This window comes from Elgaria multicarinata, chromosome 20 (assembly GCF_023053635.1).
Source record: "Elgaria multicarinata webbii isolate HBS135686 ecotype San Diego chromosome 20, rElgMul1.1.pri, whole genome shotgun sequence".
Classification (NCBI taxonomy): Eukaryota; Metazoa; Chordata; class Lepidosauria; order Squamata; family Anguidae; genus Elgaria; species Elgaria multicarinata.
The window spans coordinates 12,442,412-12,506,329 of record NC_086190.1 but is presented as its reverse complement, the minus strand read 5'-3'; the positions used below and the strand labels follow the sequence as shown (position 1 = coordinate 12,506,329).

At 49.3% G+C, this 63,918-nt stretch overlaps 1 protein-coding gene across 1 annotated transcript; it reads left to right on the top strand.

Annotated features, from left to right (window-relative positions):
* Positions 1 to 13,804: 13,804 nt before the first annotated feature.
* On the top strand, positions 13,805 to 60,983 carry LOC134411547 (ATPase family AAA domain-containing protein 3-like). Its single transcript, XM_063145409.1, has 16 exons — positions 13,805 to 14,015; positions 18,286 to 18,362; positions 20,160 to 20,261; positions 21,211 to 21,270; positions 23,140 to 23,209; positions 25,023 to 25,188; positions 25,970 to 26,039; positions 35,578 to 35,733; positions 35,851 to 35,907; positions 37,951 to 38,076; positions 41,463 to 41,587; positions 45,907 to 45,958; positions 47,729 to 47,799; positions 53,846 to 54,013; positions 54,907 to 55,015; positions 60,534 to 60,983. Exons 1-16 carry the CDS (start codon positions 13,805 to 13,807, stop codon positions 60,699 to 60,701), a joined length of 1,788 nt encoding a protein of 595 aa, XP_063001479.1. The 3' UTR covers positions 60,702 to 60,983.
* Positions 60,984 to 63,918: the final 2,935 nt, after the last annotated feature.

Below are 63,918 nucleotides of genomic sequence, written 5' to 3'. Positions count from 1 at the left end.
CCCTAGGTAACTGATTCCATTGTTGTACTGCTCTAACAGTCAGGAGGTTTTTCCTGATGTCCAGCTGGAATCTGGCTTCCTTTTACTTGAGCCCGTTATTCCGTGTCCTGCACTCTGGGAGGATCGAGAAGAGATCCTGGCCCTCCTCTGTGTGACAACCTTTCAAGTATTTGAAGAGTGCTCTCATGTCTTCCCTCCATCTTCTCTTTTCCAGGCTAAACATGCCCAGTTCTTTCAGTCTCTCTTCATAGGGCTTTGTTTCCAGACCCCTGATCATCCTGGCTGCCCTCCTCTGGACACGCTCCAGCTTGTCTGCGTCCTTCTTGAATTGTGGAGCCCAGAACTGGACGCAATACTCTACATGAGGCCTAACCAGGGCCGAATAGAGAGGAACCAGTACCTCACGTGATTTGGAAGCTCTACTTCTATTAATGCAGCCTGTATTACTGTATATCGTTTGTTTTGACAACTGTATATGTTGTCAAAACTGTTATAAAGCGCTTTAAAGCTTTATAGATCCAGCCGGGGATAGGATAAGCATAAATCAACAGATAATGGTATCCAGGGCTTTGTAATCCTGTCTTGAGAATTCTCCGCTGTCTGAGCTTGGCTTCCATGTGGGTCGATTTTGATGTGATGGGAATAAAGTGCAGCCGTCTGACGCACGGCCCACCAAGCTGACCATGATGCACCAGCCGTAGAGAGAACGGATAAACCTCTTGGTTTTGCTGGGAATGTAAACATCGCAGAAGGGAGGTGTTGATTCCTTGGTCCTCCACCATATCGAGACTTGAGATCATCCAAGTCAATAGACAGAAAGCAAATTATGAACAGGCAACATTGCCTGTGCGCAGCAGGTGCTGAGGATGATGGGTAGGAGGATGCTGTTACACTCACGTCCTGCTTGAGTGTCGTCATGCTGGTTGGCCACTGTGCGAACAGAATGCTGAGCTAGATGGACCCTTGGTCTGAGCCAGCAGGGGGCTCCTTATGTTCGTAAGATGAAGGACTTCACCGTACAAGAAAACATTAACTTCTGGAACTCGCTGCCACAAGACGGTGACGGTCACCAGGCGGCGAGACAGATTTGGGGAGGGACGAATCTCTTAACCGTGATCACAAAGTGGAAATTCGAGGTGTCGAGGGAGTACATCTGCGATACCGATTCAAAGGCGGGGAGGGGTTGGCCAAGAGTGGTGAACGGACGACAGCAGAAGCATGTCACACCTCTTTCACCCTAAGGGTCAAATTTCGTTTTGGTGGGTGGGACGGAAGGAACCTGGCCAAATACCAGTATATTTTAAGTTAACACTTTTACCACCTGTTAACACTTTTACCTGTTGCTGCTGCTGAAAATGGTAGCTGCGTGTCTCGTTCTTCCATCACGAGATTAAAGATGGCCGCCGCCGGGGAAAAACTTATGCCGCATACCGCCGTACTCAGTTTGGGGAAACTATCCATGCAAAGAACTGCACAGCCCACACACCCACAGCTTGTGGACTGGCAGGAACTATCACATCCTGTGATAGTTCATCTGGACTACGAGGAACAGCAGCTCTGAACATCACTTTTAATCCCTGCAGGTAGACCCAGCTGTGAATGGATAGCATCTCAGAGGTCAGCCCTAAACTATGATCAAGATTTTCTATGATTTTCAGTTCATAGATCTATGTATCTACCAATTGCCTTCACAAGCACATAATTTGTAAACCGCCCAGAGAGCTTCGGCTATGGGTGGTATATAAATGTAATAAATGAATAAATAAATAAACCATGCAAAAACTAGGAAAACACCCCAAAATTAGCTGTGCAACCAGGGCGAAGCCAGGAGATGGGATGAGATCCGTTGGAAAACCACCCTCCACCCCACTTCCTGGAGGCATCCGTCCAGCCACCGTGGCAAACGGAATGAGCCACATGGATCTCCAGGGATCAGCAGGACTCATCTTATGTTCTCCTGTGGCCGGTGGGCTACAGTTCTTTCCGAGGTTCACCAAGAATGGAGGTTGGACCCAACAGAAACTAGCCAGCACTCTTCATCCGCAGAACAAATCCCAGCATCAGATGTTGCAACGCTGTGCCCCAAAGCACATACCTCTAAGGAGACTGCAGTGGGCTGATACCCCCCCTTTTTTTTTAACCACCTTTCACGAAGGAGTAAATATAGAGAGAATTAAAACATTTTGGGAAGTGACCAGCCCTTGCAGATTTGCGCCTGAGTTTCGGAGGGGAATTTTGCAGTTGTGTTGGACCGAAAGACAGGCCCGCCAGTCCATTTTGCTTTCTCCGATTCACTTTTCACTGGAGAATTAGCCGGGTGCAGAGTAAAGCGAAATGAAGTTGGTGACCCTAGAAACGTGATCAGTTTAGAAGAATCATCCCTTTGGGTGTTTATGGTTGCCCTTGGGGGGGGGGGGGAGGGAATCTGTTCTGCCTTGGCCTCCAGCACACATGTAATCCCTTGCAGCGCATATTCGTTAAAACACTTTCGAGTAGATGCCCAGAAACGTTCCTGCATTAGTTCCTAAACTCTTCCATGTATAGTTTTACTAACGTGGTCACCACTGCCTCCCTCCTCTGTTGTAACACATCCTTTGGAAGACAGTGAATTAAACAGAGAACAAATGATCCGTTTGCTTTGGAAGATTCTTCCTTTTGGGGGTTTCCAAGGGGGGCCAAGCTAATGTCGTGACCTCCAGCCTTCGGACTTTTCAGTGTGCAGGAAAGGATCTTCAGGTGTAGGACGGTCAATGCCTTATTCAGGGCCCACGTGGCCAGAGGACACCACACTGCCATCTTCCTTTAGCTCAGGGAATGAATCTCCATCCCCCCCCAGCCTCACATAAGTCAGGTTACAAAACCAGATGAGGGCTCTTTAGTAATAAGAATAACAGGCTCAAGTTACAGGAAGCCAGATTCCAGCTGGACATCAGGAAAAACTTCCTGACTGTTAGAGCAGTACGACAATGGAACCAGTTACCTAGGGAGGTTGTGGGCTCTCCCACACTAGAGGCATTCGAGAGGCAGCTGGACAACCATCTGTCAGGGATGCTTTAGCATGGATTCCTGCATTGAGCAGAGGGTTGGACTCGATGGCCTTGTAGGCCCCTTCCACCTCTGCTATTCTATGATTCTATGATTCTAAACCAGTCAGCTCTTCCAGGAGTTGACCACACTACAGAACTTGTCAGCCTATATAAAGTTTCAATTGACTTCAGTTCCTTGCTGAGACAACATCTTCCTATTGTCCTAGTAGGACACACACACCCCTTTGGAGATATCCAAAGTCCTGCTTTCTATCTGCCTTGATCTTACGAACAGCTTTCCTTGTGAGCCTCAAGGAACCACAGAAAGGGACTGCTAAATGCTATTTGAAGGTCTCAGATCTAGCAAAGAGACTCTAGAACATCCTGGTTCTTTAAAAAAAAAAGTTGGTTTATGAACAGCAGGAGAAAGAGCATGGAAGAACAGAGCAGGGCCTGGGAAGACCTTGCCTGAAGAAGACCAGGACATGACACCTTCCTGTGTGGCAGGACTTGGGAACCTGTGGCCCTCCAGATATTGTCAGACTACAACTCCTATCATCCCTGATCATTGGCCATGCTGGCTGGAGCTGATGGTAAATGGGCTCCAGCAACACCGAATGGGCCCCAGGTTCCTACCCCCTGCTGTAGGAGCTATTTGGGTGGCTTCCCAGGTTAGGACGTTGCTGCACTATAGCACCACCGCTTGCAGGTGGCCAAAGGGTGGTATTGCAACTATGAAATTCACTGGGATCAGGTGACAGAAGGGGGCAATAGGAAGAGTGTGTGTGTGTGTGTGCCGTTTTCTATGACTGACCTGGAGCGTAGAAAGACAATTTCTCCAACTCGTACAGCGTTGTCTACTGCAATGGCAGTGGTCCTAACACCAAGGTCTTTCCCATCATTTAACTCAGTGGTTCCCAAACTTTTTCATGTAACCGCCCCTTGGTTCCACAAACTCATGCCCAGCGCCCCCTACCCTACCCTATAAAAATCATTATTCAGAATAGCGGTTTTCAATGACCCACTAAGGAAGATAATAACAATAAAATTCAAACCAGTAACAATTAATTGAATATTTATTCAAAATCCGAAGCACCTGCCACAGGCTCTCTGAGGGAGGGAGGGAAAAGAGAGCGAACGCCTCTGTTTTGCACCCAGCGTGGCGGGGCACACCAAGCAGGGCATGTCTCTTCATTAGCGTTTTGGTGCTTTTGAAACATTTCAATTCACAGTTAAAAGGACTCTTCCTAAACGGTATTAATACATGTGTGGATTCTTCCCCTATATGGCTTGGGACCAAACTACCTTCTCCCATAAAAATGTCCCGGGGTTTTAAGACCTTCTGGAGAGGCGCTTCTCGGAAAAGACCACCTCGAGCGCCCCCCTGCCGCCCCTTTCTTCTTAATGCCCCCCTATGCAATCCTGGTACCGCCCACTTTGGGAACCACCGGTCTAACTGATCCTGTGTATAACTGGATATGAATCTGGAGCCTTTCAGAGATGGGCAGGCAAGGGAGAACGTGAGCAAAGCACGCCAGCCGCCATGCCAACGGCGTCTGCAGGCAGGCGAGAGGCTTCTATTCATGCGGTGCTGCATTACAAAGCCTTTCTGTGATGACGCACTTTCCAATCTGGAGCCCTGGCCAAGAATGGGGAAGGTCTCAGGTAGGGGGCGTTGTTAGTGAGCAAAAAAGGGACAGGGCCCCGTATCTTTTGGGACGTGCCCCGGATCAGCTTTCAGTTGCTGGGATGGAGGTGGGGGTGGCGAAGGGTCAAGCGCTAGCACGCGTCATAAGCTTTGCAGGGAAGGCACCATTTTCTTTTCTTGTATCTACGGGCCAGGGCCCAGACCTTTTAAGCAGCTAACAATTAACAAAACAATCCTATCCACGGCCGCTCAGAAGGAAATCCCACTGATACCCAGGTAGGACTGCGTGTTTAATGTGATATCTTTCACTGTTGACAAAATAAGTCCTGTAGGACTTTGCAAAAAAGGAGCAACTCATTTGCCTGGACAACAGCTCTCTAACTAGCTCTTAAAAAAAAAAAATCTTCCGAAAGGAGCCAGAAGATATTGAGTGCTTTAATCAAATGTTTATTGCAAAGGACTATGGGCGAAAGCCATGAGATGAAAGACCTTTCGCTGGACGTTTGGAGTGCTGTTGACTATTTAGCATTGTTCTCAGTGCCTTAGTTCTCATGGAAGGAATCAACCAGTGTCTGGGCTGTACCACTTTCGCCAGGGCAGGGGGAAGCTCAAGTGATGGAATGCTTCTCCGTGCAAATACAGAATAAAACATAATCCCTGCACATAGAAAACTAGCATGCCAGGCAGTCAAAGCCACAACGCTCCTTGACAGGCTAGCTTTCATCATTTCAGAACGCCGGTGGGGCAATTGAAGGATTGAATGCTCCTCCGTATATTTAAAAGTCTCCGCATGTAAAAAAACTAGCATGTCAGGAAGAATGGTTGATTATGTTTATTCTCCCTGACAGTCTAAGAGTTAACTCCCCACACACCACACACACACAACCACAAAGAAAAAAAATAGACTACAGAGAATAGAACAGGGAAACAGTTTATAGAGAAAGAATTGAAAACTTTTAATATATATTCAACTCCCTCTAGCAGCTAGAGTCTAGCCTACTATTATTATTATTTTGTCTTCTGAACCACAGGACATTTTTCTTGATCTGCAATCAGTTTTTTTTGATTCACATCATCCTTCTTTTTGGTTCTGTTTAATCTAAGATTTAAAAACCATTGGAGTTAAAAAAATAATAATCTTCTGAGTGGAAGCCCAACATGACGCATCTACTGCGTGCCCATTAAAATTTGAGACTCCAGGTGATAGAAATTAAAAGTCTGAATGCTTCCCTAAAATAATCACACACACACACACACATATATATGCACATAAATAATTACCAAGTCAGGGAAAAAGCTAGCCTCAAGCTTTGTCCCTGACATGCTAGTTTTCTATGTGTAGAGAGTTTTTTAAACTGAGGAAAATACTGACGTTCAGTCATCCTACCACCACCACCTGCAGTTTGAAATGGTACCATCTAGGAACAGGTACGTTCCATCAGGCTTCTGATTCATCTGCTTCAGAACTAGCTTTCTGCAGGCAGGGAATTGCTGACCCAAAGGAGCATTCAATCCCCCAATCCCTCTTTTTTCATTCTATCGTGGTACAAATTGGCCAAACTGGCACTGAGCGACTAGGAATGGGAGCTGAAATCCAGGGAAACTTCGTCTTCGGGCTCAGGTCCTCTGGAACCACACTAGAAATCTTCTCCGTGCTAACCCAGAAATAAAATTAGGGTGTTGGTAGATGCTCCCCAAGGTTAGATCTTCTGTTCACCTACCCTGTCTGGCTTCCATCTCCACCAGCTGTAAGGAACAAAGGCCCAAGAGCTCGCCAGGCAGCACGGGTTCACAAATGCTTTCCAGGTCTTTACCCCTGGGATTCCAGGTAGCTGGAGCTTGGCAGATGCTGGAACTCCTTGGAAGCCGTTACCAGCTCCTGCCTGTACTTATACACAGACTCCACCTCCTGGCTGTTTCTCAGCAGTTCGTTATTCTTGCGGGCTTCGTAATGGAACCGTGAGTTTCTCATCTCGTACCTAAAAGGAGGGGGGGGGGGTGGAAGCTTGATTTATGCAGCCTGATCACAGAATACGGGTTTCTCGGAAGAAGAATTTGGGAAAGGTATGTTTTATTATGGTTTTATTAGAATGTAAGCCTATGCAGCAGAGTCTTGCTATTTACTGTTTTACTCTGTACAGCACCATGTACATTGATGGTGCTAAATAAATAAATAAATAAATAAATAATACAGAAGGCTGGGACGGGCAGGGAAAGGGCCAGAGCCTAAAAAGGGCCGGATTTCTCCGGGGGAAATCTGGCAGGCCTAAAAAGGGCCAGAGTTCTCCGGGGGAAATCCGGCAGGCCTAAAAAGGGCCGGAGTTCTCCAGGGGAAATCCGGCAGGCTTAAAAAGGGCCAGAGTTCTCTGGGGGAAATCCGGCAGGCCCAAAAAGGCCTGCAGTGATGGCGCTGAAGCACAAAAGGGAACCCAACACCTCTCTCTGCTGGCAAGGTACTGTTATGGTGCAGAGACTGAAGTGTCAGGATCTTACCGCCTGTGTTAACACTCCTAGCACCTTACACAAAGAAGCCCCCCCCCCCGATCTGAGAATTTCTGCTTACCACTTGGGTTCGGGGCCCCGGGTCCTCTCCAGCTCTTGCTGCCTCTTTACCTCCAGCAACCACGCCTCTTCGACCCGCAGCCGCTCTAACCGGAGCCGAGCCAGCTCTTGCTGGTACGGAGACCTTTCAACCAGCGATTTCCCCACGGCACCTTCAGCAAGAATCTGCAAGAAACTGAGCAGCCGACGAGAGGCCTGTCACGTTTTCTGCAACCTCCCGGCCACCCCATCCCCAAGCAGCTTTGATCACAGTCACTCTTCTGGTCGCCCATGGCGAATAACCACCTCCTGCAGGCAACCAGGCTTGAAAATCTAGAGGCAACCCTTGTTTCATGCTTTTTAGGGAAATGTTTTCAGGCCTAATAACATATTTGTCAGCCCTTCGTCACGGCTGAAGCACCGGGAGCATTTCACAAACACGAGGAATTTAATCACCCCCTCAAGGGGTTTTCTTTTCCGTACAGCTGAATAACTTGAAATTATTGTTTTCCCTAAAGCCACGTATTTTTAAACTGGCGGAAATGACATCTCCCTCCGGCCCTTTTGCCTCTTGTCCATCTACCGCAGACGGTCTCTGAGCTTGGCCAAAGTCTGACAGAACCCTTTTGACTGCTGTGCCCTTCTGTGACATAAACATCACTCAGCCAATCACTGCCAGAGGTTTTATTGCCAGCACCAGGTCCCGCAGTGCATTATAATACAAACCACAGTTTATTATGAGATCAGAGACATGTTTCTCCCTCTTCCATCGTGTTAGAACCCGGGGTCTTCCGATGAAGCTGATCGGTGGGAGATTCAGGACAGATCAAAGGGAGGATTTCATCACACAGTGCAGAGTTAAATTATTCGCTACCAGGCCAGGTTTAAGGTTCTTTTATTTGTGTACAAAGCCCTAAACAACTTGGGACCAGGATACCTGAGAGAGCGCCTTCTCCTTTACCAACCTGCCCGGTCACTGAGGTCATCCGAGGGCCTGCTCCTGGTGGTTCCACCTAGATCCATCCTCCGATTGGAATCCACCAGGGGAAGAGCCTTCAGCATGGTGGCGCCCCTCCTGTGGAACTCCCTGCCTCTGGAGGTCAGGCAGGCTCCGACCTTGTACTCCTTTCGGCGCCTCCTGAAAACATCTTTATTCCAAGAAGCCTTTCTTTACCATGCAGCCTTGGATTTCTGATTTTTGCTTCTTTTTAAATTTTGTTTTAACTGTTTTATTCTGTTTTTATTTTCATATTACCTTGTACACCGCTCCGAAATTTTTCAATGGAGAGCGGTATATAAGTATTCTAAATAAACAAATAAATAAATAAGTTATGGAATTCACTACTACAAGGTGTAGTGATGGCCACCAACGTGGATGGCTTTAAAAGGTTGGATAAATTCCTGGAGAAGAAGGCTACCAATGGCTACTAGGCCTGGTGGTTGTATGGTATCTCCAGTATTTGAGGCAGGAAGCCTATATGCACCAGTTGCTGGGGAACATGGGCGGGAGGGTGCTGTTGCACCATGTCCTGCTTCATTGGTCCCTGGCCAATGGCTGGTTGGCCACTGTGTGAACAGAGTGCTGGACTAGATGGACCCTCGGTCTGATCCAGCAGGGCTCTTCTGATGTTCTTAGCCAGACAGCTGGTCTATGTAGTCCAGCGCTGGTTCAACCGACTGTGAAACAGTTTTCAAGGGTCTAAAGTTCTGGTTTTTATTATTATTCTAATGTGGCTGAGAACCTTTGAAACAGATGTCAGCGTGACGTCCAGCACTGAGTGACAGCCCCACAAAGAATGGCTGGTTGGCCGCTGTGTGAACAGAGTGCTGGACTAGATGGACCCTCGGTCTGATCCAGCAGGGCTCTTCTTACGTTCTTATTGGGCCTGATTCAAAGTGCTGGTATTAACACTTAAAGCCCTAAATGGCTTGGGGTCAGGCTGTCTGAAGGAACACCTCCTCCCATATGTTCCTGCCCAGACCCTAAGGGTCCTTCTCCGCGAGCCCCTGCCAAAGGAAGTGAGGCAGGTGGCTACCAGGAGGAGGGCCTTCTCTGCTGTGGCACCCCGGCTGTGGAATGAGCTCCCTAAGGACATTCGCCTGGCACCTACACTATATCCTTTTAGACGCCAGATGAAGACCTTTGCATTCTCTCAGTATTTTAACAGTCGATCAATTATTTTTAACTTTGCGGTTTTAAACTTGTATTTTAAATTTATATTTCTGTACTGCTGCTGATTTTACCCTGATTGTGCTGTTATATTGTATTTTACGGCATGTTTTTATACTGTTGTTTGATACTTTGAACGGTTTTAATTTCTGTGAACCGCCCAGAGAGCTTCGGCTATTGGGCGGTACAGAAATGCAATAAATAAACAAATAAATAAATACCGTTCATTGATCTCCTGGGCTGTCGGCGAGGAGATGGAAGAGGAAGGCAAACTGTAAGGAGTCCAAGAGTCGCTCGGTGTTCCCTTTCCCGGGGTCCTTGTGGGAGCCCAGGACCTGGAGGCTAGCGTTCCTGGCTTGTATATCCTCGCCCGCGGCTGCCGACTCGACCTGCCGTTCTTCCTGCCGCCCCCGGCCTTTCCAAAGTGCGGTGGAGGCTCGGCACAGGCGTTCGCTTTGGCCGAGCTGGGTCTCCAGACAGGCCTGGGGGACTGCGACCGGGATCGGGTGCGTTTGGCGGCCGGAGAGAATGACCAGGAGCGGGCAGCCCTCGTACGGTCGAGGCTCAGAGAACGGCCTCTGTCGAGGGGGGAAGGCGGCCTTCCCGTCAAGCGACCTCGGACCGGGATCTTCGGGGGCAGCAAAGACCTGACGCCAATCACATGAGGCGCCCCAATTTTGAGTGGGAAAGCCAGGTCCGCCGAGGGCGAAGGGTTCCGGCCTGCAATCTCGCTCCCCAGAAGCCCTGCCACCCGGTTCACCGGGGAGGTGGCAAAAGTTGGAAGGCCCAAGTGAGTCAGGGCTGAATAATCCCCCATGGGTCTGAGTAGATGCTCGGGCCTCAGGAACCACTCCGCCTCCATCGGCGGCACTGGTGGCTCTCCAATACCCAATGCCTCATAGCTCCCACCGGAGGCCACCAGCCACCTTGAGGCAAAGGGACTTGAGTCAGCTCTAGGCTCCAGGTCGAAAGTGCGTTCTTGACCTGGGAGGTAGCTCAGAGTAGAAGCCAAGCTGTCCACTTCGACCCGAAGTTTTCGCAAGCTTTCTTCCAAGTCGTCAATGCTGGGGATGTCCGGAATGGGATGAGAGGAGGACCCACCTATGGGGAAGGCAAAACCATTGATTTAAAACAACAGTAACCAAAATGGCCCCTAGATCAAAACTGTTCCCCGCAAAACATGATGGACCTGTTCAGAAAACACCGAAAACCACAGCTTTAACCACCGCAAATAACGCTTTTTGCCTTATTCAGTGCAGGACACGGAATAACAGGCTGGATCTCTTCTCGATCCTCCCAGAGTGCAGGACACGGAATAACGGGCTCAAGTGAAAGGAAGCCAGATTCCGGCTGGACATCAAGGAAAAACTTCCTGACTGTTAGAGCAGTATGACAATGGAACCAGTTACCTAGGGAGGTGGTGGGCTCTCCCACACTCGAGGCCTTCAGGAGGCAGCTTGGCAGCCATCTGTCAGGGAAGCTTTAAGGTGGATTCCTGCACTGAGCGGGGGGTTGGACTTGATGGCCTTATAGGCCCCTTCCAACTCTACTATTCTATGATTCTATGATTCTAAAGCCGTGGTTTAAGGCGTCTTCTGAACAGGGCCAATGCCTGTCCCACAGAAGAGGACCCAACAGAAAAACAAAACCCCAACTCCTATTATCACCACTATACCACACTGCCTGTAGCTCTTACTGTTTTCTTCCTGAACCAGCAATGCTCTCCCTCGGTTGTCATTTTGAAGATCCTCTAGCTTCCTGAGGCTTGGGAAGCTAAGGCTGTGTGTAGTGTTGGTTCTCTGGCTGTTGCTAAGGTACGTCTTTGACTCCTCTCTTTAAAACAAGAAGCAAACATTGCCATGCATTGTACATTTCCATTTCAGAGAGCCGGGTTAACATTTTCTTATCCCTGCAAAGAACAACTAATTACACCCAAATCAGTATAATTTCTCCCCCTCCCCAATTTCACAGGGTTTTAAGGGGGGGGGTCTCCTCTTTCGCCGCCTCCTTCCATTCCCATCCCCGAGAGTCGCCTGGCCTCCTCCCAGCACCTGAGGGCGGCTCCGCGGCCTCGAACCCGCAAATCTCCAGCCTCCGCCATGTGCTGCCTTCGCTGGTAGCATCACCTTCATCCCCCTTAGTAACAGCCTCAACATTCCCGTTGCTAAGGGAAAGGACCGCCTCCTCTCTCCCCTCCCTCCTCTCTCCTCCTACTCGTCCTCTTTAAGGACGATGAAGTTTGGCCCTCCTCGCTTTCCTTCCTGAACTCCGTTTGGCCACACTTCGGCGTCCCCTCTTTTCTCTGGACCTTCTTCCCAGAGCTTCGCGGGTTCCCTGCGGTGGGAGCCAATAGAGAGCGAGGAGAATGGGGTCACGTGATTACGTAAGCGCGAGAGCCGAGGACATGGGAGTAAGTGAGCGAGCCCCGCCCTCGAGCCAGCTTCCTTCGGCCCAATCCGCTTCCAAGCAGAAATGTGGGGAACACAGAGATAGTAAAAGTGTAGAGTGGCACATAGCATTCATTTCTGATTTCCCTAGCCTCCTCTTTTTCCTCTCTCCTTGGGTGGAAGTGAAAGTGTGATTAAGCAGCAAGAGTTCTAATCCGTGTTACGAGATCCATTGAAATTAATGGGACTTAAGTTAGACTAACATGGAATTGAACTCTCAAGTGCCCCAACAAAGTAGTAGCGATGATGCTGATGCTGATGCTGACGATAGCAATAAAAGTTTCCTGCTTTTTCTGTCTCGGGATTTAGTTTGGGGTTCAGCACCTTGGAAAGCTCTTTTAGAGTTCTGGCTGAAACTCAGCATGGATCCACAGCCCCACCGACACTGGAGCCACCAGCCTCCACTGATATGAATTAATTAGGGTGACCATATGAAAAGGAGGACAGGGCGCCTGTACCTTTTACAGTTGCATAGGAAAGGGAATTTCAGCAGGTGTCATTTGTATATATGGAGAACCTGGTGAAATTCCCTCTTTATCACAACAGTTAAAGCTGCAGGAGCTATACTAGAGTGACCAGATTCAAAAGAGGGCAGGGCTCCTGCAGCTTTCACTGGTGTGATGAAGAGGGAATTTCACCAGGTTCCCCATATATACAAATGACACCTGCAGAAATTCCCTTTTCAATACAACTGCTAAAGATACAGGAGCCCTGTCCTCCTTTTCATATGGTCACCCTAAATTAATAATAATAACAACAACAATAACAGAGTTTCTATTCGTTAGTGCAATCCTATGCAATTCTGCAAACCAGTAAGCCCCACTGAATAGGGTGACTATATGAAAAGGAGGACAGGGCTCCTGCATCTTTAAAATGTATCGAAAAGGGGAATTTCAGCAGGAGTCATTTGTAGGCATGCAGCACCTGGTGAATTTCTCTGTTCATCACAACAGTTAAAGATGCAGGAGCCCTGCCCTCTTTTGTAACTGGTCAAGAGGGCAGGGCTCCTGCACCTTTAACTCTTGTGATGAAGAGGGAATTTCACCAGGTGCTGCATGCATACAAATGACTCCTGCTGAAATTTTATTCATTATTATTTATTTATTTATTACATTTTTATACCGCCAATAGGGAGCTCATTCCACAGCCGGGGCGCCACAGCAGAGAAGGCCCTGCTCCACTGTAAAAGATACAGGAGCCCTGTCCTCCTTTCCATAGGGTCACCCTACCACTGAACTCAATGGGACTTACTTCCAAGTAAGTGTGTATAAAATTGCAGCCTTAAAAGTCCAGGAGACTTTTTTTTAAAAAAATTGGCTGATGAGCCCAAGAACAAAATTTATTATTATTATTATTATTATTATTATTATTATTATTATTATTATTAGTGAACCGCCCAGAGAGCTCTGGCTATTGGGTGCTATAGAAATGTAATTAATTAATTAATTAATATTATTGTAATTAATATTATAATTAATATTATTATATTAATAATAATTAATATTATTATATTTATTTGTATCCCGCCTTTTGCACAATGCCGGGCCTCAAGGCGGTAATTTTAATCAATAAATATTACATGTACATTAAATATTACAATAAATATTACATGTACATTATTGTACATTGTACATGTACAATAAATATTACATGTATTACATGTACATTGATGGTGCTATATAAATAAATAATAATAATAATAATAATTATAGTATACGGATTGTGTGTCTTAAAAAAAGAAGAAGAAGAAGCAGGATAGCAAACCCGGAAGCCGCCGCTGGGTGTTAATGAATGATTGAGGAAGAGCTCTTGTTGAAATATAGATCTATGGCTTCTGCTCGCTTTCCGCCAATGAACGTGCGACGCAGGCCGGAAAGGGCGGGGCGGCGCCTGCGCAGAGCGGGCGGCGCTGGGTCCGCGTGTGCGCCTGGAGAGTTCGCTGCCCGCCGGCTGGGCTGCTCCAGGAGGGACCATGTCGTGGCTCTTTGGGCTGAACCGAGGAGGAGGAGGAGGAGGAAGCGGCGGCGGCGGGGGCGATGTGGGCCCCCCCGGCCTCCCTCCTTTGCCCCCCGCCTCTGGGGAAGGGCCGGGCGAAGGGAGCCGCCCCAAGGACAAATGGAGCAACTTCGACCCCACCGGGTTGGAGCGCGCCGCCAAGGCCGCCAGGGAGCTCGACGCCTCCCGTGAGTGGGGAGGGGAGGGGAGGGAGGGAGGGAGGGAGGGGCTGGTCCCAAGGAAGCCCCTTCCCTCAAGGGCCAGGCAAGAGGGGGGTCCCGGGGGTGGCAGGAAAGGGTTAACTGGATCTAAAGGGGCCCTTGGCGACCTTTTCTGCCAAGGGAAATCTGGAGGGTGGGCGTTAATAGGAAAAGGGTTAACTGGATGAAAAGGAATCCTTGGGAGACCCTTCCTGCCAAGGGAAATCTGGTGTTGAAAGAAAAGGGTTAACTGGATCCAAAGGGGTCCTTGGAGACCCTTTCTTCCAAGGGCAATCTGGTGTTGATAGGAAAGGGTTAACTGGATCTAAAGGGGTCCTTGGAGACTCTTCCTGCCAAGGGAAATTTGGAGGGCGGGCGTTGATAGGAAAGGGTTAAGTGGATCTAAAGGGGACCTTGGAGACTCTTCCTGCCAAGGGCAGACACCAGGGAAATCTGGAGGGCGGGTGTTGATAGGAAAGGGTTAACTGGATCTAAAGGGGTCCTTGGAGACCCTTCCTGCCAAGGGAAATCTGGAGGGCGGGCGTTGATAGGAAAGGGTTAACTGGATCTAAAGGGGTCCTTGGAGACCCTTCCTGCCAAGGGAAATCTGGAGGGCGGGTGTTGATAGGAAAGGATTAACTGGATCTAAAGGGGTCCTTGGAGACCCTTCCTGCCAAGGGAAATCTGGAGGGCGGGCGTTGATAGGAAAGGGTTAACTGGATCTAAAGGGGTCCTTGGAGACCCTTCCTGCCACGGAAATCTGGAGGTGTGACGTTGATAGTAAAGGGTTAACTGGATCTAAAGGGATCCCCTTGAAACCCCATCTTTTAAAATGCCAAGCAGGAGGGCTGGCAAGAAAGAATTAACTGGTTCTAAAGGGACCCTGTCTAAGATTCCAAAGAGGAGGGGAAATCTAGGGTGGGTTGTTAACTGGACCTCAAGGGACCCCTGAAGCCCTTTCACCTTCAAATACGAGGCAAAAAAGGAAAAGGGGGGAAGAGGAGAGGGGGCTCGGAGCAAAACAGGGAGTGGATGTGTGGGGAACGGATGGTCCAGATGCTTAGAAAGGGTTAATTGGATCTACTGGACTCTTTCAGGAGTTGGAGGTGGGGAGTAGACCTTTCCCCTAAAACATCAGGCAGAGGATAAACCTCTGTGTGTGTGTGTGTGTTAGGAAAGGGTGTAGTGGTTAGAGTATCGGACTGGGACACTGGAGACCCGGGTTCCAGTTCATACGCTGTCATAAAGCTTGCTGGGTAACTTTGGACCAGCCACTGACTCTCAGCCTCCCCTACTTTGCAGGGTTGTTGTAAGGATAAAATGGAGAGGAGGAGGGTCATGTCAGCTTCTTGCCACTAGAGGCCAGCTTTCCCCAGCCCAGCGCCCCTCCAATATGTCACACTACCAGTCCCAGCATCCCCAGCCAGCATGACACATGGGACCTGTAATCCAACACATCTGTGGTGGGGTGGTTGGAGCTTTTCCAGGCATTTTGGTGATGAAAAATGACTCACTAGTCAGAGGAGACAATACAGGTCTGGCTCCCATCATTCCCAAGCAGGGGATGATGGATATTGCAGTCCAGGGCATCATGGCTTGGTCTGGATCGTCTGCTCTGGCATAATCGTTTTTCTACGTTCCCAGAAAAAACTGATGGTTTAAAAAGCGTTAGGAAAGGGTTTCAGCCCTCAGAAACTCTTCGACCCTGTTCAGACAACACGCTAAGCCATGATGGTTGAGCATTTTGAGCTAAACATGGCTCAGCGTGTCATGCGATCCATGACTTAGCATGTCGTGTGAACCATTCCTAACTATGGTGGCTACATAGCCACGGTTTAAACGCGCTCACTAACCCTTTGCTGCAAAAGGGTTGGCGGGCTAACCGTGGCTTGGTGTGTCTTCTGAACAGGAGGAGGAGGGGGAGAGACAGGGCTGGGAAAAGCCAGGCAAAATTCAGGACCTGCTGAAAAGGTCAGGATCACAAAGAGTTTGATGGTCCCTTTGTGTGTGCGCGTGTGTGGGACACACAATCGTTTGCCCGCTCGTGCATCAAACTTCTGAGAGCCCGTTTGCAGCTTTCTGGCAGGGATTGCGTGAGAGTCGCCCTTTGACCTTGCAGCCCTCACGTGTCTCGGGGCCTTCAGCGTGTACATTGAGCAGCCGTTTGCCGTGCCAAGGCAGAACCATGGGTGGGGCTGGACTAGCCAGAGGGGGCCATAGCTCAGCTGCAGACTGCATACGTTGCTTGTGGAAGCACTCAAATTCGATCCCTACATGCCCTGGGTGGGCCGGGCCTGCTTAGTAGATGCTACAGAAGTCATCTGACCTGAGGACCAGCGACATGCGTTGTTTTGTAACGAGTAACATACTGTATTTCTTCGATTGTAAGACGCACACTAATTTCAGTACCACCAACAGGAGAAAAAAAACCTAAGACACACCCGCGATTCTAAGACGCACCCCATTTTTAGAGATGTTTATATGGGGGGGGGAAAGCGTCTTAGAATCGAAGAAATAGGGTAACAAACGGATACAGCACCAGTCAAATCCAGTGATTTCAGTGTTTTGTAATAAACCTTTGCCATAAACCTAGGAAATATCCATACATCTAACACGTCCCTCTCCTCAGCAGGGGGAAATGAAGGCGTTAGCCATTTTCAATGCCTTTGGGGTTCTTTTAACATTTAAACCGCGCAAGAGGAAGGGCAAGCGCTGTTGAATTGTTGTGACTTAAAATATTTCAGAGTATTCCAATCAAAGAAATCATTTCCAAGTGAAGCTTTGAATTTGTTTGAAGTGTTAACCTCTGAGCCACAATCCTATATACGCTTAACTTCAATTGAATTCAGTAGGGCTTACTTCTGAGTAGACATGTATAGAATTGTGTTGTCAGTGTGCTTTATTGCCCCAAATATTTCAATTCAAGTATTTCAGGCTGTTTGGGAAACTTCTAAGATGCTTATACAGCACAATCAATATAGGACGTCTTGTCACAGACTGGTGCCCTCCAGGTGTTTTGGACTACAACTCCCAGCATTCCTCACCATTGGCCATTCTGGTTGGAGCAGATGGGAGTTGAAGTCCAAAGCGTCTAAAGCCACCAGAACAGGGAAGGCTGAAATAGGGTATTGGAAGAATTTCCAGACTAGTAAAGTGTGCCATTACGCACAAAACAAGAGCTGGAAATATGTGTGCAGAGCCAGTAACCAAAGCATATGAACTCCATAGATTGCACATGAAGTCACTGAACACATAATAATAATAATAATAATAATAATAATAATAATAATAATAATAATAATATCAAGGAACTGAGTTTTTTTTAAAGTATGAAGACAGGCTAGAAAAAATCTACCCATTTTACAGACGGATGGTACAAGTGTAACTTGTTGTTCTAAGATATTTCTGTTTTCTGCTAGCCTAACACAAGCAAAAGCTAAAATACTGACACATACACACACACACACACACACCAAGTACAATACTAGATAGGTGGGCATCTACTTGATCTCCTATAGATGTCTCTTGAGCTCAAAACAGCGCTTGAGAGAGAGAGAGAGAGAGAGAGAATGGCTACATTCAAATGTTAAGCCATTGGCAGGCACCCTGATGCCCTCCAGATCTTTTGGACTGCAACTCCCGTGAGCCTCAGCCAGCATGGCCAACGCTCAGGGATTATGGGCGTTGTAGTCCAAAACATCTGGCGGGTACCACATTGCCTGTCCGTGCTTTAAACCATCGTTGAGCGAGATGTAAATGAGCCTTGTCGGCCAAATCTGGTAAACTGTGGGTAATTTTAACTATGGTTGGTTTCAAACAAGCCAACTTCAAACCGCGGTTTACGAAGCTGGCTTGTCGAAACTAACCATAGGTAAGAATGATCACAGTGCCGTGTTCATACGACATGGCAAGCTGTGGTTAATCAGAAGCGGAAGCTTACAAATTTCTCCTTCCGGCTATACCAGGAGGAAGAGACGGAGGTATAGAGCACGCAAACGGGAGAGGAGGCTCAGGTTGTTCTGGTTTTGGTAAACCATAGTTTAGTGTGCTGTCGGATTGCAACCAGTGTGCCATCTGAACAAACCCAAAGTAGGCTATGACTTTGACTATTATTATTATTATTATTATTATTATTATTATTATTATTATTATTATGCTCGGTTTGGGCTCCTGTAACCCAGATCGTTTACATAGGGATGTTCAATGGAGGTTTTCGTCTTTCACAGAAACACTGATGAGGACCTTCTTTCTTTTTCAGGACATGCCAAAGAAGCCCTCAACTTGGCACAGTTGCAGGAACAGACGGTGCAGCTGGAGCAGCAGTCCAAACTGAAGGTGAGCTAAACGTCCGAACCCAAGTGGCATGATTTGATATTCTAACTTCTGAGCTTCTTTGTGGGGCTGTCACTCAGTGCTGGACATCACGCTGACATCTGTTTCAAAGGTTCTCAGCCACATTAGAATAATTAAAAAAAAAAAACCAGAACTTTAGACCCTTGAAAACTGTTTCACAGTCGGTTGAACCAGTGCTGGACTACATAGACCAGCTGTCTGGCTAAGAACATCAAAAGAGCCCTGCTGGATCAGACAAAGGATCCATCTAGTCCAGCACTCTGTTCACACAGGGGCCACCCAGCCGTCAGTCAGGGAACAACAAAGCAGGACATGGTGCAACAGCACCCTCCCGCCCATGTTCCCCAGCAACTGGTGCACACAGGCTTACTTCCTCGAATACTGGAGATAGCACACAACCATCAGGGCTAGTAGCCATTGATAGCCTTTTCCTCCACGAATTTATCCAACCCCCTTTTAAAGCCATCCAGATTGGTGGCCATCACTACATCTTGTGGTAGTGAGTTCCATAATTTAACTCTGCACTGTGTGAAGAAGTCCTTCCTTTTATCTGTCCTAGATCTCCCATCAATCAGTTTCATGGGATGACCCCTCTTTGTTCTAGTATTTTGAGAGAGGGATAAACATGTCTCCGTGTCCACATTCTCCACACCAGGCATCATTTTGTACACCTTTATCACGTCTCCCCTTAGCTTCCTTTTTCCCAAGCTAAACCATCCCAGCTGTAACCTTCCCTCGTAGGGGCGAAGGCATTTTATTTCAGAGAGCTCTTGCAGAATAATTCTCTGATTTGTGCTGCCACAGCTGTTTTAGTCTCTCTTCCTTTTAATCTTGGTTTATTGGGTGATTGAAATTTGCTGCACCTCTTGCTATTTCCGTATTGGTTTTTGACTTGCGCGTCGCCTTGAGTATTTTCTAGGAAGCCACGCGACGATAGTGTAAGAGTTGTAAGAGTGCTTTGTTGAGTTATGGCTTTAGAAGCACAAACTGGGTTTCTGGCACATAACCTTTTGTGTTAAGTCTCTGTCTGGGCCTTCCAGAGACTAGCAGAGATTGCAGCGGTTCTCAGCCAAGTCAGCAAAGACGTTAATTAAGACAAAGATTCATGTAGGTTAAAATAAACCTTTTACTGGCAAATAAATATATAATTTAGTTATGGCAGTACAGATACAAATACTTACAAACGGTCAAGTCAATACAGCTCCCATCAAGTTGGGTAAGGGACATGGAAGTAAAGTGAACATGAAAACACATTTACTTTTATAGACAACCTGTACAATGACGCAACTCCTTGCAACCCTTAATTGAAGACAATCAGTTAGACAATTATTCAATTATGACACTTAATGTCCAGGTGTAGAGTTGACCTTTCAGTTTCTGCTGAGTCCTCTGTTCCTCCAGATCCTCAGCAATTAACAAAGCAATGATCCAGTCCAGGATCCAACATGCTTAGCGTTCGTTTAGCTCTTCCAGCACACTTCACAAGCATGATCTAATTGTAATCCTTCCAACAACCCTGGAAGACAAGTTGGTATATCGCTGCCCGTGGGCTAACTGAGGCTGAGAGAGTGTAGTTTGCCTTAAGACACCTATTACGTTCATGGCAGAGGTGACATTCGAATCAGGGACTTCCTATCTAACCCTTTCACCCCTATAATTTCCTCTTTTTCAAGAGATTCCGCCCCCCTGGGAAATCCAGAGTTTTCTCTGGGTTTTGTAAATGAAGAGAGCCATGATGACACACGAATGTCACTGACTAATATTCAGTTATCGTTGTAGGAGTACGAAGCTGCCATAGAACAGCTGAAAAACGAACAAGTCCGGATACAAGCGGACGAGAGGAGAAAAACCCTAAATGAAGAGACGAGGCAGCAGCAAGCGGTAAACGGTTATTTTTTATTATTGATCAGTAAAGCTAAAGGAGCCTTGTAAATAAACACTTTCAAAGTTTCTAGCCTGCAAAAAACAAAGCACTTGTTTGCAGATTCTGGCTGCAGAGGGACAGAAGGCTGTATTTCCTTCTGTGCTGGGCACAGAGATGGAGTGGTCTATTCCACCCCCACTTCCACCAGCCTGCTCACTCGCCTGCATGGAATTCATGGTCGCCTGTGGCGACCAGACTAGTGCTTAAATGCAAGGCTGGGCTAAGATCCTATGCATGCTTGGTAGAATCATAGAATCATAGAATAGCAGAGTTGGAAGGGGCCTATAAGGCCATCGAGTCCAACCCCCTGCTCAATGCAGGAATCCACCTTAAAGCATCCCTGACAGATGGTTGTCCAGCTGCCTCTTGAATGCCTCGAGTGTGGGAGAGCCCACCACATCCCTAGGTAACTGGTTCCATTGTCATACTGCTCTAACAGTCAGGAAGTTTTTCCTGATGTCCAGCCGGAATCTGGCTTCCTGTAACTTGAGCCCGTTATTCCGTGTCCTGCACTCTGGGAGGATCGAGAAGAGATCCTGGCTCTCCTCTGGGTGGCAACCTTTCAAGTATTTGAAGAATGCTTTCAAGTCTCCCCTCAATCTTCTCTTCTCCAGACTAAACATGCCCAGTTGTTTCAGTCTCTCCCTTGTAGTCAGCTGGACTTATTTCTTTGTCAATATGCATAGGATCGTGCAGCCAAATAGTGGCTGCATTCAGACAACACGATAGCCAATGGTGGGGTCATAATCAACTCAACAGCCACATCACTTCAGTCAAAAGTCCTTTTGGCCATTGTTCCAGAGCTCACACCTCCAAGCTTCACCCTCGATCCCCGTTTATTTTTTCTCCTGCCCTTTTTATTTTAGTATTTAATCCGCGCTTTCCTCTGTGTGTTTTTTCTCGAAGAGGGCACAGTACCAGGACAAGCTAGCGAGGCAGCGTTACGAAGACCAGCTACGGCAGCAGGTGGGTTTTGTTCAGTCGCCCAAAAACAGAGCCCCTTTTATGCCTGGAATCACAGAGTTGCAAGGGATCTTGGAGGTCATTTATTTATTTATTTGTTTTATTTATTACATTTTTATACCACCCAATAGCCGAAGCTCTCTGGGCGGTTCACAGAAATTAAAACCATAATAAAACAACCAACAGGTTAAAAGCACAAAGACAAAATACAGTATAAAAAGCACAACCAGGATAAAAACCACGCAGCAAAATTAATATAAGAGTAAAATACAGAGTTAAAACAATAAAAATTAAATTTAAGTTAAAATTAAGTGTTAAAATACTGAGAGAATAAAAAGCTCTTGAGCTGGCGACGAAAGGAGGACAGTGTAGGCGCCAGGCGGACCTCTCTGGGGAGCTCGTTCCACAGCCGGGGTGCCACAGCGGAGAAGGCCCTGCTCCTAGTAGCCACCTGCCTCACTTCCTTTGGCAGGGGCTCACGGAGAAGGGCCCCTGTAGATGATCTTAAGGTCTGGGCAGGTACATATGGAAGGAGGCGTTCCTTCAAATAACCTGGCCCCAAATCGTTTAGGGCTTTAAATGTCAATACCAGCACTTTGAATCAGGCCCGGACCTGGACTGGCAGCCAATGAAGTTGTAAAAGGACTGGTGTGATGTGATCTTGCCGGCCAGTCATCCAGTCCACCCCCCCTGATTGCAGGTCTCTTGCACCTACAGCAACCCTAACAGATAATAGAATCATAGAGTTGGGAGGGGCCTATGAGGCCATCTAGTCCAACCCCCTACTCAATGCAGGAATCCACCTTAAAACATACCTGATAGAGGGCTGTCCAGCTGCCTCTTGAATGCCACTAGTGTGGGAGAGCCCACAACCTCCCTAGGTAACTGGTTCCATTGTCGTACTGCTCTAACAGGAAATTTTTCCTGATGTCCAGCTGGAATCTGGCTTCCTGTAACTTGAGCCCATTAGTCTGTGTCCTGCACTCTGGGATGATTGAGAAGAGATCCTGGCCCTCCTCTGTCTGTCCAGCCGCTAAAGCGGGGATGCAGAACCTCTTTCAGCCTGTGGGCCGAATTTCATTATGGAGAAGGTCTCAGGGCCTGCATTTGACTGGTGCGTGGGGCCAGAAATTCCAGCAGAACTTAGTGAAACAGTAGGGAGAATTTAATATTAGTCCTATGTAAAGTAAACCCACTGTAATGAATAGGACTTAGATTACTCATGACTAACCTAAGTCCCTTTCATTTCAATGGGTCTACTCTTTATAATAGTACGAAGGTAAAAGCCCTGCTGGATCAGACCAAGGGTCCATCTAATCCAGCATCCTCTTCACACAGCGGCCAACCAGCCGTTGACTGTAAACCCACAAGCAGGACATGTGCCACGGCACCTTCCTGCCCATGTTCCCCAGCCCCACCGGTGCACGTTGACATACTGCCTCTGAGATTGGAAGTAGCGTCGTAGCCGTCGGTAGCCTTCTCCTGCAGGAATTGATCCACCCACCCCCCTTTTAAAGCCGTCCAAATGATTGACCATCCCTACATCCTGTGGAAGCGAGTTCCACAGTTCGACTCTGCGCTGTGTGAAGAAGGACTCTGGATTCTTCCCAGTCACTTGGCTTTATGAGAAGCATCTCAACCTTTTAGAATGGGAGGCAGGTGGACTGCACTGATTGGTGGTTGGGGGAAAGGGGACTGGGGGGACTCAGAAGGACAGGATTGGGTCCCGAAGCGGGCCAGATTCGGTCCCTGGACTCCGAATCCAGCACCCCTGTCCTGCTTTGCATTATTTTATGCCCAAAGTGTACAATGTAAGCCCAGAACTCGCCAATCTCCAATCGGATGTCTGTGGGTTTCTTTTCTTCTCACCAGCAACACCTCAACGAAGATAACTTGAGGAAGCAGGAGGAATCCGTTCAGAAGCAGGAGGCAATGAGGCGCGGTAATGTCCCATTTCGGGGTGTTTTTTCCCCTTTCTTTCCTTGTGGAAGGCAGAGCCTGTTGCCTTCTCTTGCCCTCCGCATTCAGCGGGTGCTGTTGAAGGCAAACAGAAGAGAGAGCCTCCCACCTACCAGAAGGAGGAATGCCTGCTTCCTTTCGCCTTTTGTATGAAAAGCTCACATCGCAGAGGCCAGATCTACACCGATAAGGACATAACACTTAGAAAACGTTTTGAAAACGGCATTTGTGGCATGTCCCGGGCCCCAACAGTTATTAATGCCGTTATAAACTGTTTGAAAGCAGCAGTGTAGGCATTGAAAAGCAAGGGTGCGTAACCCCCGGCCCGTGGGCCTGATGTGGCCCGCAGAGCTTCCTTGGGTGCCTCCGTGTGGGGCTCGGCCTCCAACCCGGAGGTTTCTCCAACCCTGCTGTTACCTCCGTCTCGAACCTGGGGCCCGATCCAGCTGGGCCCCACGCTAAACCGATTCGAAGGTACCAATCTAGCTCGGGCCCAACGGTGCGAAAGAAGGGTATCGTTTCTTGATGGGAAATAAGTCGCAGATAAGGAGAGCAAAGGAAAAGCTTCCACACGCCCCTCAGCTTTCTGCTGTAGCTACTCCGGTTCCTCTGTCAGCATCGACAGTTCCCGGGTAGACGGATCAAGGGTCTGACTCCGTATAAGGCAGCTTCCTGTGTGCCAGTGATTTGAAGGTTGGGCTGTAGCTCAGCGGAAGAGCAGCTGCTTCGTATGCAGAAGGTCCCAGGTTCAATCCCTGCGAGGATGTTGGGTAGCAGCTGATGGGAATATCCTCTCTCTCCGTCCACGACCCTGTTGGTGGGAGTAGAGGTATACCGGGCTAGATGGACCAATCATGTGACACCTGGCATAAGGGCAGTTGTGTGGGTGCTCCACCAGGCACCAAAGCAATATACCTTGTAGGTCCAGGTAAGTGATGGTTTCTCGCCTTCCAAAGCCATCTGGCTGCTGTTGAAAACAACATGGGAGACCAGAGAGCCAGTGTGGCGTAGTGGTTAGAGTGTTGGACCGGGAGTCGGGAGATCCGGGTTCTAGTCCCCACTCGGCCACGGAAACCCACTGGGTGACTTTGGGCCAGTCACAGACTCTCAGCCCAGCCTACACCACAGGGTGGTTGTTGTGAGGATAAAATGGAGAGGAGGAGGATTATGTACGCCGCCTTGGGTTTATTGGAGGTAAAAAGGCGGGATATAATAATAAATAACAATATATTTATTTCTTACCTGCCTTTCCCTCTGGTTCAAGGCGGGGAACAACACCAAACATGATGCAATATAAATAGATCAGTCTTTATAGCTTTTTTTAGCATTTAAGAATGCTATAAAGACTGTTCTGTTCCGGCAGGCCTATCCAGTGGAATTTTAGTATGTTTTAATAATGTTTTTAATTCAGTTTTATGTATTTTATACTTCGGTCGTTCCCCGCCTCAATCCAGACGGAGAGGCGGGTAAGAATTATTATTACTATTATTATTATTATTTGCAATAATAAAATAAAATAGATTGATCCAGCACAAAAATCCTTCTAATTCCACGCATCTTGCATCAGGGCCATGCGTGACGATCATTTTCCCATCGCAACGTTCAGAAACCCACATTTTTCTTCTTTCCCCTTGAGGCCGTAGACCAGACTTCCCCAGCTAGCTGGCCCCCAGATGTTTTTGGATGACTGTTTCCGTCATCCCTGCTGGCTGGGGCGGATGGGAGCTGTAGTCCTGGACGTCCGGAGGGCACCGGCTCCTTCCCTCCGTTCAAAACTTCCGACATCTCCTTCACAGCTACGGTGGAGCGGGAGATGGAACTTCGGCACAAGAACGAGATGCTGCGCATCGAGGCCGAGGCCCGAGCTCGGGCCAAGGTGGAGCGGGAGAACGCGGACCTCATCCGGGAACAGATACGGTTAAAGGCAGCCGAGCACCGCCAGACGGTGCTGGATTCTCTCAAGTATGTTGGCATGCAGTTGGTTCTAGCACAGCAGGGGCAGCAAGAGTGTTGGTTCCGCGAGGTCCCATAGGGTATTCCTATACAGAGGAGTCCCATTGAAATGAATAATTCTGATTCCAGTAAATAAACGATGATTTCAAAGCCGTTCGTCTTGCGGCCCGTCTCCTCAGGGGGTGTGTGTCCTTTCCTATTATTATTATTATTTATTTATTTATATAGCACCATCAATGTACATGGTGCTGTACAGAGTAAAACAGTAAATAGCAAGACCCTGCCGCATAGGCTTACAGTCTAATAAAATCATAGTAAAACAATAAGGAGGGGAAGAGAATGCAAACAGGCACAGGGTAGGGTAAGCAGGCACTGGGTAGGGTAAAACTAACAGTAGAAAGTAACAGTAGAAGTCTGCACAACATCAAGTTGTAAAAGCTTTAGGAAAAAGAAAAGTTTTTAGTTGAGCTTTAAAAGCTGTGGTTGAACTTGTAGTTCTCAAATGTTCTGGGAGAGCGTTCCAGGCGTAAGGGGCAGCGGAAGGAAATGGACGGAGCCGAGCAAGGGAAGTAGAGGCCCTTGGGCAGGCGAGAAACATGGCATCAGAGGAGCGAAGAGCACGAGCGGGGCAATAGTGTGAGATGAGAGAGGAGAGATAGGAAGGAGCTAGACCGTGAAAAGCTTTGTAGGTCAACAGGAGAAGTTTATATTGGATTCTGAAGTGAATTGGAAGCCAATGAAGAGATTTCAGAAGTGGAGTTCCTGATGACTCTGCTCCTTGTCTCCCTAGGACGGCCGGGACACTGTTCGGAGAAGGATTCCGTGCCTTCGTTACGGACTGGGACAAAGTGACGGCCACGGTAAGACCTGGGTAGACACTACCAGAGCTTACAGATCCGAGTCCTTGTCTCCTTGGTTTTTAAGCTTTGGAAGCAAGCGGGGACTTGGTGACCCTTGCGTCCAGAGGCTGAACGTGGAAAACATCTGGTGCATTTCTACGTGGGTAGTGCCACGACACAGGCTCTGAACACCAGACCCGGCCGAGGCTACTCCCTGCTCAAGCTAAGCACCACCTCTTGATACGCCTGAGGCAAGGGATAAAAACTACCTTCCTCCAAACTATGTGGAGAAAGGGATTTAAAATGGAGAATGGATTTTAATATATATATAATAATGCGCTGTGAGTTATATCTGCTGAGGTGAATGATTGTCAGAGTGGGTGTTATATGTGTAAACTTAAGATGATAAACGCCAAACAGACACGTGGGATTTTTGTGGTAGTTTAAAAACAAAACAATCAAAATTTATTTTTAAAAGTTCACAAGCTTTGTTTCAAATAACAACATTTAAAAACCTTTTTGAAACCTTTCATACAATCCGGTCGCTCTCACATTCGCGCTTTCCTTTTTCTCACGCAATCACTCTTGAACTTTCTTTATTATCAGTATTGATTAATATACTTCCACTACGTGCACACCACACCCTAAAGACACCACTCACTACACTGACTCTCCAATTTCCCAGAACTTAAGTACCATAAACACAGAGAGCACTACAGACTCTACGAGTACCTAACAAGTCCCCCCTGAAAAGTTTCCCTGAAAGGAACAAGAACAAGAACTCTCAATCCCCTCCGTCCTTCCCTTATATATCACTCCTCCCCCCTCCCAAGACTCCCAAGTCATTCTAACTCTGCCCACTCAGGCCAACATTCTACAAACCACAGACTTACAAACTGCAGACATACATTTGGAATTGACTTGTGGGGTGTAATGCCACAGGTACCCCTACTGGTGGGACCTCGGGTTATAGCTGGCTAAAGAAGAAAGCGCTAGCTTGACTCCTTGTCACAAGACAACGCCTCTTAAGAGGAGGGCAAAGCGTGGAACGTAGCGGGCGTAAGAAGAGCCCTGCTGGATCGCAGCAAAGCCCCAACCCATCCAGCATCCGGAAATTTCCAGCGGCCAATCAGCTGTCTTTTGGAAGCCCCCTAAGCAGGACATGAGTGCTGTAGCTCTCTCTCTCCTGTTGCTGCTTGACCTCTACCAGCTGGTCTTCAGAGGCGCGCTGCCAAGGAAGCCGTAAGGACTCATTTCTCCCCGTGCTGGTGGGAGTAGAGGTATACCCCGCCGGGCCAAACGGTGACCCCAGTTGGGATTCCTAGAGGGCCGGGGTTGGCCCACGGTCCTGAGGTTACCAACCCCCTGACCCACAATAAATGGGCCAAATTTACATAGGACTACCATTGGGTACTGCCCATTATTTCCTCATGGGCATCTCCGACCCCATTCCTGACCGCTTTTAACGCCCTTTTCTGCCTGTTTCCAGCTCTGGAATATCCTCTTTTTTCCGGTTCGTTGCAACGCTCCTCTAAACTTCTAGATGGTTGATATAACAAAATTCCAGTTAATGACAGGCGCTGCCCTTGCAATCCTTGGAGAGGTGGAGTCTGTTCTGCTCATCTTTTGTTGCAGGTTGTATCAAGGGGCTAGAGAAACTTTGATTGACCCTATTATGCAATTCCTTCGGGTGCGGTCCTATCCGAATGCTCATAACCCTCAAACCTGGAAGCTGACGGGACATCCTGTGCAGAGTGGCAGGGGGCGTGGAGGCGATTGTCACCTCCACACTCTGCTGGTGCTGCATTTTTGCTAGACGGCCCTTTTTTCTTTTCTCTTTTGCTAGACGGGCATTTATTTTTTGCTAGATGGGCATTTTTGCCCATCTAGCTAGGTCTCTGCAGAGGGAGAGTGGAGGAGGCTGGGGAGGGCTGGGGATAACTCCTATCTCTGCTTCCCTAGTCCTCTCCCCGCCCACCGCAGATGCTCGGTGACGTTTATTTATTTATTGAAATGCACCATACACACATACCAGGGGGCCGTAGCTCATTATTATTATTATTATTATTATTATTATTTATATAGCACCATCAATGTACACGGTGCTGTACAGATTATACACAGTAAATAGCAAGACCCTGCCGAATAGGCTTACAATCAGTGTAATAGAGCCCCTGTTTTGCATTCAGAAGGCTCCAGGTTCTATTCCCAGCTTCTCCAGGTAGGGCAGGGAAAGAATCCTGCCTGAAACCCTGGATGGCTGCTGCCAGTCAGTGTCGGCAAGACTGGGCTGGGTGGACCAAGGGTCTGACTCCGTATAAGGCTACTTCCCGCGTTCCTACGGTCCTGCCAGTAGCAGCCAATGGAGGTGTACGAGCAGGCAAGAAAATGCACTGGATTCCCAGGTATTTGGGACTTCAACCCCCAGAGTTCCTGACTATTCCCCATGCCAGCAGGGGCTTCTGGGCGTCGAAGTCCCACTGAGCCGAAGTCCCTCCGTTGGATTTTGGGTTCTGCTGCGTGCCACCCCTTGCTGTCTCTTCCTGGGAAGCGAAGGCTCCGTTCTTTTAGAAACGGCCCCGAGAGCGACGTTAGGACGACTCCAGGGTGCACATCCACACCCCATGCTCGAGTTTCCGAAGGAGAGTTCCATCTGTCTCCCTCCAGACTCTCTTTTATCCAGCGTTAAGCTGCAGCCACTTGATTTTAAGTGCTGACTGGCCGGGTGTTGGAAGAGAATCGTTTAATAAGCAATTCAGTGGCTTCCTGGATGGCAGTTTTATTTTTGTTTTCCTTTTCAAAGGCTTCCCCAACAGATGGCAGTTCTGAAAAACCCGAATGCCTCCGTGCCTGATGGCCGTTATTTATCTGTTTCTTTGTTTAAAGCTTCTTCACTCCGCTCTTCAGCTGAAAAAGGCTTCCGGCGCGACTTACAAAGATCAGTCGTTAGACGCGGTCCCTGCTCTTGAGCGTACAGTCGAAAAGACACGACATGAAAGGAAAGGGGGTGGGTTGGGAAGAGGAAAACAGCAAGATTCAGGCACCAGCGCTTAGCTTTGAAAGTTCTTGTAGGCGTTTGTTCTGGCAGGGAAGGAATCAGCAAGCACCTGGCTGCTGCTGCTTCTCCGGTTGATGAATCGGGCCACAGGCTGGCCTTCTCTTTGCCATGGAGATCTTCCAGGGAGGCAGGGGTGGGGGGCAACTTACCGGCCTTTTGGTGCTCCGGCCGAAGGCGCAGGCCTGTGAGTGGAGGGGAGACATGATAGCACTCTTCAAATACTTAAAAGGTTGTCACACAGAGGAGGGCCGGGATCTCTTCTCGATCCTCCCAGAGTGCAGGACACGGAATAACGGGCTCATGTTAAAGGAAGCCAGATTCTGGCTGGACAGCAGGAAAAACTTCCTGGCTGTTAGAGCAGTGCGATGGTGGAACCAGTTACCTAGGGAGGTTGTGGGCTCTCCCACACTAGAGGCCTTCAAGAGGCAGCTGGACAACCCTCTGTCAGGGATGCTTTAGGGTGGATTCCTGCATTGAGCAAGGGGTTGGACTCGATGGCCTTGTAGGCCCCTTCCAACTCTGCTATTCTGTGATTCTATGATTCTATGAGTGCTGCCATTGAGCTCAGCAGCCCCAGGGGGCAAACGGTGCTTGGAGTTGAACGTTGGTTACATTTTGATCGCACCCTTCATCCAGTGAGTTCAGCACAGCACATGTATTTATTTATTTATTACATTTCTATACCGCCCAATAGCCGGAGCTCTCTGGGCGGCTCCCTTCCCTTCCTTTTTTCCCTCTCTGCAACCCTGCGAGGTAGGCTAGGCTGGAGCGCGTTCAGAGGAGGGCAACCAGGATGATTAGGGGTCTGGAAACAAAGCCCTATGAAGAGAGACTGAAAGAACTGGGCCTGTTCAGCCTGGAGAAGAGAAGATTGAGGGGAGACATGACAGCACTCTTCAAATACTTAAAAGGTTGTCACACAGAGGAGGGCCAGGATCTCTTCTTAATCCTCCCAGAGTGCAGGACACGGAATAACAGACTCAAGTTAAAGGAAGCCAGATTCCGGCTGGACATCAGGAAAAACTTCCTGACTGTTAGAGCAGTACAACAATGTAATCAGTTACCTAGGGAGGTAGTGGGCTCTCCCGCACTAGAGGCCTTCAAGAGGCATCTGCCAGGGATGTTTTAGGGTGGATTCCTGCATTGATCAGGGGATTGGACTCGATGGCTGGCCAAGGTTCTTTGACATTCAGAAGGTCTTCTGCTCAGCGCAGTCTATCTGTTCTCCTTCACACACACGCTACTGCTCTAGCCATTCCGCTACTCTCTGCAATGAGCTTTCATCGCACCAGGGCAGGAGAAGAAAGCTTGAAAGGGTTGGCACTGTTGCGTTATGCCAGAGGCGCCTTGGGAGGCAACGGCCATGCCCTGTGCTGGTTCAAAGATGGAATGCTTCTGAACCTGGAGAGACTGGAGGGTTCTCCGCCTGGCCTCAATAGCTCCCGTGCAGCTTGGGCGTTTTTTCTGAGCAGTAATTGCATCGTAGGTGCCCTAGGTGGTGCCTCTGCCATTGAGTCACGAGCGCCGCCGAAGCACTGTTCTGTTTTGCCATTCAGTGAGCTCAAGTCACGCCTTTAGGTTCACAATTGCGCCTTGGCTGCCAGCTGCTGCCGTGATGCAAGAATCAGAGAAGCAAGGCAGATGCTCCGTGGCGCTTCTCCCTTCGCCTGCTGAAAGCATAACCCTTGTGTAACGCTCATTGGTCATCGAACAGAATGGGCTGCCGGTCTTAGAATCATTGAATAGTAGAGATGGAAGGGGCTTCTAGGGCCATCGAGTTCAACCCCCCTGCTCAGTGCAGGAATCCACATCATGGCTTAGCGTGTTGTCTGAACAGGCTCAATGTCAGCTTGATTCATGGGCCGCCTTCCCTTGCTATTGGGAAGCCCACAACCTCCCTAGGTAACTGGTTCCATTGTCGTACTGTTCTAACAGTCAGGAAGTTTTTTCTGATGTCCAGCCGGAATCTGGCTTCCTGTAACTTGAGCCCGTCATTCCGTGTCCTGCATTGTGGGACAATTCAGAAGAGATCCGGGACCTACTCCTTGCGCTAGTAAGATGCAGCATTTCCCTGTGTTCAAGGCGCTTTACGTGCATTATCTTCAGCCAGGTGCAATAACTTAGATATCTGCTGTTGTACTACAACTCCCATTATCCCTGACCCTTGGTCATGCTGGCTGGGGATGCTGGGAGTTTGAGTCCAACAAGCATCTTGGGGGGGGGGGCATTTTCCCCGTCATTGCTCTTTACTGGTAGAGAACTTGTTCTCCGCTTGTGGGTTGTTAAATAGCCATCACGGTGCCACTCATACACAAGGTGTGGGGAGAGATATCCCCAGGCCTGTGGGATCCCCAAGTTTATAGAATTGCCAACAGCAGCAACATTAAAGGGAGACCCCAAAAATAACTGAATGAGAAATGGGGGTGCTCCGGGGGATAGTATGTTGGAAGAAGAAGCAAGCAGAAAACTAGGATGGAGGGTGGGATGTAATGGAGTATTTTAGAGGAGGTCATGGCTGGCTGAAACCCCAAACGAGAGTACTCCGGAGTGCGACATTTGTTGCAGCTTCCGTTTCTCTTGATCTAACCCTTACACAACAACCCTGTGAGGCAGGTCGGTATCATTATCCCTTACAGTGCAGATGGGGTTGAGATTTGAGACAGAGAGGCATTTTTACCCTGAAAGGCAGCCTAAAAATCACCTTACATCAATCATTAAAAATAGTGACGCCGTGGCAGAGGTGTGATTAAAAAAAAACCAGAGACTTCCCCGCCCATGGCTTGGCCTTTCCGCTGCTGCGCTACATCAGCTCTCGCTACTGAGAAGTGCCACAAACGTGCTCCTGATTCGTACCGGCGAACCAAGTGGCACAAAACGGGAGACGGCTCGGCGTGTAGGAGAACGCCTTGTCCTGGGTGGGCACATTTGCCCATCAGTATTGTCTGTTCCGAGTCCACCGAACCTCAGTCCAAAAGCAAGCCTGTTCCCATCTCCTCCCACTGATCCCTTTTCAACATGAACCTACCCGTACACTGCGCTCAACATCTAAGGTCCTACTCCGAGGGAAGCTCGGAAGATGGCAGCAAGAAAGAGGGGAGACATGATAGCACTCTTCAAATACTTAAAAGGTTGTCACACAGAGGAGGGCCAGGATCTCTTCTCGATCCTCCCAGAGTGCAGGACACGGAATAACGGGCTCAAGTTAAAGGAAGCCAGATTCCAGCTAGACATCAGGAAAAACTTCCTGACTGTTACAGCAGTACGACAATGGAATCAGTTGCCTGGTGAGGTTGTGGTCTCTTCCACACTAGCGGCCTTCAAGAGGCAGCTGGACAACCATCTGTCAGGGATGCTTTAGGGTGGATTCCTGCATTGAGCAGGGGGTTGGACTCGATGGCCTTGTAGGCCCCTTCCAACTCTGCTATTCTATGATTCAGTGGTGGTCCCCCAATTATGGAATTACCTCCCCAATGAGGCTCGCCTGGCACAAACTCTGTTATCTTTTCGGCACCAGGTCAAGACCTTTCTCTTCTCCCAGGCATGTAACAGCATTTCATAGAATCATAGAATAGCAGAGTTGGAAGGGGCCTACGAGGCCATCGAGTCCAACCCACTGCTCAATGCAGGAATCCACCCTAAAGCATCCCTGACAGATGCTTGTCCAGCTGCCTCTTGAAGGCAACATAGCTTAACAACATATGCTAAGTTTCTTTGTTTTTTTAATGGACCCCAGAACGGCTGTCGTTTAAAATGGATACTGTTTTACACCGTTGCTTTTATATTTTTGAGGCTTTTAAATTTGTATACTTTTTAATGTCCGCTGTTTTAACTTTTGTAAACCGCCCAGAGAGCTTCGGCTATGGGGCGGTAGATAAATTTAATAAATAAATAATAAACTGGTGGGAATCGAACCTTCAACCTGCACCCTGCACAGCGTGTGCCCCGCTGCTAAGCCAAGGCTCTGCTTCTTAGATTAATAGCAGCCGTTCTGCTGAGGTTGCTCCACCCCTTCCCCTTAATGTCTTCTATTCCCCTCACCCCTGGGTTTGATCCGATCGATACCGGTTTGTTCTTGACGAGGGGCCGCAGGCACCCACAATTTCGGCGCGGTGGTGGGGGAGATTTATACAACAGCTGGGCCAAGGTCTCTCCGGGGGCATGAAACGCAGGCATCAAACCTTTTCGTGGCCTCCTTGATCGCCTGTACATTGTGTGTGTGTGGCGAGGAGCGAGGAGATACAAATCAAATCTAATTTTATTTGCACCAAGCCATTGGCCGTTGCAATTTAGAACAATTAACTGAACATAAGGCATAAAACGGACAATAAATGTCCTGAGTTCAAGGGGGGGGGGGAAACACCAAAGTCCTTAACATATAAAAGTCAGTATCTCCAAGCAAATAAAATACTAAATACAGTTAAACTAAAATTATATAATTTAAAACTCAGGGTGCAATTGCAGCCCTCGTTTTAATAGCGATTGCTAAAAGAAAATGGCAGTTTTTGCTGTAACCATCCTGTTGGAATCCTCAAGAAGAAAGTTTGCATAGTAATCAGTTGAACGCCCTGGATAAGGGGGGAGAGGAGATTCATTTACTGCACATCAGAGAAGGGACATAGGCTCAGGTGGACGCGGCCAGCCCCATCCTTCCTCTTCTGGCCTGCCGGCCTTGTGAACATCTCTCCGGCTGGGAATTTGCTTGTGCTTCTGTTCTTTTCTTTTTTAAAGCTCTTCGCGATATCAAAATGGCCCATTAATCAACTCCGTGTGTCCTACCCACCCACCCATCCAGCTTGAGCAGAAAGGCAAAGGACATCTGCAATTAAGAAGGCCGGCCGGTTTTCATCCTTCTAAAGGACAGAATTTCCTGTGGCTTAACACACACACACCCCACAATTCCCAAAATTAGAGGCTGTGCTGCAAGCGTGTTTCGAGAGTAGAAAGGAACATGTATTATGATCCACGCAGAAGGCGCATTAAGCCTTTGAGTGCACCCGGTGATGCAGGATTGCTTTGCCTCGGGCCGGACGTCCGACAATTTTAGCGGGTTTTTTTTTCCGTTTTATTTTTAAGTTTCTAGCCTTCACTGTTGTGATAGGGTGGGGGCAGGAATCCAAGCAGACTGTTGTTCAGGCACTCCAACCATGGTGTGGATTCTCAACCAGGATTGTCCCAAACCGTGGTTTGATGTGGCACCTGTTCAGACGACACGCTAAGCTACGATAGTTAAGCACTTTGAGCGAAACATTATGGCTTAATATTGTGTGAACCGTGACTTAGCGAGTCGTGTGACCCTTTCCTAACCATGGTGGCTAAACAACCACGGTTTAAACACGCTCACTAACCATTTGCTGCAAAAGGGTGAGCGGCCTAACCGTGGCTTAGCGTGTCGTCTGAACAGGCCCAGAGTGTCGGGTAGAGAGTCCCGAATTCAGTTTTAACAGATTGCCACTGCTTCACTCTCTGTGCTCTCTCCTTCTGGATCTCCAGATTGGGTCTGGAGCAGGGATGACTAGCGAATGGGCAACGGTGTCTGTTAAAGGGGAGGCATCTTGTCCAAGAACTCCCTGCTTCCCCCCCTCCCCCTCCCCCCAAAAATAAACCTAGAGCCAGCACTGCTCAGAATGGTGCTTTTAAAGATGTATTTGCTCTTCCTGTTGCTTTTTAATCTTCACCGTTGTTGGTGTTTTTTGTTTTTTTTTACTTTTGTCTTCTTTTACATTTTACAACGTTTTTGTATTCGTAATATTTGCTTTTTTAAAAAAGTAGTTTTTATTCTTTTCAAAACTTAAACATACATCAATACAATAACAAAAACAACAACATAATACATAAATGTTGAATAACCTTAATAACTTTTCTAATTTAATGTGTTCACATAATCATACTTAACATAAAAGTGGGGGGGAAAAACCCACCCCGGGATCTATTCCTGTTTCCAGAATCTCATTGTGGTTTCCCACTCCCCTTAGATAAAGCATATTCTAGGAACTGTTTCCATATTCCCTCAAAATCATTCGTTTTTATTATTCCTCTTCTTATTTTTATATTACATATTAATTTATCATTAATGGCAATATCGCATATCTCTTTATGCCAATCTTCAATATGATAATCTCCTTGAACTTTCCAGTTCCTAGATGTGATTAACCTTGCTGCCGTCAGCAAATTCGTTATCAATTCTTTTGTCTCTTTATTACAGTTTAATTCTCCATATAATGATAACAATGCCACTATAGGTGTCTCTTCAATGTATTCGTAATATTTGCTAAGCTGCCTTGATTACATTACTGACGAGTTAGAAATTCCGGGTGGAGAAATACCCCGCTTGTAGGCTCTGGTTTGGTTGTATTCAATGCAGATTTCCAAATAAAACTTGGTTTAGAGAGAGGGCTTTTTTTTTGAGAAAATCGTCAGGGGGTTGTTTCCTAAAAAGAGAAAGAAAGAAAAGGATCTACCTTGCACGAAGTCCCAACACACCTTCTCTCCATCTTTCCACAGGTGGCCGGACTGACCCTCCTAGCCGTCGGCGTTTACAGTGCCAAAAACGCCACCGCGGTTGCCGGGCGGTATATTGAAGCTCGCTTGGGCAAACCTTCCTTGGTGCGGGAAACGTCCCGTATCACCGTGCTGGAGGCCCTGAAGCATCCGATTAAGGTAAACCCCCGTCTGCCGTCAAAGAAACTCAACCAAGCCTTCTTCATTCTTTTCTTTTTCCTTGCCTTCTTCCGCCGCAACGGCTAACGCCTCCCGCCTTCTCTCTCGCCTTCCCAGGTTGGCAAGCGACTCGCGAGTAAGGCCCAAGATGCTCTCGAAGGCGTCGTTCTCAGCGTGAGTCATCACAACGCTTCGCATTCCTGTGGCACCTATGCCAGTTTTGAAACGGCTCCCCTGTTTGATTTATTTAGAGAGCAGTCCTATGACTCCTAGACAGCATGGGGTGGGGATACGGTAGTTCAGACTCCTGGATCCGTGTCCTTTCCGACTTGGTTCAAGGCACCCAGAGGTGCTAAAACCATCAAGTCACACGCAGCCAAGGACATGTCAAGTCCAGTTTAGGGTGTGGAATAGCCAGGCAAGTTAGACCAGGCAGGGTCTTTCAGGACCTTGGACAGCTCTGACTTAGCTGAGACTCAAGCAAGGACTGCTGTTGTCTCAGCGACAGGCAAAGGCTTTCTGAAGCCTTATAAAGGCCAGCAGTTCAAGACCATCAGTTCGCTCCACCCCCTCAGAGAAGCAGTTTGTTTCTTAAAAGGGCTACTGCCTGATTTGTAGCCACTAGCTCCTATGGGGTGGTAAAGGCTACCCCTGAGCTATTTCCCCTCAGTTTAAAAATCCTTCATCCTCAAAATGTCTTATACCTGGTCCCCCTCACCCAACATGCTCCTGGTGCTTCCACGTGGACCTATAGCCCAGTTGGAGTCTACCCGGAGAAGAGCCTTCAGTGTGGTGGCCCCCTTTCCATGTAACTCCCTGCCTCTGGAGGTCAGGCAGGTGCCACACCGTGTTGTTTCTGGCATCTGATGGGTTGTTGGGTTGTGTGAACACCAGCCGTGCCAACAAACCATGATTTGTTAACCGGGAACAACCCACGAAGAGAATGGTTTGTTGCTGGGTTGTGAACTGTGGGTTGTTCAGCGACCACCCACACTCAACTCATACACCATCGTAGCCTTGGTCCAACTAGCTCAAGATTGTCTACACCAGGGGTGGGCGATTTGTGGCCTTCACCATTGGCTATGCTGGCTCTGGTTACTGGGAGTTGTGGTCAATGGTGTAGGATGCTTGGGGTTGTAGTTCAAAACAGTTGGAGGGCCAGGAGTCGGCCACCCTTCCTCTAACTAGCCACAACTCCAGGGTTTCAAGCAGGAGTATTTATTTATTTATTTATTTATTTTATTACATTTATCTACCGCCCCACAGCCGAAGTTCTCTGGGCGGTTTACAACAATTTAAAATAGTAAACATTAAAAGTATACAAAATTTTAAAACCATCAAAAACAGTATAAAAACAACAGTATCCATTTAAAAACAACAATTCTGGGGTCCATTAAAAACAAACTTAACGTTGTTAAATGCTGTTAAAATGCCTGGGAGAAGAGAAAAGCCTTGACCTGGCGCCGAAAAGGTAACAATGTTGGCGCCAGGCAAGCCTCATCGGGAAGATCATTCCACAGTCGGGGGGCCACCACCGAAAAGGCCCTCTCCCTTGTTGCCATCCTCCGAGCTTCCCTTGGAGTAGGCACTCGGAGGAGGACCTTAGATATTGAGCGCAGTATACGGGTAGGTTCATGTCGGGAGAGGCGATCCGTCAGGTATTGCGGTCCCAAGCCATGTAGGGCTTTATAGGTTAAAAACAGCACCTTGGGCTCGGAAACATATAGGCAGCCAATGCAAGCGGACCAGAATCGGTGTTATATGCTCAAACCTCCCTGTTCCAGCTATCAATCTGGCCGCCGCATTTTGCACAAGCTGCAGCTTCCGGACCGTCTTCAAAGGCTGCCCCATGTCGAGGGCATTGCAGTAATCTAATTTGGAAGTTACCAAAGCATGGACAACTGAAGCTAGGTTATCCCTGTCCAGATAGGGGCGTAGCTGGGCCACCAACCGGAGTTGGTAGAAGGCACTCCGTGCCACCAAGGCCACCTGAGCCTCATGTGACAAAGATGGTTCTAGGAGAACCCCCAAGCTACGAACCTGCTCCTTCAGGGGAAGTGCAACCCCATCCAGTTACCAACTCTACCCAGAGATCCCAGGGACGGAACCTGGGACCGTTGGCATACAAAGCAGATGCTTGGTGACGGATCTACGACGCCGCGTGCCTCCCATTCATGCCGTGGCCTCTTTGTCCATCGCCACCCTTTCTTCCCACAGCCGAAGCTGGAGGAGCGCGTGAGAGACATCGCCATCGCGACACGGAACACGAGGAACAACCGGAGCCTGTACAGGAATATCCTCATGTACGGACCTCCTGGGACCGGGAAGACGCTCTTTGCCAAGGTAGGACCAAGCCCATCACGGTTATGGCAAAGGGGAGGTTGTCTGCAGAGGGGGTCGTTGCAGCAATATGGCCAGGGCTCTGTGTGCGTGCGCAGGCGCTCCGTGCTATTTATTTATTTATTTATTTATTGCACTTCTATACCGCTCCCATAGCCAGGGCTCTCTGGGCGGTTTACAGAAATTCTAAAATTGAGATAAAAACGAGTATACAAAATTTAAAATTCTAAAACACAGAACATACACACCGAAAGCATTAAAAACGGTTAAAAAAAACCTAAACACGTGGGCGATTGAGATGTGCCGCCATATGCCTGGGCAAAGAGGAAAGTCTTAACCTGGCGCCGGAAAGATAGCAGCGTTGGCGCCAGGCGAGCCTCGTCAGGGAGATCGCTCCAGAGTCTTGGGGCCACCACCGAAAAGGCCCTGTCCCTTGTTTTCACACAGTTTTCACACAGTTTGACCTGCCCTGCAAGGCCTGATCTATATTTATATTTATTTATTACACTTATATACCGCTCCCATAGCCAGGGCTCTCTGGGCGGTTCACAGAAATTCTAAAATTGAGATAAAAACGAGTATACAAAATTTAAAATTCTAAAACACAGAACATACACACCGAAAGCATTAAAAACGGTTTAAAAAAACTAAACATGTGGGCGATTGAGATGTGCCGCCATACGCCTGGGCAAAGAGGAAAGTCTTAACCTGGCGCCGGAAAGATAGCAGCGTTGGTGCCAGGCGAGCCTCGTCAGGGAGATCGCTCCAGAGTCTGGGGGCCACCACCGAAAAGGCCCTGTCCCTCATTGCCACACTCCGAGCCTCTCTCGGAGTAGGCACCCAGAGGAGGACCTTCGATATAGTGACCGGGTATATTCACGTCGGGAGAGGCGTTCCGTCCCAAGCCGTGTAAAGAATTAAAACCTATGCCAGCCGGGAAATCCACATTTTGCAATCATAGAATCATAGAATAGTAGAGTTGGAAGGGGCCTATAAGGCCATCAAGTCCAACCCCCAGCTCAATGCAGGAATCCACCTTAAAGCATCTCTGACAGATGTCTGTCTGGGGGTAGACGACGAATTCTGTGATAAGAACATAAGAAAAGCTGTGCTGGATCAGGCTAAGAGTCCATCTAGCCCAGCGCGAGATGGGGACCCACAAGCAGGACACGGGTGCAACAGCACCCTCCCATCCCTGTTCCCCAGCAACTCATGTGTTTAGGCTCCCTGCCTCTGATACTGGATGTAGCACACAACCATCAGGGCTAGGAGCCATGGATAGCCTCCTCCTCCAGGACTTTATCCAACCCCCTTTCAAAGCCGTCCCCAATTGGTGGCCCTCACCACATCCTGTGGTCGTGAGTTCCACAGTTTGACTACAGATATATCGCGCAATGCAGGGCAGCCCTCTGTCAGGGATGCTTTAGGGTGGATTCCTGCATTGAGCAGGGGGTTGGACTCGATGGCCTTAAAGACCCCTTCCAACTCTACGATTCTAGGATTCTGTGATTATCAAGGGAGAAGTGTGTGGCAGCAGTGAAAGATAACGGTCTCACTTGTTTTTTTAATTAACATTTCCTAGGTCTTTTATCCACTGTTTCTCGGCCTTCTTGCTTTTTCCTGTGCGTGTGTGTCTAAATTTAAATCAGCCGCACCTCAGCATTTCTTCATACACAACATGTATGAAGCCTCGAGCGGCTCTTTTTCTGCACCGTTTCCGGCTCAGCGCTTATCCCTTTTGAAACAGAGTGCCCAGAACCGTCCGCAGCATTTGTGCCTCCCTGCAGAAAGAGAGAAAGGGCGGAGGGAGCGTTTTTCAGGCAGCGAGGCGGCCTCTCCGTGTGCAAGCAGCCTGGCCTAATGAACGGAGGCGGTGGTGACACGCCACGGCCCTCCCTCGCCCGCAGGCCAGGTGCGTGAAATGCCACCCGGAGGGGATTGACCTCTCGCTCCAGGGGAAAGTGGCACGGCACGCCCCAGCGGTAGAAAACCAGCTTCTCAGGCAGGGAGTCCCGGCTTTGATCCCCGATTAAAAAATGGGTAGCAGGTAAAGATGGAGTTCTCCCTGTGGCTGGTAAGCGTAAGATAATCCCGGTCTTGATAGAGCAGGGGTAGAGGAACTGTGGCCCTCCAGGTGTCATTGGGCTGCAACTCCCATCAGTCGCAATCAGGGATGATGGCTGTTGTAGTTCAAAAATATCTGCGATACATAGATTTATATCTTGCCTTTCCTCCAAGCTGTGTTTGATACGTTTATATCCCGGTCTTGATAGAGCAGGGGTAGAAGAACTGTGGCCCTCCAGGTGTCGTTGGGCTGCAACTCCCATCAGACCCAGTCAGGAATGATGGATGTTGTAGTTCAAAAATATCTGCGATACATAGATATCTTGCCTTTCCTCCAAGCTGTGTTTGATGCATTTATATCCCGGTCTTGATAGAGCAGGGGTGGAAGAACTGTGGCCCTCCAGGTGTTGTTGGGCTGCAACTCCCATCAGCCCCAGTCAGGGATGATGGGTGTTGTAGTTAAAAATATCTGCGATACATAGATTTATATCTTGCCTTTCCTCCAAGCTGTGTTTGATGCATTTATATCCCGGTCTTGATAGAGCAGGGGTGGAAGAACTGTGGCCCTCCAGGTGTTGTTGGGCTGCAACTCCCATCAGCCCCAGTCAGGGATGATGGGGGTTGTAGTTCAAAAATATCTGCGATACATAGGTTTATTGCATTTATATCTTGTCTTTCCTCCAAGCTGTGTTTGATACATTCATATCCCACCTTTTTCTCCAGGGAGTCTAAATCTCCTCTCCATTTTGTCCTCACGACAACGACCCTGTGAGGTGGGCTAGGCTGAGAGTCGGTGACGGGCCCAAAGCCACCCAGTGAGCTTCATGGCCGAGTGGGGACTCGAACCCGGGTCTCCCGAGCCCCAGTCCAACGTTCTAAGCACTACACCACACTGTCTTTTCCTCTGGCTTCTTATAAGGCTGCTTCACCTAGGGCAAATTTTCAGGCATCGTAACTAAGGGAGAGACGGTAGCATTGGACATCTGAATGACGGATTGTGTCCGTTTGGGCGACTTCAACCCAAGTTGGCCGAAGCTAACAGGAATTATAAGCATGCTTCCTTCTATCTTTAGTCATGAGGGCTAGGAACTTGCTTTTTAAAGACGTAATACGTTTGACATTCTTGGGATGGGAGGTTCCGAAATTAGATTATGTGGATTCCTGCCTTGAGCAGGGGGTCGGACTCGATGCCCTTGTAGGCGTCTTCCGACTCTACTAGTCTACGATTCTCTGATTTCCTGGACGTTCCCCTGAACCTCGCAGTAAAGCCACGGAGCAAATATTGATCATTGCTCGGTGTTTTCTCTGCCTCCTCTCCTCTCCAGAAATTAGCCGTGCATTCCGGGATGGATTATGCCATCATGACTGGTGGCGATGTCGCCCCCATGGGGCGGGAAGGAGTTACGGCCATGCACAAGGTCTTCGACTGGGCAAACACGAGCCGGAGAGGGTGAGTTGGGTCGATTTTCTTGTGGCTTTCTTCGATCGGACGCTTTCTGTGGCTTGGGCAAAATGTCCCTTGGGCACCACCAAATCCCTTCACTCCAGCCATCCGCCTTTTCTGTGTTTCCTTGCCGCTGCTCCCCCTCCGCCGAATCCTTCCGAAACATTTCTGAATTATTTGCGGTTGTGAACCCGGAAAGGCAGAGTTAATTAAGAACTCAGACAAGCTGGAGCGTGTTCAGAGGAGGGCAGCGGGGATGTTCAGGGGTCTGGAAGCAAAGCCCTATGAGGAGAGACTGAAAGAACTGGGCATGTTTAGCCTGGAGAAGAGAAGATTGAAGGGAGACATGAGAGCACTCGTCACACAGAGGACGGCCAGGATCTCTTCTCGAACCTCCCAGAGTGCAGGACACGGAATAATGGGCTCAAGTTACAGGAAGTCGGATTCTGGCTGGACATCAGGAAAAACGTCCTGACTGTTAGAGCAGTACGACAATGAAATCTGTGACCTAGGGAGGTTGTGGGCTCTCCCACACTAGAGGCCTTCAAGAGGCAGCTGGACAACCATCTGTCAGGGATGCTTTAGGGTGGATTCCTACACTGAGAAGGGGGTTGGACTAGATGGCCTTAGAGACCCCTTCCAACTCTACTATTCTATGATTCTATGATCCTCGATCCTCCCAGAGTGCAGGACACGGAATAATGGCTCAAGTTACAGGAAGCCAAATTCCGGCTGGACATCAGGAAAACTTCCTGACGGTTAGAGCAGTACGACAATGGAATCAGTTGCCTGGGGAGGTTGTGGGCTCTCCCACCCTAGAGGCCTTCAAGAGGCAGCTGGACAACCATCTGTCAGGGCTGCTTTAGGGTGGATTCCTGCATTGAGCAGGGGGTTGGACTAGATGGCCTTATAGACCCCTTCCAACTCTACGGTTCTATGGATTACAACTGGCACGTTTGTGGCGTTTGCGAGAAAAACCAGCAGACGCCAGGGCCTTCGGCGCGCTTGGCCCTCGACAAAGTCACCAGCGCCACTTAGAGCAGCCTTCTAAGTGTGCTGGGCTGCATATCCCATCATCCCCACCCAGCATCTGCATGCATGAGGTCCCGGATTCAATCCCCGGCTTCCAAAGGGTCTCCAGCGGTGGGGCTGAGTGGAAGGAACGGCGGCTGGGATGGTGTTGCCGTTTCGTTGATCGATCACGCAAAGCAGCTTTGTCTGGTTACTCCTGTAAAATTCGCACAGAAGGATCTCGCAGGACATAAGAACCTCAGAAGCTGCCTTAGTCCTTTGGTCCATATAGCCCAGTATTGTCGACACTGGCTGGCAGCATCTCTGCAGGGCTCCAAGCGGGAATTTTTCTGATTCTACCTGGGGATCGAACCTGGGGCCTTGTGCATGCAGAACATGGGCTCTACCACTGAGGTACAGTCCCTCCCCTAGTAGCTGATGGGATAGAGTTGTCTCTCCTTGAGCCTAAAGAGGGCAAATACTGGTCAGACAAGACAGTGGCCCTGTTCAGAAGACACCTTAAACCACGGCTTTAACCATGGTGGTTAAGCCAGAAAGCCAGGCTGTGTTCAGAAGACACCTTAAACCACGGCTTTAACCATGGTGGTTAAGCCAGAAAGCCAGGCTGTATTCAGAAGACACTTTAAACCACGGCTTTAACCATGGTGGTTAAGCCAGAAAGCCAGGCTGTGTTCAGAAGACACCTTAAACCACGGCTTTAACCATGGTGGTTAAGCCAGAAAGCCAGGCTGTGTTCAGAAGACACTTTAAACCACGGCTTTAACCATGGTGGTTAAGCCAGAAAGCCAGGCTGTATTCAGAAGACACTTTAAACCACGGCTTTAACCATGGTGGTTAAGCCAGAGAGCCAGGCCGTGTTCAGAAGACACCTTTAACCACGGTGAATTAGGCTTTCTGGGTTAACCACCCTGGTTAAAGCCGTGGTACTGAATGGAGCCAGTACCAGCTTCCTGTTTTCTGAACCTTCTGCCCCAGGCTTAAGATAGTTGCGAAAACCTGCAATGGAGATCCGTCAGGCCCCAAAAGCCCTGGTTCGGAGATCCCTAATCCGCACAAGTGTTGCGAAACCGCGTCAGGAAACGGCGCGTCTGTTTTTGCCCTCCGGGGCCGTGCTTGGATTCCCGCGAAAGGTCGTGGCCCAGCAGCTGCTCCCACGCAGAAGGTCCAGCCCTGGGCCTCTCCGTTTAAATTTTAACTGGGTGCAGCAGCTGTGGTCCCCGTGGGCCGCATCAAGAGCAGCCGCGGGCCGAGCACAGGTTGTGCACCCCGGAGTTTCAAAGGATCATCCCCGGCAGGCGGTGGGAAAGACCCTTCTCCACCATGGGGGGCGAGGGCACTGTCGGTCAGAGGAGAAGGCACTTGGACAGACTAACGGATGGAGCGGCTTCACCTTCTGAAGCCCGGGGATCTAATAAACGCTGCGTTGCGTTCGAAAGTAGCCTCTTCCCTGCAGTATAAGAGAAGCCAACGCTGCAGCAACGTCTCTTCTTTGCTGCCACCACACACCCCCTCCCCCAGGCACCCATTAAAAGCCAGTAAGAGGACTGGGGCTCAGCGCGTTCAGCTGGTGTCATCTTTTGGGGGGAGGGCAGGTGCGGGGGGGGGAGGTTCGGGGATGACGTTCGGCGCCGCTAATGGGTGATGCATGCGCCCCTTGATTGATTCCGACAGACATGCGCTCCCGGCGTCCGCATCGATACACCGCCACATTCATCACCCAAACGTTTCTATTTTCCACCTTCCCCCCCCACCTTTTCTTTTAAAGGGGAAAAAGGCGGGGGGGGAACCACCCATAGAATGAATTATTTAAAACTCTGCCCAACAACCTCCCTTTGGCAGAGTTGGGGGCCGGCCTTTTTTGCAAGCCTAGAGAGAGAGAGAGAGAGAGAGAGAGACGGAGGGGAAGCGAGAAGCATCAAGAGCTGTTTAAAAATGGATTGGCGTTCCTCGTTAAATGATTTACCTGCTCCGGGTCCGCTGGGAGAAAACGGGCCGCGCCGGCTGGAATGCAGGCCCTGAGCCGTGTGATAGGCTGCCTGCCGTAGCTTCGGGCGTGAACCTCCGGGGGGGGGGCGTCCCTTCCGAATTAAAAGCCCTGCCCTGTGGTGTGTGTTTGGCCGGCGTCTCCTTGAGGAACCCTTTTGACCGTTGAGTTGGACCCAGACTTAGGGAGCGATCCGATGGCCCCGAGACAGAGGAGAGTTCGGATTCCTGGATCCGAGGTCGGAGTCCAAGCGCCCCTCCCACTCACAGATGGTGCAGAGGGAACCGCGCGGGCTGCCTCTCTGAGGTCACAAAATCATCGAATAGTAGACTTGGAAGGGGGCTATAAATAGGGCTGTGCACCACCACCCCAAACCACTTCGGAGCCCGATCTGGAACTTCCGGATCGGGTCTGAACCGCTTCGGGTCGATCCGACCTTCCCCCGATCTGCTCCGGAACCGGATCCGAAGCAAGATCCGGAGGGCTGGATCGAGATTCATCCCCCATTTTGCCCCCCCCTTCCCACTTACTTGCCTCCCTGCGGATCTGGGGAGAGAATAATATATACTGAGAATAATACTGAGAGAATAAAAAAGTCTTCAGCTGGCGACGAAAGGAGCACAGTGTAGGCGCCAGGCAGACCTCTCTGGGGAGCTCATTCCACAACCGGTGTGCCACAGCGGAGAAGGCCCTGCTCCTAGTAGCCACCTGCCTCACTTCCTTTGGCAGGGGCTCACGGAGAAGGGCCCCTGTAGATGATCTTAAGGTCCGGGTAGGTACATATGGGAGGAAGCGTTCCACTGGTGCGATGTGGTCTCGTTGGCCAGTCCCTGTTAGTAACTGTGCTGCCCTGTTCTGTACCAGCTGAAGCTTCCGGACCGTTTTCAAAGGCAGCCCCACATATAACGCATTGCGGTCATCCAAACGAGAGGTTACCAGAGCATGGATCACTGTAGCTAGGCTATCTCTGTCCAGATAAGGGCGTAGTTGCTATATCAACCTAAGCTGATAAAAGGTGCTCTTTGCCACTGAGTTCACCTGTGCCTCAAGTGACAGTTCTGGATCCAAGAGCACCCCCAAACTACGGACCCGATCCTTTAGGGAGAGTTGTGTGAACCCAACCGAACCACAGAGTCGGGAAGGCCCATTTTGGCCCTCCGGTCCAACCCTCTGCTCAGTGCAGGAATCCCCCGCTGAATGCCGTCGTTGTATTTGTTCCACCAAAGCTGCTTTGCCTCTCTTGCTTGGCTCGACCCGTCCCGCACGCCTCACCCGAGTTCTTTTCCCTTTTGTTTTCTTTCCTCCCCAGCCTCTTGCTGTTCGTGGATGAAGCCGATGCATTCTTGCGGAAGAGGGCAACGGTAAAGGCTCTGCACACAGACACACACACACATATGCACCCATCTGCCACCCGTCCCGTCCCGTCTCCTTTCACCTTAGTTGGTCTTGGCTGGTAAAATAATATACATTAGACCTTAATAAGCCTCGTGTGGCGCAGAGCGGTAAAGCAGCAGTTTCTGCAGCTGAAACTCCCCACGGCCTGAGTTCGATCCCAGCGGAAGCTGGTTTCAGGCAGCCGGCTCGGGTCGACTCAGCCTTCCATCCTCCCGAGGTCGGTAAAATGAGTCCCCAGCTAGCTGGGGGAAAGGGAATAATGGCCGGGGAAGGCAACGGCAAACCACCCCGCTATAAGGCCTCCCAAGAAAACGTCAGCGAAAGCTGGCATCCCTCCAAGAGTCAGTCATGACTCCGTGCTTGCACGAGAGGTTCCTTTCCTTTCCTTCAATAATAATAATAATAATAATATTGTTACCCGCCTCTCCCTCTGGATCGAGGCGGGGTACAACACAATTAAAACACCATAGAGTACATAAAACTAATTCGAGCATTTAAAACCAGTGCATCTTTAAAAGCAGCACACCAAAGGCACCAACAAAGGCATCTTAACATTCAGCTGGGTAGGCCTGCCGGAAGAGATCCGTCTTTATGGCTTTCTTGAATTCCAAAAGACTGTTAAGTTGACGAATGTCTCCCGTTAGGCCATTCCACAATCTGGGAGTGGCAGAGGAAAAGGTCGTCTGGGTGATATTTTTCAGCCTTGTTTTTGTTGGCTGGAGGAAATTCTTCCCAGAGGACCTGAGTGTGCGGGGCGGATTGTACGGGAGAAGGCGATCCCGCAGGTAGCGTGGACCCAAACCATGTAGGGCTTTAAAGGTGATAGGGAAGGGAAAAAGGAATCTCTCGTGCAAGCACTGAGTCATTACTGACTCTTGGAGGGACGCCAGCTTTCGCTGACGTTTTCTTGGCAGGCCTTAGAGCGGGGTGGTTTGCCGTTGCCTTCCCTGGCCGTGATTACCTTTCCCCCAGCTAGCTGGGTACTCATTTTACCGACCTTGGGAGGATGGAAGGCTGAGTCAACCCGAGCCGGCTGCCTGAAACCAGCTTCCGCTGGGATCGAACTCAGGCCGTGGGGAGAGTTTCAGCTGCAGAAACTGCTGCTTTACTGCTCTGCGCCACACGAGGCTCTTAAAGGTGATAACCAACACTATACTTTTTGGGTGTGATGCTGGTGACTGATATGTCTAATGGAAGAATTGTGGCCTTTTCCTGTTTCCACAGTTCTTGAATTTTCTATCGTTATTATTTCTTACATTTCTACCCCACCCCATGCCCGAAGCTCCCTGGGCAGTTGACAAAGATCGAAACGTTAAAAACCAATAGGCGAAATTAAAAAATACACCCAGAGACAACAGCCATCTAAAAGCAGCTTTGATCAATCAGCGAAACCATAAAAACAAATCCGGGATAGATTAAAACTCTTCGCATGCTTTTATTGAGTTATTGATTAAATTTATATACCGCCCCTTAGCCAAAGTTCTCTGGGCGGTTTACAAAAGTTTAAAACAGTGAACATTGAAAAAGTATACAGAATTTAAAACCATCCAAAATATCAGAACAGTATAAAACAACAGTATCCATTCAAACAACAATAGTTCTGGGGTCCGTTAAAAAACAAACTAACTTGGCATATGTTGTTAAATGCTGTTAAATGCCTGGGGAAAGAGTTTTCATCCTCATGAACTTTTGCTACATCCTTTTTTCTTATTTTTGGGGGGGTTGGTCCCCTGCAGGAAAAGATCAGCGAAGACCTGCGAGCAACGTTGAACGCTTTCCTGCACAGGACAGGACAGCACAGCAACAAGTAAGGATGTTGTTCTTCAAGGTGGGGTGGGATGGGGGGGGCGGAGGTGTGGGTCACGTCGTCTCTCTTGCACCCCCTGGCCTGTAATAATGATGACTCGATCTTCTGTATTTCCCTGAACGTCTGGCATCCTCAAAACGACAGGCTGTCTCAGTTCAGACAACACTTCTCTCTACGCGGTGTGAGATTGCCGCTAGAAGGGCGAACGCAATTGTGGGCTGCGTTAGAAGAAGCATTATATCCAAGACACGTGAAGTCCTTCCTCCTCTCTGTTTGGCCCTAGTGAGGATGTGGAGTATTGCGTATGATTCTGGACAGCACGTTTCCAGAAAGACATGGTCAGGTTAGAACGGATTCACAAGAGGGCGGCAAAGATGATGCAGGGACTTGAGGACCAGCTGAAGGAACGTGAGATGTTCAGTCTGGTGAAGGGGAGACTGAGGGGAGACATGTGAGCAGGGTTCAGGTAGGGTGACCATATTTTGGAAACCAAAATGGAGGACAACACGGTCGGCCCCCAAGGGGGCGTGTCTAGCACCAAGAGGGCGTGCCCACCCGAACATAGCCTTGGTCACATGTCTGATTTTACAGCACACATTTAAGACAAATCTGTTCTACAAAACAATTTTAAAACCTCAATTATTAAAAAATTCCTAAAAAATCAATGGATGAACAGATCTGTTTCAAATTTGGTATGGCTAAAGCTCTACCTAAAACCTTTCGAAGTTTCATCTCTTTATCTTTAAAAGTGACGATTTTAAAAATAATTTTAAAACCTCAATTATTAAAAAAATCCTAAAAAATCAATGGATGAACGGATCTGTTTCAAATTTGGTATGACTAAAGCCCTTCCTAAGAGCTACCATCGTGTGAAGTTTCATGTCTTTATCTTTAAAAATGACGGAGTTATAAGCATTTTTGTTAATTCCCATTAGAGCTGCTCTTTGGCTGGGGAAGATTGGAAAAATCCGGATTTCCCCTCCCCCTCTCGGATTTGTCACCAAAAACCCAGGAAAATCCGGTCATATGGTCACCCTAGTTCAGGTCCATCAAAGGGTGTCCTAGGCCTTGCCTAGGACACTTTTCTCAAGCCAAGCGCCACCTCTTGAAAAGCCTGTGGAAAGGATAAAACCAAACCAACCTTTCCCTTATATGTGAGGGAACACGGTAAAGGGTTTTGGAAAATAAGTTCTATTGTTGAGGTACTGAACTGCAGGTGTATCGGTAGATGTTTTTACACTGTCATAGAATCATAGAACAGCAGAGTTGGAAGGGGCCTACAAGGCCATCCAGTCCAACCCCCTGCTCAATGCAGGAATCCACCTTAAAGCATCCCTGACAGGTGGTTGTCCAACTGCCTCTTGAAGGCCTCTAATGTGGGAGAGCCTGTGTGATATAGCAGGTAATAAATCCGAGCTGACGCGTGGTTTGTGGTAACAGAACACAAAGTAAAGTTTATTGAAATTTAACATATCTTTAGTATTTCAATTTAGATCAAACCTGCTTATTTTTATATTTAAAAACAACCATCCCGAGTCCCTTAAAATCCTATCTCTTCTCACTCCTCACACACCAAACGCTCTCACGAAGCACAAGCCAGACTAAAACTCCCAGACTAAAACCAAACCTCAAACTAACCCTCACAATCCCCTCAGCCAACCTATTTAAGCTCCTCCCTCCCGCTCTCTCGACGCATCACTAGCCACACCCACTCAGTCAAACATTCCACACTCGCTAGAATATACAAACCCCCAGACATACCTAAGGGACCGAAAGGCGGGTATTGCCTCAGGTGCCACAGGGAAGATGGTCAAGAACTATTTTCCACGGCCACAGAAATTAGGACCCAGAATAATGGGTGTAAGTTATAGCTACCTAGATTCCGATTAAATATAAGGGGAAACGTTCTGGCGGTAAGTTCTGCATAACAGTGGAACGGTCTACCTACGGAGGTTGTGGGTTCTCCATCTCTGGAGGTTTTTCAGGAGAGGTTGGACAGGCACCTCTTGGATGGTTGAATTGGTTTTCCTGCACGTTGCGGAGGGTTGCACTAGATGATACTTGTGGCCCCTTCCCACTCCACGATTCCATGATTCTACCATTGCCTACGCAGCCTAGGCTGATGGGAGTTGAAGTCCAAAGCCAGTGTGGCGTAGTGGGGGAAGTGTTGGACTTGGGAGTTGGGAGATCCGGGTTCTAGTCCCCACTCAGTCATGGAAACCCACTGGGTGACTTTCGGCCAATCACAGACTCTCAGCCCAGCCTACCTCACAGGGTTGTTGTTGTGAGGATAAAGTGAAGAGGAGGAGGATTATGTATGCCACCTTGGGTTCATTGGAAGCAAAAAGGCAGGATATAAAAGCAATAATAAATAAATGAAGTTTCTAGACGCCGTCTTGGTGCACTTCAATTTTCCATTATCCCCCGTATTTCTTCGATTCTAAGATGCACTTTTCCCCCCATATAAACATCTCTAAAAACAGGGTGCGTCTTAGAATCGCGGGTGCGATTAATATTCTTAGAATCAAAGCTTTTTTTTTTCTGTTGGTGGTACTGAAATTAGTGTGCGTCTTACAATCGATGGCGTCTTACAGTCGAAGAAATACGGTACTACTTTTTCTTTCCATCTTCAACCAAACTCTCAGTGGCCCGTTCGTGTGCGTTTCAATTTACAAAGCAAGACGCATGTTTGAGATCCCTGTTCAGTTCTGGCTTAAGTAATCTGTTTCAAGTGTTCTTGGGAATGCTCTCTTCTTAAGCAAACACCCAAGACAAACCAGAGCTGTTCCATCAAACAGAAACGCCTAAAACGATGTATCCTCTAGTGCAATTTTTTTTATTAAAAAAACATTTTAAAAAAGACATTTTTCTCCCTCTCCCGTAATGCTAGAACCCAGGGTCATCCCCTGAAGCTGACTGGTGGGAGATTCAGGGCAGATAAAAGGAAATAGGTCTTCACTCGGTACATAGTCAAACTGTGGAACTCTCTGCCACAAGATGCGGCGATGGCCACCCATTTGGATGGCTTTAAAAGGGGGTTGGATACATTCCTGGAGGGCAAGGCTATCAATGGCCCTGATGGTTGTGTGCTATCTCCAGTATTCGAGGCAATAAGCCTATGTGCCCCAGTTGCTGGGGAACATGGGCGGGAGGGTGCTGTTGCACCATGTCCTGCTTGTGGGTCCCTGGCCGATGGCTGGTTGGCCACTGAGTGAACAAAGTGCTGGACTAGATGGACCCTCGGACTGGTCTAACATCAGGGCTCTTCTTACGTTCCTATTTGGGGGCCTTCATCTCCTTACCTCAACACTGGGGGGCCTTGGAGGCCGCGTAGCCGCTTCCTTGCATATGTGCGAGAGCCAGGGACGGGACGTCTGAAAAGCTGCCAGTTGCAAATGAATGCAGAAATTGCTCGTCGCCTCTCCCCCCCTACACACACACACACCCCAGCGGGGCCCGGCTCATGACAGATGGCGAGAACGCCGCTATTCCGACGGCTCCCGCGAAGAAGGCCGTTTCAGATCATAATGCGCCATTAAGGCAGCGGCTGCGTTAAAATCCAAGTTGCTGAGAACAGGGCGGAGGGAAGAAAATGAGCAGCAACAGCAGCTATCGTTATGAAAGCATTTCGTCAGTTTGCGGCCTGCGCTGTGATAGCACGGCCAAGGGAGGGAAGACACCTCTGCCTTTCGGATCCCTGCGCTTATTTATTTATTTATTTACTGCATTTTTCTACCGCCCAATAGCCGAAGCTCCCTGGGCGCTTCACAAAAACTAAAAACCATTCAAAGTGTAAAACAGACAGTATGAAAACACGATATAAAATACTGATTAAAAACATACCATACACGATTAAAACATCTTTAAAACATTCTACAATTCCACTGGATAGGCCTGCCGGAAGAGATCAGTCTTTATTGCTTTTTTAAATGCTAAAAAGGCTGTCAAGTTGACGAGTCTCCTCCGGCAGGCCGTTCCACAGTCTGGGAGCGGCAGAAGAGAAGGTCCTCTGAGTAACAGTTGTTAATCTGGTTTTTGCTAGCTGAAGTAGATTCTTCCCAGAGGAAAAACTTCCTGACTGTTAGAACAGTGCGACGGTGGAATCAGTTACCTAGGAAGGTTGTGGGCTCTCCCACACTAGAGGCCTTCAAGAGGCAGCTGGACAACCCTCTGTCAGGGATGCTTTAGGGTGGATTCCTGCCTTGAGCAGGGGGTTGGACTAGATGGCCTTGTAGGCCCCTTCCAACTCTACTGTTCTATGATTCTATGAACTGTTCCAGACCCACCTCGCTCCCAACCAGTGCGGTGATGTAGTGGCTAAGGTGTTGGACTGGAAATCCGGGTTCTAGTCCCCACTCGGCCATGGAAGCCCACTGGGTGACTTTGGGCCAGTCACAGGCTCTCAGCCCAACCCACCTCACAGGGTTGTTGTTGTGAGGATAACATGGAGAGGAGGAGGATTATGTACACCGCCTTGGGTTCCTTGGAGGAAAAAAGGGCAGGATATAAATGTAAGAAATAAACCGACAACATGGGGCCCACTTTCACAACTGCCAAACATGGCGGCATCAGCTTTGCCCCCGGCCCATCTGGATGGATTGCGGGACCCACTTTTGGGTCACGACCTACCAGTGGAAGAGGTGGTGCGGATCGGGTCACTTGTAGTCAGAATTCACACAGATGGGATCTCTCAATTGGCCCTGGTTGATGAGGGGTGTTCTTTGTTTGAACAGAGGCACTGGATAATGAGATGCAAGCAAAGGAACGGGAATTGAAGTAGCAGTGCTTTTAAGAGCTCCCTTTTGGCTGAGTGCCGCTACATCTCTGGAAAGTTTCATCATGGGTCCCGTGTGCCTCTTAACACCCGCGAATCAATGTGTCTTCAGTGCATTTTATGGCAGCGGCAGCGTAATCCATGGGTGAACCGGGCAACAGTCTCTCTGAGTTTACATCTACGCAGCTCATCCTGGTGTGAAGGGGAATTAGGTTTAAATGACTTGCTTTCAGGAGGGAAAAACTGTCGGGGTGGTCACGTGCATACTTGAAAGGTTGTTACCCAACACCTCTGGAGGCTCGAGGTCCAGGAAGGCCCTCTTCAAATACTTGAAAGGTTGTCACACAGAAGAGGGCCAGGATCTCTTCTCGATCATCCCAGAGTACAGGACATGGAATCATGGGCTGAAGTTACAGGAAGCCAAATTCCGGCTGGACAGCAGGAAAAACGTCCTGATGGTTAGAGTGGTACGACAATGGAACCAATGATCTAGGGAGGTGGTGGACTCTCCCACACTAGAGGCCTTCAAGAGGCAGCTAGACAAGCATCTGTCAGGGATGCTTTAAGGTGGATTCCTGCCTTGTGCAGGGAGTTGGACTTGATGTTAATAATAGTAATAATTTATTTCTTACCCGCCTCTCCAATTGGATCGAGGCGGAGAACAACAGCAAGTATAAAATACATAAAATACTGATTAAAAACATAGTATGCACTGTTAAAAACATCCTAAAAGCATCCTAAAAACACATTAAAATATCCTAAAATTCTACTGGATAGGCCTGCCGGAAGAGATCAGTCTTTATATAGCTTTCTTGAATTCTAAAAGACTGTCAAGTTGACGAGTCTCCTCCGGCGGGCTATTCCATAGTCTGGGAGCGGCAGAAGAGAAGGTCCTCTGGGTTATGGTTGTCAGCCTAGTCTTTGCTGGCTGAAGTAGATTCTTCCCAGAGGACCTGAGTGTGCGGGGCGGATCGTACGGGAGACACCTATCCCGCAAGTAACCTGGACTCAAACCATGTAGGGCTTTAAAGGGGATAACCAACACTTTATACTTCGCCCGGAAACTAATTGGCAGCTAACGAAGAGATTTTAAGACTGGTGTGATGTGGTCACCCCTAGGTGTACCGGTGACCAACCTGGCTGCCATATTTTGAACTAGTTGAAGTTCCCGGACTAGGCACAAAGGTAGCCTGATATAGAGCGCCTTGCAGAAGTTGATGGCCGACACTACTATTCTATGATTCTATGACTTCATTTTCCTTTTCCCTGCAGGTTCATGCTCGTCTTAGCCAGCAACCAGCCGGAGCAGTTCGACTGGGCCATCAACGACCGGATAGATGAAATGGTTCACTTTAAGCTGCCAGGGCTAGAAGAGCGAGAGAGACTGGTCCGGATGTATTTCGACAAGCACGTCCTAAAGCCAGCCACGGAGGGCAAGCAGTCAGTAAACACTGGCGGACGTTATTTTGCTGCTGTTGGATTGGAGGATCTGGGGTGGCGGTCGGCTTTTTCCAAACTACTGGTCTACACTGTTTCAAAATGGGCCATTCGACTTTTAAAGCTGTTGAAAGCATGACACTTGGGTGGAGCTTATTAGGGGTGTGCACGGGACCCCGCGATCCTCTTCGCGCCCGATCCGCCCCGCCTCGATCCGCCTAGGGGCCGCTCCACTCCGCTGCAGAGCTCCGGCTCCGAATTGGAGCTCCGCAATGGCGGGGAGTGGCGCCAAGTAAGCCCCCCCCCTCCTCCCCTTTACCTGTGTCCATCCCGGCCGATCCCAGCTTCACTAGAGCCCGCGTCTCAACCAGGAACTGTAGGCCCTGCGGCCTACACTTCCTGGTTGAGACGCGGGCTCTAGTGAAGCTGGGATGAGCCGGGACAGACGCAGGTAAGACCCCCCCTCCCTCCTCTCCCTTACCTGGCTCTGCCGCCGTCGCCACATGGGTGGCAGCGACAGCGACAGGGCCAAGTAAACCCCCCTTACCTTTTATGCAGAGCTCCGGATTGAGGCGAAGGATCCGCCTTCCCCTTGATCCGCTCCGCAACGCTCCTCGGCTCCCCCGATCCTCTTCGCCTCCGCCTTAAGGGGAGGCGAAGCCCCCCGATCTGCTCCTGCTTCTCCGGTCCGAGGAGAAGCGGAGCACATCCCTACAGCTTACCCCAACCCAGATGCGTGGGACTACAACACCCAGCATCCCTGACCATGCTGGCTGGGCCTGATGGGAATTGAAGTCCCACCCATCTGGAGGGCACCAGGTTGAGGAAGGCTGCGGTAACCACTACGCCACACTGCCCCATTTTAACCGTGACCCATGCTCTCTTTTCACATTCAGACGCCTGAAGCTGGCTCAGTTTGACTACGGGGAAAAGTGTTCTGAGATTGCCAAGCTGACGGAAGGCATGTCTGGACGAGAAATTTCCCAGCTCGCTGTAGCCTGGCAGGTAAGACCCAAATCCCACCTTCTAGCCCTCCTCCTCGTCCCACCAATGTGAGACATACATTAGGCTGGGACATGGGAGAGGGCCTATTCTGTGGTGGAACCCTGGTTGTGGAATCCCCTCCCCTTGAAGGCCTGACTGGCGCCGACACTGGCTTCGTTTCGGTGCCAAGCTAAAATGAAGCTTTTTATCAAAGCCTTTGAGAGCTAAATTTGTTTTTACTGTTTACTGATATTAGCTGTTAATCATAGAATCATAGAATAGCAGAGTTGGAAGGGGCCTACAAGGCCATCGAGTCCAACCCCCTGCTTATAGCAGGAATCCACCCTAAAGCATCCCTGACAGATGGTTGTCCAGCTGCCTCTTGAATGCCTCTAGTATGGGAGGGCCCACAACCTCCCTAGGTAACTGATTCCATTGTCGTACTGCTCTAACAGTCAGGACGTTTTTCCTGATGTCCAGCTGGAATCTGGCTTCCTTTAACTTGAGCCCGTTATTCTGTGTCCTGCACTCTGGGAGGATTGAGAAGAGATCCTGGCCCTCCTCTGTGTGACAACCTTTTAAGTATTTGAAGAGTGCTATCATGTCTCCCCTCAATCTTCTCTTCTCCAGGCTAAATATGCCCAGTTCTTTCAGTCTCTCTTCATAGGGCTTTGTTTCTAGACCCCTGATCATCCTGGTTGCCCTCCTCTGAACATGCTCCAGCTTGTCTGCGTCCTTCTTGAATTGTGGAGCCCAGAACTGGATGCAATTCTTTTTAGAATTTAAACAGAAATACAGTGCTTCTCAATCTTCTCTTCTCCAGGCTAAACATGCCCAGTTCTTTCAGTCTCTCTTCATAGGGCTTTGTTTCCAGACCCCTGATCATCCTGGTTGCCCTCCTCTGAACACGCTCCAGCTTGTCTGCGTCCTTCTTGAACTGTGGAGCCCAGAACTGGACGCAATACTCTAGATGAGGCCTAACCAGGGTTTGATACGTTGAATTGATTTTATCTGTACGCCGCCCCTCCGATCCCAGAGTTATAGGGCAGGGGTACAAATGCTTTAGGGTGGATTCCTGCCTTGAGCAGGGGGTTGGACTCGATGGCCTTATAGGCCCCTTCCAACTCTACAATTTTATGTTTTAATCAGTCAATCAGTCAGTCAAATAAATAAACTGCAACACTTTGCTGTCAACACAGTTTTGCAGACGCTCAGGTACAACTTGTTCGATTTCAGCTCGTGCTGGGGTGGGCGGCTGCGTTGCATTGGGCAGATCTCTGGCAATTCTGCCGAAGCAAATGTGAAGAAAAGGGTTTTTTTAGAGTGTGTACAGAGTGGCCTTTCGGTGGTCGGAACTGCAACCGCACACGCATGAGACCAGGGGATCAAAGGACGTGGCTTCCATCGACCGTGCGAGGCCGGCAGAGACGGAAGGGTGGAGGGCAGTTGTAAACGCGAAGTAAGACCACTGTGGGCCGAGGGGCCCTGCGCTACCGATTCTCACGCGGAACCTTGCTCTTTTCTGCTCTAGCAGTTCTGTGAAACATGCAAGCTTGCACACTTGCTGCCCCCACCTCCCCTGGGCCAATCCAACGCAGCCTTTTAGCTGCCGAAGCGCATTCGGCCCCCTGGGGCCGCTAAGGCAGCGGCGAAGCGGACGCTGGCTCCCTTCCAGAGATCCTCAGGCTGCGTCATTTCTCCTGAAGCGCCGCTTGCCGTCTCTCCTCCTCATCTCAGCGCGGCACCCGGGCGGACGCTTGCTGGTGTCTGCTGGGCGGGGGCGGGGAGCGAGTGGCTTCTTCAACCGTGCCTCCCTCCCTGCTTTGCATTCCGAGGAACGTTTTCTCATTAAAACCTCGTTCGTCAGCCGCGAGCCGCAGCTGCCCCGTGCGTCTGAGAGCCTGCAGGAGTCCTGCCTGGCTTGCCCTTCAGCCGGGCGGTGGTCAGAGGCCCTGCCACCGGGCCCTTCGGGTCACAAGTGCACACTCGCCCTTGCATTGCCCCACATGTACGTGTGTGTGTGTGCATGCGCTCACCCTCTCATTCATTCTTTCTCTCTCTCTCTCTCTCTCTCACACACACACACATTTTACTTCTCTGTCACACACAGAAACACACATTATTTCTCTCTCACACACACAGAAACACACACATTATCTCTCTCACCCACAAACAAACACACACATCTCTCTCACACACAAACACACACATTCTTTCTCTCTCACACACACAGAAATACACATTATCTCTTTCTCTTACACACACACTCAAACACATACATTATCTCTGTCTCACACACAAACACACATTCTTTCTCTCACACACACAGAAACACACACATTATCTCACACAAACAGAAACACACATTATCTTTCTCTCACACACACACTCAAACACACACATTATCTCTCACACACGCACAAAACACACATTAACTTTCTCTCACACACAGAAACACACACATTATCTCTCTCACACAAACAGAAACACACATTATCTTTCTCTCTCTCACACACACTCAAACACACACATTCTCTCTCACACACACACATAAAACACACATCTCTCACACACAAACACACACATTATCTCTCTCTCACACACACACACAAAACACATCTCTCTCTTACACACTTCTCTCACGCACATGCATATTCTCTCTCAGACACATTTGATCACACACAGATACACACACACATCTTTCTTACACACACAACCCTCTTTCTCTCTTACATACACACACCTATTACTCTCTTGCTCACATCTCTCTCTCTCACACACACACACACACACACACATTCTAACTTTCGGCTCAGCCCTACAAACACCCCCCGCCCCGAGGGTAGGTGGGCTAGGAACGGAATCAAAACCTGACTGGATTTGCGGGTCTTGAGAAAATGCCGGAAACGGGTGTGTGTGTGTGTGTGATGTCTCCTTTTTCCTCCTCCACGCGCTTGCGTTTCCGGAGCCGCTAAACAGCCTTGAGGCAAATGGATGCCTTGCGGTGGCATTTTTAGACTCTTGTTTCCTCTCGGCGTGTCCCTCTTCCCTTTCCCGGCCAGCCCCGGAGAAGCGTTGCGACGCCCTTAAAGAAAACGGGGGCTCACACAAGAACCACGTCTCGATTGGGAGGCGAAGTTCACGGCCTCTTCAGCCGACACCTCGGAACGTTAAACAACAAAAAAGGCGGCCATTTTTTTCCTCCCGGAGCTTAACGGCAGCAATTTCTCCACCGCTTTTGGCCTGTTGCACGGCGCACCTTCGAGCGAATCCCGAGGGGAAGGCTTAATTGCCGCTGACGACGGCTGCTTAATTTGCCTCTAATTCCTTTTAATTTGTTTTCTTTCACCCCCTCTGCCAACGCCCCCATTGCAGCAGTGTTTCCACCCTTTCTCTCTCTCTCTCTCTCTCTCTGCAAATGGGAACAATGCAGCAACATCTGGAGAACCTCAGTTTCCCCATCCGTTGGTTCGACAAAAGGGGCTTCAAACCCGCCTTCCCGGCGCTGAAGTCCACTGGGTGACCGTAGGCCAGCCGCTCACTTTCTGGGCCTCATCGTACTTCGCAGGGTTGTCGTACGGATACAAACGGGAAGAGGAGCACCATGGGCAGTGTCCAGTTGTGCCGTCCCGTGAGCGCAAATGATGCTAGGTTTTGAACGATGCACAAGAAGAGATACGTATGCGCAAGTGGTCGTGCGTTCCGCTTGTGCAATCCCTTCGGCGTTCCTACAGTTGCCCTTTGTGTGTGCCAAATTCAGCTGGGGCTGATTTTGATTTTTTTTTTTAAGGGCAAGGTTCTAGCCCTCATGATCAGGATGATAAAGTGTGTGTGCGGGGGGCGGAGGAGTGTGAATATCTCAAGGTAAACAGAACAGTGTCCGGCCTGCCAGCTCTTGCCGTGACAAGACATCCACCTCTCAACAAAGTCCAAGTGTTTCGCTTTGACAGGCGCACGCTTCTCCTGGTGGGGAGGGGGGGTAGCTGCGTTCTCCCGCTCGCCTTCCTGACAGCCGGGGCCCCGGGCACGTCTATTTTTAGAAAGTCATTGAGAGAACCAGCCAAGCATGAACCGCATGGCCCCAGCTGGAGCCACGGCAATAAAAAATAAATAAAGGTGGCCAGCGTGCGCTGGAGAGGTGAAGCCCGCTCCTTCGTGGCCCTCCCCCTCCCCAAATGCCACATCCAAGAGACGGGCCTTGTGAAAACGTTGGCTCTTCCGGACGCCCGGACCCCCCATTTCGCCAGGGAGCACCTGCATTCCCGGCTCCGGCGGGCGTCCATTAGCGGCGGCGGCATCAGGAAGGGATCGCATGAGCTACCCAAGCAAATCATAGAATCATAGAATAGCAGAGCTGGAAGGGGCCTACAAGGCCATCGAGTCCAACCCCCTGCTCAATGCAGGAATCCACCCTAAAGCATCCCTGACAGATGGTTGTCCAGCTGCCTCTTGAAGGCCTCTAGGGTGGGAGAGCCCACAACCTCCCTAGGTAACTGGTTGGTGGCCCAGCGCTGGTAACCTCCAAGTTAGATTACTGCAATGCACTCTACGTAGGGCTGCTTTTGAAGACGGTTCGGAAGCTGCAGCTTGTGCAAAATGTAGCGGCCAGATTGATTTCGGGAAGCAGAAGGTTCGACCATATAAAACCTGCTCTGGTCTGCTTGCACTGGCTGCCTGTATGTTTCCGAGCCCAATTCAAGGTGCTGGTTTTGACCTATAAAGCCTTACACTGCTTGGGACCACAATACCTGACAGAACGCCTCTCCCGACGTGAATATACCCGGTCACTACGTTCAACATCTAAGGTCCTCCTCCGGGTGCCTACTCCGATAGAGGCTCGGAGTGTGGCAACAAGGGACAGGGCCTTTTCGGTGGTGGCCCCCAGACTGTGGAACGATCTCCCTGACGAGGCTCGCCTGGCGCCAACGCTGCTATCTTTCCGGCGCCAGGTTAAGACTTTCCTCTTTGCCCAGGCATATGGCGGCACATCTTAATCACCCACATGTTTAGTTTTTTAACGGTTTTTAATGCTTTCGGTGTGTATGTTCTGTGTTTTAGAATTTTAAATTTCGTTTACTTGTTTTTATCTCAATTTTAGAATTTCTGTAAACCGCCCAGAGAGCCCTGGCTATGGGAGCGGTATATAACTGTAAATAAATAAATAAGGGACGCGGAGCCTTTGAGTGGGCCTGGAGGGACGGTTCTGCCCCCCACCCGGGTCAGGTTCTGTCCCCCTGCCTTACAATGTGACAGCAAACCAGTGTCTCTCTTCAAGCCTAGCAGAACCGAATCAACCTTCTCGAGGAATTCCGATTCAGCACATTCACACTGGAGTCTCCCTTTGGAAATCCCTTTATGGGGGAACGGCGGGTTTTCAGCCTCGCGGCGGGCGACCCTGGGACAAAAATAAATAAATAAATAAATGAGCCGGACCTCAAAGAGGGTTGAAAAGGCGACTCTTCGCTGCGCTCCAGGAAAGTTTCGTTTTGGGGAGGGCCACACTGAAACAGGCGCTCATACTTCCTTTCTCCGTCTTCAGGCAGCGGCGTACGCCTCGGAGGACGGCGTGCTCACGGAGGCCATGATCGACGCCCGGGTGGCCGACGCCGTCCAGCAGCACAAGCAGAAAATGGAGTGGCTGAAAGCGGAAGGCGTGGAGCCTGGCAAGAGCCAGCCTTTGCCTCTGGCTCTGGGGAAGTCCGCGTGAGGTGCCTTGGCGGCTGGGAGGAAGAGGAGGAGGAGAGGGCAGACCGTTGTCCGCGGCAGCAGGGGATGATGGGAAAGTGTCCTCTGGCCGTGGGGCCGCGGCCTCACTGGAATCATGTCAAAGAAAACAAGGACGTCTTACTGGAGGGGGCGGGAACGATTCCAGGCGCTGGAATATCCGCTTCCTCGGGGTCTTTTGATACCTCACCTGGAATAATTGTGTGCGTCTGGCTGTATCGAAGCAGATGAAAATATATTAAAAGAGTTCCGTTGCCAAACGGCAAGCGCCCCGCCTCCCTGTCTTGCGTCCTATCTTTCTTCTAGATGTCCCTGTCACGGCAGGGGAGTGTGGTCAGCTCCCTCTTTCACCAAAAAGAGAGGCTTTTACACTGAACCGCCAGGGTTTTTTAATTGGTTTTTCACTCCAGAGCTGAGGTGTTGAACCTCTTCTATCTCGAGGGCCGCGTTCAATTCAGATTAGTTCTCGGGGGCCACATTAAGAACATAAGACATGCCCTGATGCTGGATCAGACCAAGCGTCCATCTAGTCCAGCACTCTGTTCCCACAGGGGCCAACCAGCCAACGGCCGGGGATGAACAAGCAGGACACGGTGCAACAGCACCCTCCCACCCATGTTCCCCAGCAACTGGGGCACACAGGCTTACTGCCTCGAATACTAGAGAGAGCACACAACCATCAGGGCAACCTTCGCCTCCAGGAATTTATCCAACCCCCTTTTAAAGCTGTCCAAATGGGTGGCCATCACTCCATCTTGTAGCGAATTCCCATAGTTTCATTCTGCGCTCTGTGAATAAATCCTCCTTTTGCTCTGCCCTGAATCTCCTACCAATCAGTACTAGTTCAGTACTCTCTACACAGTGGCCAACCAGCTGTCGGCCAGAGACCACAAGCAGGACATGTGTGCAACAGCACCCTCCCACCCATGTTCCCCAGCCACTGCTATATATATAGATGCCAATTTAGACATCATTATTAGAATCATAGAATAGTAGAGTTGGAAGGGGCCTACAAGGCCATCGAGTCCAACCCCCTGCTCAAGGCAGGAATCCACCCTAAAGCATCCCTGACAGATGGTTGTCCAGCTGCGTCTTGAAGGCCTCGAGTGTGGGAGAGCCCACAACCTCCCTAGGTAACTGGTTCCACTGTTGTACTGCTCTAACAGTCAGGAAGTTTTTCCTGATGTCCAGATGGAATTTGGCTTCCTTTAACTTGAGCCCGTTATTCCGTGTCCTGCACTCTGGGAGGATCGAGAAGAGATCCTGGCCCTCCTCTGTGACAACCTTTTAAGCATTTGAAGAGTGCTCTCATGTCTCTCCATCTTCTCTTCTCCAGGCTAAACATGCCCAGTTCTTTCAGTCTCTTCATAGGGCTTTGTTTCCAGACCCCTGATCATCTTGGTTGCCCTCCTCTGAACACGCTCCAGCTTGTCTGAGTCCTTCTTGAATTGTGGAGCCCAGAACTGGACACAATTCTTTTTAGAATTTAAACAGAAATACAGTGCTTCTCACTCTTCTGTGGAAGACTAAGTCACATGGGTGTGCTGTTTCTGTTTTCCGTCCAGATGCTAACCGTTGACGGACGACCATTGACACGGTTCTTTATTGTTTAAATGGAACTGAACAATACAACCCTTGAAATAGAGGATACCTTCAAATAGAAGGCTGACCTCTAGGAGCCCTCCAAATAGAGGACTGCCTCCCATAAAAGAGGCAATAATCCCCTAAAAGGTTATTGATTGCTTAGATGACTGTTGGTGTGTTGAGGGCATATTTCTCCCTCCGACTCATCCAAGCCAAGAGGGACTGGTACCTCAAAACAGACAAATTATTTTAGTACCTGAGGCAGGAAAATCCCACAAGCAGCATCTCATCCTCTTCCCTGGCAGTAAAAAACCCCGCCACAATCCTACAACTCGCAGCATTCCCCAGCCAGTATGGAGTTTTTCCCCCTGTCTAAAAAGGCATAGGGTTGTACCAAAATAAGCCAACGCTTTTCGGTCCTCTTCCGACGCCCAGGGCCCACACCACACTTCCTAAAGGCAGAGGACCAAGTTCGGAAAACAGCGCCTCGATTTGGAGCTAAATTCAACCTTTGCTTTGTGAACTCCCCAGAGGACTTCAGTTATGGAAACAAAGCCCTAAAGAACTGGACATGTTTAGCCTGGGGAAGAGAAGACTGAGGGGAGACATGAGAGCCCTCTTCAAGTCCTTGAAAGGTTGTCACACAGAGGAGGGCCAGGACCTCTTCTCGATCCTCCCAGAGTGCAGGACACGGAATAAGGGGCTCAAGTTAAAGGAAGCCAGATTCCGGCTGGACATCAAGGAAAAACTTCCTGACTGTTAGAGCAGTACGACAATGGAATCAGTTACCTAGGGAGGTGGTGGTCTCTCCCACACTAGTGGCATTTAAGAGGCAGCTGGACAAGCATCTGTCAGGGATGCTTTAGGGTGGATTCCTGCATTGAGCCTTGTAGGCCCCTTCCAACTCTGCTATTCTATGATTCTATTGGGCAGTAGGAAATTATAATAAAAAATAAATTCACTGAACCCGGATTCCTGGGGCGGGGCACAATGCACTGCCTTTGGTGATGCCCTGGCCACCTGCTTGGTGCTCGCGCTACGAGAACATTTTTTTTGCCTCGCCTTCAAAGCCTCCCCCAGTGCAACTGGCCTCAAACATCCCGGCTGTTATATGAAGCGACAGCGACTTCGGCTTTGGCCATTTTGCCAGGGACGTTTTGGGTCAGCTTGAGGAAATTGGTCTTGACAGGCCTAGGTTAGCAAAGCAAAGCGGACGGAGGGCAGGGAATCCTTGTTAAGGAAGGGAAATGCTTGGCCGTACTGATATTGCCCGGGTGTGCGTATTTGTTTCGGAACGCGGAGAAATCAAAGCGCTGCTCTGTCCTGCCAACGTCTTGAGCCATCGATGGAGTCCTGTATCCCGCTCTGCGTAGGGATGACCGAGAAATACGCAACAGAACATAAGAGCTTCGGCTATTGGACAGTATAAGAATTCAATCAATCAATCAATCAATCAATCAATCAATAAGAGCCCTGCTGGATCAGGCCGTGGTTCCATCTAGTCCAGCACTCTGTTCACACAGTAGCCACCCAGCTTTTGATCACAAGCAGGACACGGTGCAACAGCACCCTCCCACCCATGTTCCCCAGCAACTGCTGTATATAGCCTCACAAAT

Coding starts and splice junctions, on each gene's coding strand:
- LOC134411547 (XM_063145409.1), top strand. CDS start 13,805: ATGTCGTGGCTCTTTGGGCTGAACCGAGGAGGAGGAGGAGGAGGAAGC. Junction 26,040..35,577: donor GGGACAAAGTGACGGCCACG/GTAAGACCTGGG, acceptor ATCTTTCCACAG/GTGGCCGGACTGACCCTCCT. Junction 54,014..54,906: donor CCAGCCACGGAGGGCAAGCA/GTCAGTAAACAC, acceptor TTTCACATTCAG/ACGCCTGAAGCTGGCTCAGT.